The following is a 72,089-nucleotide window of genomic DNA, read 5'->3' as shown; positions in this document are numbered from 1 at the left end:
GGCAAAGGAGTCCAGGAAGGCTGGACATTCTTCCAGAAGGAAATCTTACAGGCGCAGGAGCAGGCCGTCCCCATGTGCCAAAAGATGAGCAGGCGGGGAAGAAGACCATCCTGGCTGAACAGAGCTTTGGCTGGAACTCAGGAATAAAAGGAGAGTTTATGACCTTTGGAAGAAGGGGCAGGCAACTCAGGAGGACTACAAGGATGTCATGAGGTTATGCAGGGAGAAGATTAGAAGGGCCAAAGCCCAACTAGAACTTAATCTGGCTACTGCCGTAAAAGACAATAAAAAATGTTTTTGCAAATACATTAGCAACAAAAGGAGGGCTAAGGAGAATCTCCATCCTTTATTGGATGCAGGAGGAAACATAGTGACAAAGGATGAGGAGAAGGCTGAGGTACTTAATACCTTCTTTGCCTCAGTCTTTAATAGTCAGACCAGTTGTACTCGGGGTACCCAGCCCCCTGAGCTGGAAGACAGGGACGGGGAGCAGGATGAAGCCCCCATAATCCAAGGGGAAATGGTTAGCGACCTGCTACACCACATAGACACACACACAAGTCTATGGGGCCGGATGGGATCCACCCAAGGGTACTGAGGGAGCTGGCAGAAGTGCTCACCAAGCCACTTTCCATCATCTATCAGCAGTCCTGGCTAACTGGGGAGGTCCCAGTTGACTGGAGGTTAGCAAATGTGACGCCCATCTACAAGAAGGGCCGGAAGGAGGATCTGGGGAACTACAGGCCTGTCAGCCTGACCTCGGTGCCAGGGAAGGTCATGGAGCAGATCATCCTGAGTGCCATCACACGGCATGTACCGGACAACCAGGTGATCAGGCCCAGTCAGCATGGGTTTATGAAAGGCAGGTCCTGCTTGACTAACCTGATCTACTTCTATGACAAGGTGATCCACTTAGTGGATGAGGGAGAGGCTGTGGATGTTGTCTACCTGGACTTTAGTAAAGCCTTTGACACCGTTTCCCACAGCATTCTCCTGGAGAAACTGGATGCTCATGGCTTGGATGGGCATATTCTTTGCTGGGTAAAAAAAACTGGCTGGATGGCCGGGCCCAAAGAGTAGTGGTGAATGGAGTCAAATCCAGTTGGCGGCCGGCCACGCGTGGTGTTCCCCAGGGCTTGGTATTGGGGCCAGTTCTGTTTAATATCGTTATCAATGATCTGGACGAGGGGATCGAGTGCACCCTCAGGAAGTTTGCAGACGACACCAAGTTGGACAGGAGTGTTGATCTTCTTGAGGGTAGGAAGGCCCTGCAGAGGGACCTGGACAGGCTGGATCAATGGGACGAGGCCAGCTGTATGAGATTCAACAAGGCTAAGTGCCGGGTCCTGCACTTGGGTCACAACAACCCCATGCAACACTACAGGCTAGGGGAAGAGTGGCTGGAGAGCTGCCTGGCGGAAAAGGACCTGGGGGTGTTGGTTGACAGCTGCCTGAACATGAGCCAGCAGTGTGCTCAGGTGGCCAAGAGGGCCAATGGCATCCTGGCCTGTATCAAGAATAGTGTGGCTAGCAGGACCAGGGAGGTGATAGTGTCCCTGTACTCGGCACTGGTGAGGCCGCACCTCGAGTACTGTGTTCAGTTTTGGGTCCCTCATTACAAGAAGGACATCGAGGTGCTGGAGCGTGTCCAGAGGAGGGCAACGAAGTTGGTGAGGGGTCTAGAGCACAAGTCTTATGAGGAGCGGCTGAGGGAACTGGGGTTGTTTAGTCTGGAGAAGAGGAGGCTGAGGGGAGACCTTATTGCTCTCTACAACTACCTGAAAGGCAGTTGTAGCGAGGTGGGGGTGGACCTCTTCTCCCAAGTAACAAGTCATAGGACTAGAGGAAATGGCCTCAAGTTGCGCCAGGGGAGGTTTAGGTCGGATATTAGGAAAAATTTCTTCACCAAAAGGGTTGTCAAGTATTGGAACAGGCTGCTTGTGGAAATGGTTGAGTCACCGTCCCTGGAGGTATTTGAAAGACATGTAGATGTGGTGCTTAGGGACATGGTTTAGTGGTGGACTTGGCAGTGCTAGGTTAATGGTTGGACTCAATGATCTTAAGGGTCTTTTCCAACCTAAACAATTCTATGATTCTATGATTCCACAATAGATATAGGATAGAATACCTTTGGTATCTGGTGAAAACATATAAGTCAATAGACAGTGAATATATTAAGACACCAGTAAGACTCATATTCTTGCAAGAATATTTGCAGGTATTTTTTGTCAGATGAAGCGGTCTACAACTGCAACTAATTATGTTATACCAAGTCCACATGTTTAGTCATGAATGGTTTCCTGCAACATTATGAGGTTTTCACATACTTTTCCCTCCAAATGCTTCCAAAATCCATTCATGGTTTAATCAGGAGCGGTCACAGATTGTTGTGACAATTTTTAAATACTCTCAAGTAAACACAACAAGTAACAAGCAGCCTCTGTTATCTATAAGTGGATTACCCAGTTTAGAGGCTAACCAGGCAACACTACAAATAAAACAAGGGAAAATCACTGTTGTTTCTTTGTATTTACAAATCACTGAACATCTTATATTCTTTTTTCCAGTGTATGTATAGTAGATACAATGTATAATACTAAATACAAAACCCATGGACATTAGGCTGCAAAATACTTTATCATTGGTTTTGTATTATCCTGGTTACTGCAGCGCTTTTTTCCCACCTTCCACTATCTTGACTAAAAGCTGACCAAAGGATCAGTTCAGTTCCCATTTTTATTGCTGTGCAGGATCCAGCAGCAGAACCAATGTGTCCTTAACAGTTAAAAGGAAGGGCAGGATTTTAGGGCAGCAGTGCAGTGGACCATGGAATCAGCGTGAAATAACTCAGGATGAATGTGAACAGGGTTAACAGACCTCTCAGCTTGCAGCTGGCCCAAGTGCAAGACTCAGTCACGTGAGCATGGGTGGAGAGGATTTTACAGCAGAACGTGTAAGAAGGGTGGGTCCCTGGTGCAAAGCTGCAACTGAAGAACAGGCCTCTTAATAAAGGGCCTTTCAGCAAAGGGTGCTTCAAGCTGATACTACCACTTGCTTCAGCCATGCCTCATCAGTGGACAACGGCCAATCTGCTGTTTCATGCTTGGATCAAGAAGCAAGAGAGAAATATCTGTGCTGCTCTGTGAATATATGAAGTGCAGGCACAGTGCAAGGGAGTATGCATGTCAAATGAACAAGGCTCACACAGCATGGAAAACTAGATAGGGCCAAGCCATCTCTTGTGTGAATCTTCTGGTCGTCTCCCACCTTTCCAAAGAAAGGACAGATCAGAGCTGTGGAGCTACTGCAGCCCTACAGAACAGAGCTGCATATTACATCTTATTTATTACTTTTATGATCCGCAGCCAAAGGTCAGTCAGTGGTTTCAGAAAATCACTTCTGCTTAAAGTAATCTTTCTGGCATTTTTATTGACAAAATTTTCCTCTATTTTCCCTTTTAAATCTCTTGGTTCTGAGCATTCATGGTGTACTACTTTTGGCTGGGGTAGAGTTAATTTTCTTCATAGTAGCTAGTATGGGGCTATGTTTTGGATTTGTGCTGGAAACAGTGCTGATAATACAGGGATGTTTTCGTTATTGCTGAGCAGTGCTTACACAGAGTCAAGGCCTTTTCTGCTCCTCAGACTGCCCCACCAGCGAGTAGGCTGGGGGTGCACAAGAAGTTGGGAGGGGATACAGCCAGGACAGCTGACCCCAACTGACCAAAGGGATATCCCATGCCATACGACATCATGCTCAGTATATAAGCTGGGGGAAGAAGAAGGAAGGGGGGGAAGTTTAGAGTTATAGCGTTTGTCTTCCCAAGTAACCATTATGTGTGATGGAGCCCTGCTTTCCTGGAGACGGATGAACACCTGCCTGCCGATGGGAAGTAGTCAATGAATTCCTTGCTTTGCTTTGCTTGCGTGTACGGCTGTCTTTATCTCAACCCATGAGTTTTCTCACTTTTACTCTTCTGATTCTCTCCCCCATCCCACTGGGGGGGGAGTGATTGAGCGGCTGTGTGGCGCTTAGTTGCCGGCTGGGGTTAAACCACGACAGTCCTTTTTGGCACCCAGCGTGGGGCTCGAAGGGTTCGAGATAATAACAGATTTGATTGGAATATGCTAGGTCGAATTTATAGCTATTATTGCTGTTTAGCTATTAATTGTCAGGATTCTATGCTTGCGATGGGGCTTGCTTGCCTTACTGTTTATTAGAGTCTAGTGGCTGCTTTTTGCTTTTGCTGCTTGCTGTACTGCTGAACTGCTTCTCATCTTACTCTGCTGTGCCTGGGAACATTTTGATAACAGCAATGGCCATGCGCCTGGGCTGGCAGATGGCCAGGGCATCGCTGCTGTTTCTGTACTGCTGTACTGGACAGGCTGGAACTCAAGTATCAACTCAAGTAGACGGGACTGTGACCTGTGGACGAGTCCATGCGGGAGCAGGACACCCTGAAGCGTCTGTGGACATGGATAAGCCCATGCCAGAGCAAGTACATCTCAAAGCATCTGTGGCCATGGTTATGTCCGTGCCGCAGCAGGTACACCTTGAAGCATCAGTGGCTGTGCATGAGGTCATGCTGGAGCATCTCAAAGCATGTGGCCATAGATAAGCCCATGACAGAGCAGGTACGCCCCTGGAGGGACTGCAGCCATGGTTAAGGCCATGTTGGAGCAGGTTTACTTCTGAAGAGACTGTGACTGTGGGCAAGGCCACGCCGGAGCAGGTATATCTCTGAAGGCATTGCGGCCCATAGAGGAGGCCACACTGGAACAGGTGCACCTCAAAGCAACTGTGGCTGTGGCTGTCTATGCCACAGCAGGTATACCCCTGGAGAGACTGTGGCTCATAGATAAGGCTCCACTTGGAGCAGGTACGCTTCTAAGGGACTGCAGTCTGTGGATCAGTCCAAGCCAGACCAGGGGCAAGGGGAGGAGTCCATTGCAATATTAAACCCTATAACCTGGCCCAAAGAGACCAGGGGTGGAGACTGTAATGGAAATACCTTTAAATTGTTGTAACCCGGGATTTGAGTTGCATGTTATAGGAATTACTACAGCAGGAATCCCTTGTTGCTAGCCAGGCTAGGAGCAAGGGGAGGAGTCCATTGCAATGTTAAACCCTATAACCTGGCCCAAAGAGACCAGGGGTGGAGACTGTAATGGAAATACCTTTCAATTGTTGTAACCCATGATTTGAGTTGCATGTTATGGGAATTACTATAGCAGGAACCACCTGAACCAATGGAGGAGAAGCCTTACAAGAAGCAGTGCAAGTGCAGCAGTGACCTGACCTGAGCTGGCTTTGGTGCCCAATAACTCCACACAACACACCACCTCTCCTGTCCTGAGTGACCACCATCACAGATGGAGCCCAAAGTCATGGACTAAATGAACTCAATGCACATTTTGTGGACATTTATGGATGTTTATGGACATTTCACAGACATTTCACAGGGGTGGTCCATAGACTAAGGGAATGATACCTGTGTATTGTATCAAAGGATGGGAAGGGGGGTGGTGGTTAATGAGGATGTGTTGGATAGTGTGAGACCTGAGCATAATGTAAAACACTGTTTTCCGCACAAATCCAAGACATAGCCCCATACTAGCTACTATGAAGAAAAATAACTCTATTGCCCACTTGTGCTTCTTCCTCATGGTAGAGCACTGCTCTATCACGTTCTATTTAGGGTTATCACTGTCTGGATTTCCACTGCACTCCAACAGAAGATCCCTCAGTGCCTCAAAATTGATCTTTTCTCTATTTGTTGCATTTAGAGTGATGCCTTTAACCTTTAAACAACACTTTCTTCCAGACTGCAAGTAGCTGTAGGATTGGGGGCTTGATGACTCACATTCTGTAATGTGCTCATCTGGCAGCAACTTGCTCATCATTTCACCTAAATAGTTGCTGAACAGGGTTTCCAGTCCCCTGGGTGACTCATAGATATCTCAGAGTCTGTGTAATGATAAAAGCAACATCCTTGCAGAGTGTCTAAGAGATTGTAAAGCTCTAGGCATGTGTATGCTGTGGTGAACCACGCTATAAAAATGTTAGTTTGTCTCCAGGGTCACGCATCCTTTGGTGTGCTTCCATGAGACAGTGGACACGTCCTAATCAATAAAATCACAAGACACATCCTAAGATGGAGAAAAGAGGTAATCATACAACTCATCCGGTTCTTTCATAATGATAGTATTGGGTAGGTTGGATCTCTGTCCACATTTTCCCCACAGAGAATTTAAAAACAGTTTCACAATTTGGTGCTTCACGGGGGGTTTCTTAATATGTTCAGGATGCAAAACAATGTCTTCTTTCTTCCTGTAATCTTCAACATATTCAGGTTTTTTGTCATCATCCATGCACCAGGCTGGGTAGCCTGAAGCTTCCTGCTTCTGGTGGAGGTGGAATTGTATAAAATCTGAGAAAAAAATGCTAGCCCTCAGTTCAAAATGCCAAACCTCGTAGATTTTACAAATCCTGTAGCCATTCTCCAGATCCTCATTCAGTTCTGGGGAACACCAGGTACCCACAAGGGCTCTTTCTTCATCACTGTCTAGGTAGAGGGCCTGGCAGGTTTCAGAACAAGTGTGGCACAAGGGAAACAATAGCTTGCCATTCACCCTCACAGGAAGCACAGGGAAAAAGAACCTATGATGAGGCAGGTCCACCTTTACTTTGACCATCCCAAAATAGGCCGTCAGGGTGTCAAAATTCTCAAAGATATCTTTGGGGTGCCCAAGAGGGTATTGTTTTGTTTTCTTGATGAAGGGATAGAGGCTAGTAAAATCATAATAATGTATCTTTTAATCAGAGGCTGCTTTGTAATATAGACAAATGGCATTTTTTCTGCTGCTGAAAAGCACATCTCTGGGGCTCAGCGTTGTGGGCAGTTTGGTCCTGGCTAAGAACTCTGCAAGCTCCCCATCTGATTTTGTCACAGTGACCCACTCATGCTCCCATAGAGAGCTGATAGAGAGAGGGAGGGATCCCTGTGGAGAGGGAGGGAGCCCTGTGGAGACAGGATGGCCTTGCCTTGGCCCCATCCCCCACGGTCTGTGAAGCGTCTTATTCCCCCACACACACCTACTGCCTGGGGGACAGTCCTGGTATCACTCCTCTTGGTTTGACTGGTCGCTGATGTAATTTTCCAATTAGCAAAACTACTAACCACTTGTGCCTTGGGAAAGGAATTTGGGAGGGAGCTAAAAGATAGCAAACGGTGGAAAACTAACGGCTCTAACCTTGAAGAAGAGCTAACAAGCCAATAAATGTGAACATCTTGGCACCAAAGACTGGACAGTGGCCAGAGAAGATAAAACTGCAGAAAGTAGGTGAAAGGTAAATGCGACGAGGGGAGATCACAACCACCGACTCAGTTCAGGATGAAATGTTAATCACTAACCAATAAATGTAAATTTAGGCAGGTTTATACTAATCATGTAGCCTGATAAATGTGCTGTAGTTTGTATGACGGTGTGCTTATACGTGCTTGATTTGTGGAATTATCACTGAGCACCCTGCGCAGAATCAACATCTCTATAAGAACCTTCACTTCTCCTTGCTCATCTCCTTTTTCACACTGAATACTCCTGTTGGCAGGACCAACGCTGGATCCAGGACTGGTGATTCTCTTTTCCTTCTCTCTCTCTCTCTCTCTTTCACTTTTCCTAAGGTGATTAAGTTCTTAAAGTTGTTAAATTGTAGTCAAGCACTGAAGTGAGAGAGCATCTGGGTGGGAGTTTGGCCCTTAGCCAAGGTTAAGCTACCATGCACTGTCATGGTAGGAGCCATTCACATCTGGGCCTTGCATAACCACAACAAAGTGCTGACTCTTGGACGAGTCCCACTATTTTGCAGAAGCAGCTATAGCTGCCCTCCTGTCATGCCCTGCATGACATTAGGTCAGTAAGCTGAGTGCTGGGCTCCCCGTGCCTCTGGCCAGCTCTATTGCCACATTAGAAATACAACCAGTAAAAACAACCCAGCTTTGCAAAGGAAGAGTCATACCACAGCAAATAATGTGCACCATTGGCCCACAGAGCAGTGCAAGCATTATTTTTCATGGATACTAACTTGTCTGTCTAGCAGCATTGCTACCAGCTAGTGGCTGCATTAATATGAGCATCTGTTCTTTCTTTTTCCTCCTCTGTTAAAGTAAAATACTGCTGGTTTGATCAACAGCAAGAGTGCCAAGACTGTTACTGCTTGCCTGAGAGGCAGAGCAAGTAGCAGAGGCCTTTTACAGCTCTCCAGCGGTTTGAAGGATTTGCTTTAAAAAATTACACATACACACCTGTATTTCCCCCACCATTTGTTCTTACCTGTTCTCGTGGTTTAACCCCAGTCAGCAACTAAGCACCACACAGCCGCTCGCTCACTCCCCCTCACCAGTGGGATGAGGGAGAGAATCAGAAGAGTAAAAGGGAGAAAACTAATGAGTTGAGATAAAGACAGTTTAATAGGTGAAGAAAAAGCTGCACGCACAAGCAAAGCAAAGCAAAGCAAAGCAATGAATTCATTCACTACTTCCCATTGGCAGGCAGGTGTTCAGCCATCTCCAGGAAAGCAGGGCTCCATCATGCGTAATGGTTACTTGGGAAGACAAACGCCATCACTCTGAACGTCCCCCCTTCCTTCTTCTTCCCCCAGCTTATATACTGAGCATGACGTCATACGGTATGGAATAGCCCTTTGGCCAGTCTGGGTCAGCTGTCCTGGCTGTGCCCCCTCCCAGCTTCTTGTGCACCTGGCAGAGCATGGGAAGCTGAAAAGTCCTTGACTAGTGTAAGCACTACTTAGCAACAACTAAAACATCAGTGTGTTATCCACATTATTCTCATCCTAAATCCAAAACACAGCACTATACCAGCTACTAAGAAGAAAATTAACTCTATCCCAGATGAAACCAGGACAGTACCCACCCCTTATTCCATACCATTTACATCATGCTCAGGTCCCACATTATCCAATACATCCTCTTTAACTACCACCCCCTTCCCATCCTTTGATACAATACACAGGTATCATTCCCTTAGTCTATGGACCACCCCTGTGAAATGTCTGTGAAATGTCCATAAACATCCATAAATGTCCACATAATGTCCATTGAGTTCTTTTAGTCCATGACTTCGGGCTCCATCTGTGATGGTGGTCACTCAGGACAGGAGAGGTGGTGTGTTGTGTGGAGTTATTGGGCACCAAAGCCAGCTCAGGTCAGGTCACTGCTGCACTTGCACTGCTTCTTGTAAGGCTTCTCCTCCATTGGTTCAGGTGGTTCCTGCTATAGTAATTCCCATAACATGCAACTCAAATCATGGGTTACAACAATTGAAAGGTATTTCCATTACAATCTCCACCCCTGGTCTCTTTGGGCCGGGTTATAGGGTTTAACATTGCAATGAACTCCTCCCCTTGCTCCTAGCCTGGCTAGCAACAAGGGATTCCTGCTGTAGTAATTCCTATAACATGCAACTCAAATCCCGGGTTACAACAATTTAAAGGTATTTCCATTACGATCTCCACCCCTGGCCCCTTTGGACCACACCATTGGGTTTAACACTGCAATGGACTCCTCCCCTTGCCCCTGCTCCGGCTTGGGGTCCCTCCCACAGGAGACAGTCCTCCATGAACTTCTCCAAAGCGAGTCCTTCCCACGGGCTGCAGTTCTTCACGAACTGCTCCAGCATGGGTACCTTCCACGGGGTGCAGTCCTTCAGGAACAGACTGCTCCAGCGTGGGTCCCCCACAGGGTGACAAGTACTGCCAGCAAACCTGCTCCAGCGTGGGCTCCTCTCTCCACAGGGCCACAGGTCCTGCCAGGAGCCTGCTCCAGCGCAGGCTTCCCACGGGGTTATAGCCTTCTTCAGGCATCCACCTGCTCCAGCATGGGGTCCTCCACGGGCTGCAGGTGGATAGCTGCTCCACCCTTATCTTCCATGGGCTGCTCTGGCATGGGATTATCCACGTCCGCAGATGCTTCAGGGTGTCCTGCTTCCGCATGGACTCATCCACAGGTCACAGTCCCTTCAACTCGAGTTCACACTGGAGTGCCAGCCTGTCCAGTACAGCAGCACAGAAAACAGCAGAGATGCCCTGGCCATCTGCCAGCCCAGGCACATGGCCATTGCTGTTATCAAAATGTTCCCAGGCACAGCAGAGTAAGATGAGAAGCAGTTCAGCAGTACAGCAAGCAGCAAAAGCAAAAAGCAGCCAATAACGAGCACTAGACTCTAAAATACAGTAAGGCTGTTCAATATCTTCATCAATGACATCATTGACAGTGGAATCGAGGGCACCCTCAGCAAGTTTGCAGATGACACCAAGCTGAGTGGTGCAGTTGACACGCCTGAGGGACGGGATGCCATCCAGAGGGACCTGGACAGGCTGGAGAGGTGGGCCTGTGTGAACCTCATGAGGTTCAACAAGGACAAGTGCAAGGTCCTGCATTTGGGTCAGGGCAATCGCCAATATCAATACAGGCTGGGGGATGAAGGGATTGAGAGCAGCCCTTAGGAGAGGGACTTGGGAGTAATGATAGATGTAAAGCTGGACATGAGCCAGCAATGTGCTCTCACGGCCCGGAGAGCCAACCATGTCCTGGGCTGCATCAAAAGAAGCATGGCCAGCAGGTCGAGGGAGGTGATTCTGCCCCGCTGCTCTGCTCTGGTGGGACCTCACTGTGTCCAGCTCTGGAGTCCTCAGCACAGGAAGGACATGGACTTGTTGGAGAGGGTCCAGAGGAGGGCCACAAAAATGATCAGAGGGATGGAACACCTCTCCTATGAGGAAAGGCTGAAAGAGCTGGGGTTGTTCAGCCTGGAGAAGAGAAGGCTGCGGGGAGACCTTATTGCGGCCTTTCAGTACTTAAAGGGGGCTTATAAGAAAGATGGGGACAGACTTTTTAGCAGGGCCAATAGCGATAGGACAAGGGGTAATGGTTTTAAACTAAAAGAGGGTAGATTCAGAATCTAGATATAAGGAAGAAATTTTTTATGATACCAATAGATGGTGCTTAGTTGCCGGCTGAAGTTAAACCACGACAATGAGACTGAAATGGAAGGTACTGGGAAAAAGATATGTAGATTTCCCTGAAAATAAATTCCTACAGTAGAGAGTGTGGTGGAATTTTTCTGTTTGACTTTTATTCAGTACAATGTTACTGAGGTGTTTTGAACAGCTAGCACACAGTGGTGTGCCATTCTTGGCATGAGAATTATATGGGATTATTTTGGGAGAGGGAGCACAGCTGGGGGGTGGCTGACCCAGACTGGCCAAAGGGTTGTTCCATACCATATGACATCATGCTCAGTATATAAGCTGGGGGAAGAAGAAGGAAGGGGGGGACATTGGGCGTGATGGCGTTTGTTTTCCCAAGTAACCGTTACGCTTGATGGAACCCTGCTTTCCTGGGGATGGCTGAACACCTGCCTGCCGATGGGAAGTAGCGAATGAATTCCTTGCTTTGCTTTGCTTGCATGCACATCTTTTGCTTTACCTATTTAACTGTTGTATTTTATTTTACTTCAATTATTAAACTATTCTTACCTCAACCCAGGAGTTTTCTCCCTTTTACCCTTCCGATTCTCTCCCCCATTCCACCGGTGGGGAGTGAGCGAGCGGCTGTGTGGTGCTTAGTTGCTAGCTGGGATTAAACCACAACAGCGTCATATCCCAGGAATGCCCAGAATATTTGTCCAAGGAGTCTTCATTCTTTGGTAAACATCAGTCGCTAGAAAGCATTAAAACACATCTCTTTAAGGTGCTGGATGCTCTGAGCCAAGGACATCACAAAGACTTATAATACTGAGATCAAGACTGTGGGTGATAATGCTTCTTTGGCACAGCAGACCCTTCTATAAGGAGATTAAAGCTTGCCTGAGTAGAAGGTTTGTCCAATAGATTGAATAAAAGAACAGTAAAAACCTCTGTTCCAGGTGCAAGATTTGTTTCTTTGACTTTTGTCCTGGTTTTGGCTGGGATAGAGTTAATTTTCTTCCTAGTAGCTGGTATAGTGCTGCGTTTTGGATTTAGGATGAGAATAATGTTGATAACACACTGATGTTTTAGTTGTTGCTAAGTAGTGCTTACACTAGTCAAGGACTTTTCAGCTTCCCATGCTCTGCCAGGTGCACAAGAAGCTGGGAGGGGGCACAGCCAGGACTGCTGATCCAGACTGGCCAAAGGGCTATTCCATACCATATGACATCATGCTCAGTATATAAACTGGAGGGAGTTGGCCAGGGGGCAGCGATTGCTGCTCAAGGACTGGCTGGGCATTGGTCAGTGGGTGGTGAGCAATTGCATTGTGCATCACTTGTTTTGTATATTCTTTTATCATTGTTATTGTTATTATTATTATTTCCTCTTCCTCTGCGGTCCTATTAAACTGTCTTTATCCCAACCCATGGGTTTTACTTTTTTTTCTGATTCTCTCCCCCATCCCACCAGGGAAGTGGGGAGGATGAGCAAGCGGCTGTGTGGCGCTTAGTTGCCGACTGGGGTTAAACCACAACAACTTTGCTTTGGTTATCATACCTACAAACCAACCTCCCCCCCAAAAGACAACAAAAAACAAATTTCAGGACAGTCACCCCAGCTCCTAGAAGCCTATCAACACGTTCCATATGCTTCTCACGTAGGCCAAAATGTGAGAGAAAAAGTAACACTTGGCATGTTTAGTTGTGTTGCCTATGCCCTAAAGAAGGTTATTCACATCCCACTGTAATGAGCACAGTGTAAGAGCCATCTCTGGATTCCTCCGTTCACCTGGCCATTCTAGCCATCCTTCTGATGGTATCAAAGAGAACAGAAATTCCCTTATGCAGGCTGCATGCCTGTTTCCAGGATCTAGAATACAGGCAAATGTCCTATTGTCTTAAAATTATCCCGTAAGAGTTTTTTATTTTATGATGCACTCAAGATATAGTGCCCACTACAAAACTGCTCTGTTTCACTGGCATTTACTGAAGATTTATTTGGAGTTTGAGTTCATACAGACCATAGAATCATAGAATCATAGAATCATAGAATCGTCAAGGTTGGAAAAGACCCTTAAGATCATCGAGTCCAACCATTAACCTAGCACTGCCAAGTCCACCACTAAACCATGTCCCTAAGCACTACATCTACCCATCTTTTAAATACCTCCAGGGATGGAGACTCAACCACTTCCTGGGGCAGCCTGTTCCAGTGCCTGACTACCCTTTCAGAGAAGAAGTTTTTCCTAATATCCAACCTAAACTTCCCCTGGCGCAGCTTGAGGCCGTTTCCTCTCGTCCTATGACTTGTTACTAGGGAGAAGAGACCGACCCCCACCTCGCTACAACCTCCTTTCAGGTAGTTGTAGAGAGCAATAAGGTCTCCCCTCAGCCTCCTCTTCTCCAGACTAAAGAACCCCAGCTCCCTCAGCTGCTCCTCATAAGACTTGGTCTCTAGACCCTTCACCAACTTTGTTGCCCTTCTTTGGACATGCTCCAGCACCTCAAAGTCCTTCTTGTAGTGAGGGGCCCAAAACCGAACACAGTACTCGAGGTGCGGCCTCACCAGTGCCGAGTACAGGGGCACTATCACCTCCCTGGTCCTGCTGGCCACACTGTTCCTGATACAAGCCAGGATGCCATTGGCCCTCTTGGCCACCTGAGCACACTGCTGGCTCATGTTCAGGCGGCTGTCAACCAACACCCCCAGGTCCTTTTCAGCCAGGCAGCTCTCCAGCCACTCCTCCCCAAGCCTGTAGCATTGCATGGGGTTGTTGTGACCCAAGTGCAGGACTCGGCACTTAGCCTTGTTGAACCTCATGCAGTTGGCCCCAGCCCAATGATGCAGCCTGTCCAGGTCCCTCTGCAGGGCCTTCCTACCCTCCAGCAGATCAACACTTCCACCCAACTTGGTTTCATCTGCAAGCAACAAACCAGAAAGTCCCTGAACATGAGAGAGTTCATAGTTAGGTAACTGAATCCTACCACTCCCTACAAAAGTTAAAGCAAACACGCACAATCTTCTACAGAAGACAAATGCATATGTATAACACTCAATGTGCATCAAATACAAATAAATCTTCAAGTTCTTTCCTGAATATTACTGCTTCTCACAAAGATGCTAGGCTATAGCCTATATGTCATTTGCTAGTTTATTCCATATTTAAAATTACCACATGCTACTCCTGAAAAATATCAATAAAAAGTTTATAATGAAACTATGAAAAATATCAAGACAATAGTTTGAGGGATATACTAGAACCTCGCACTGACAATACTTAATTTTGGCCTACTGTAGCTGGGTGAGCATTGCAGGGCTTCAGTTGTTGTCATGTCTGAATTTGCTATTCCAACTTAGAGTTTTACCTGCAATGTGTCAAATTCAGTAGTTTGAATTTATGAAAAATTGCTTCTACAGAAATCCTGCATTCCACAGATCAGTCAGAACAACTCTCACATCTAATTTTAATTTCTCATAATCCTATGATTTTGTAGTCAAGACACCATTCATCATTAGCTAAAGATCAAGAAAAACTAACAACTTTTCTTCACTTTTTGGGCAAAAGATGCTTCTACACCTAATGCCTTCTTGTGATGGGTACATTTTAAAATGTTGTTCTTTTTTACCAGTTTATAGTTCCTAGAACAGAGAAAAAAATCCATTGGTTGCAATTTAGATAAAGAGAAAAACAACAATCCATATAATCAAAAGAAAATTACTATACTGCGAATGGCAGTGGCAGACATGTAGAGTTCATCTCTGGAGATGAGGGACTATTTCTTAATTCTTCAGAACATAAAATGGAGAAGTTCAAAGTTCAAACAAACAAGAAGGTCTGCTATAAAACGTTCATAAAATATGGGGAAGATTTCTCAATTATTACTGAAAGAACAGCCACATGATTCCTTATGATCTCTTAAATTTCACAAGCCATTTATTTATAATTGTTTCAGACAACAAAGCCTTGATTTTTGCTTGCAAAACAGGGTAATGTTGATAGATTTTAGGCAAGGTGTCTTTAGCTTGCCTGATATATGAAAAGTGTTCATTGTAATGTTTGGAAATGTTTGAAATGATATAGTGCCACACAGACATGCAAGGATCCAAATATACACACAAAACATTAGATAATGGTTAAAAACTTACTTCTTATCTGTTTTGGAAGAATTTCTGCATTTGAGATGGCTGTTCTCTTGGACTGGACCTTCAAATCTTGCCTTCCTTTCTGGAGTTCAAATACCCTTCTAGGATCACTAATACAGTAGAAGAGAATGCATTTGGATTCACATTTTTCCCCTCCCTTATATTCCTACAGGGGCCAAATAATGCTGAGCCCATCAAGTTAGCACAGTTACAGATGTGAGGCTATAAGATGGAGATTCAGTCCCTAAAGGGCTGAATGTAAGGCTTTACTCCTGAGAGGGCTGAAGGAAGTGCAGTTGGTTACCTAAGAGATGCACTTGAGTATAACAGTAAAAGAGGGTCTGAAGTGCAGCTCTCCCCGTAGCCATGACATTTGACTTTTAAGGAAGCTACAAGTGCAAGCAAATATCATGGTTAACTTACATGAAAAAAAAAGTAATATGCAAATACATAGGAAAATTAGGTACCCACTTCTTCCCAGGTAGCTTTCACACCAGTGATGTGATCAGTGTTCTAGACAGCAAGTACTCCAGACACAAGGCAAGAGTTTAGTATCATCTCACACATTTCATGCATGTAGGGAAGCAGAACATTCATACAAAATAGAGGAGCAAAACTCAGGAAAACAGGACAACTCACCTGGAGAGCATTACAAAGAATCTATGCTGACCATACTGTTACCCTTAGCTTGCTTCTCTTTCACCTCTTATATTTAGACAAGGATAAGGGTAAACCCATCGATTTATTGAAAGGTTTGCACAACAGCAAGCAGTGTCACTGAGGCACTGGACTCTATGATAATTAAAAAATAATAAATAGGAATATGAACCTTGCTACAAAGACCAAACAAGAATGTGGAAGGAGACTTGGGGACAGCTGATTAGTTTACTCATCCACCTATAGTAGGATGAGTAAAGGGACTGAACTGGGACAAAAGATCAAGAGACATGTAGTGGTCAAAAAGAGTTCCTGAGTAAGCTCTTCATTTGAATAGGGTTTATTTTTTTTCTACCTTTGGTTTTTTAATGTAATACTCTGTGAGCAATGCATGAAAGTAGTTTGGAGCAAGTATCTTCTATGTGGGCAAGATGTAAGAAAGGCTCACTAGACAGTGTAGAATGATGAAAATATGATGACTGAAACAATCTGTTCTAGTATAAGGTGATCTTAGCACCTAACTTGTAACTTCTACAGTTTTATGATTATACACAGAAAAAAATATTTGAATATGAATATGCAATTTTTTCTAAATTTTTTCTTTAATAAGTATTCTTGAAAGCAAGATGTGTGCATTTGTGAACAGCATTACAAAGTTTCATTCTAAGATTCTTTCCTATGTTCTTTCCTTACATAACACACATTAAAACTGAAAGGAATTAAGCGTGCATAGAATGAGAAATATACATTTTATGGTGATTAAGTGCATTAAGTACTGTGGTACTTTTGGGGGTAAGTATAATGTTAATGCTACATTCCATACTGATGTAAATTCTGAGATAATTACCATAAAGGTATTATGATTAGGGAGGATCAAGCACCCTTTTAGCTAGTGCTAAGGACAGGCCTATAAAACAGCCAGGCCAAGAGCACAACTCCTAGAGTGCAGCTAACAGACACAGCATTATGTACAGTAGGGCACAAAGAAGAGCGCCTCATCTGAGTTAAAAACAGTATAAACAGTCTCAGGTATGGTGGTGATGTGCCACAGGGCACTTTCCCCAGTAGGTATTGGAGCAGCTGTCCCTGCAAGGGCAGAGGCTTCGACCCAGACAGAGCTTCAGATGGTGTATGCAGCCCTCCAAGTCCCAGGCTGCAGGGAATGCCTGGGGCCTTTCCTTGATGCTGGGAGAGATGGCCTTCTTTCCAACAGGAGGTGTGCTGTCTTTGAGGAGATGTGTTGCCAAGTGGAGGAGTTATGGAAGGAAGTGAGCAGGCTGCACAGCATCAGAGATGATAAAAGGGAAATAGAAAGGATCTTCTTGGAGATGCCAACAGCTTGAAAAGCCCCAGACCCCAATTGCAGTGGAGACACAGGCAGTGTCCATCCCCAGTAAAACGGTAAGTGCAACCTCTGGAGAAGGTGAAGAATGGAAGCTGGTGACTTCTGGCACCAAGGGGAAGGCTCCTGCCTCACCTGAAGGCTTGCAATTACGAAACAGGTTCACCGCCCTCAAAGTTGAAGAGGATCCAAATATGCCTTCAAGCAAAGCATCTGGGCCACCTGAGCCATGCAAGACCACCAGGAAGAAGTGGCAAGGGATAGTAGTGGGTCACTCCCTGCTGCAGGGGACAGAGGCACTCATCTGCTGACCTGACCTATCATCTAGAGAGGTTTGCTGCTTGCTGGGGCCCCAGATCGAGGATGTTGGGACTGCCAAAGCTTGTCTGACCCTCTGACTATGACCCCCTGGTGTTCCTTCATGCAGGCACCAATGATGCTGCCAGGGGCAACCTGGAGAGCATCAAAAGCCACTATAGAGCTCTGAGAGTGGTAGTCAAGGGCATGGGGGCCCTGGGTGGTGGTGTTCTCAATCCTGCTGGTGAGGGGAAATGGTCTGAGGAGGACACTGACAATGAGGGGACTTGGTTGCGGAACTGGTGCTGGTGACAGGGTTTTGGGTTCTATGACCATGGGACCCTGTTTGTGGATCAACATCTGCTTGGGAGAGATGGGATCCACCTCACTAAGCTGGTGTCGTGGTTTAACCCCAGTCGGCAACCAAGCACCACACAGCCGCTTGCTCACCCTAGCCCCCAGTGGGATGGGGGAGAGAATCAGAAGGGCAAAAGTAAGAAAACTTGTGGGTTGAGATAAGAACAGTTTAATGACTGAAATAAAATAAAGTAAAATAATAATAATAATGATGATGATGATAATAATGAAATTGTAATGAAAAGGAAAACAACAAAAAGAGAGAGAAACAAAACCCAGGAAAAACAAGTGATACAACTGCTCACCACCTGCCAAACAACGCCCAGCCAGCCCCCAAGCAGCGATCGCTGCTCCCGGGCCAACTCCCCCCAGTTTATATACTGAGCATGACATCATATGGTATGGAATAGGTATGAGGCTCTGGAACTCGAGGGCCAGGAGGATGAAGATACGGACAGTGATCCATCCAAGGGGTTGACTAGGGGGAACCAGTCAGCCCCATGCATTACAATGGCCACTGGTAAGAAAAAAAGAAGGGTAATTGTCATAGGCGACTCCCTTCTGAGGGGAACAGAGGGCCCGATATGCCGACCGGACCCATTCCATAGGGAAGTCTGCTGCCTCCCTGGGTCAGAGACATTACTAGGAAGCTCCCTAGGCTGGTACAATCGTCCGATTATTATCCACTATTGGTTGTTCAGGTTGGCAGTGATGAGGTAGCTGATAGAGGCACAAAGACGATCAAAAGGGACTTTAGAGAACTGGGGCAATTAATTGAAGGCTCAGGAGTGCCGGTAGTGTTTTCCTCCATCCCTTCAGTAGCCGGGAGGAATACGGAAAGGAACAGGAAGACCCATCTCATTAACACGTAGCTCAGAGACTGGTGCCAGCGGTGGAATTTTAGGTTTTTCAATCATGGGGCAGTTTATACGGCACCAGGTTCACCTGTCTCAAAGGGGGAAAAGGATTCTGGCTCAGGAGTTAGCAGGCCTCATTGAGAGAGCTTTAAACTAGATTCGAAGGGGGGAGGGGATAAAACCAGGCGTACTAGGGATGAGCCTAGGGGTGGCATGCCTGTGCTGGAGAAGAGATCAATAGCCCAACTGAAGTGCATTTACACCAATGCACGCAGCATGGGCAATAAACAGGAGGAGCTGGAAGCCATTGCACGGCAGGAAAACTATGATGTGGTCGCCATCACGGAAACATGGTGGGATGACTCACACAACTGGAGTGCTGCAATGGACGGCTACAAGCTCTTTAGAAGGGACAGGCAAGGAAGGAGAGGTGGTGCGGTAGCCTTGTACGTTAGAGAGTGTCTAGATAAGATAACTTCCTGATGCAGCTGGTAAGCGAGCCAACCAGGGGAGGTGCCCCGCTGGACCTGCTGTTTACGAACAGAGAAGGCCTGGTGGGCGATGTGGTGGTCGGAGGCTGTCTTGGTCTCAGTGACCATGAGATGACAGAGTTTTCAATTCTTGGAGAAGTAAGGAGAGGGGTCAGCAAAACCACTACCCTGAATTTTAGAAGGGCAGACTTTGGATTGTTCAGGAGTCTGGTTGAAGGAGTCCCTTGGGAGGCAGTCCTGAAGGGCAAAGGAGTCCAAGAAGCCTGGATGTTATTCAAGAACGAAGTCTTAAAGGCGCAGGAGCAAGCCGTCCCCATGTGCCGCAAGTCGAGCAGGCAGGGAAGAAGACTGTCCTGGCTGAACAGAGAGCTTTGGCTGGAACTCAGGAAAAAAAGGAGAGCTTACCACCTTTGGAAGAAGGGGCAGGCGACTCAGGAGGACTACAAGGATGTTGTGAGAGAGAAAATTAGAAAGGCGAAGGCCCAACTAGAAATTAAACTGGCCACCACCGTTAAAGATAACAAAAAATGGTTTTACAAATATATCAGTGACAAAAGGAGGGCCAAGGAGAATCTCCCTCCTTTGTTGGATGCAGAGGGAAACATTGCCACAAAGGATGAGGAGAAGGCAGAGGTACTTAATGCCTTCTTTGCCTCAGTCTTTAATAGTCAGACTGGTCATCCTCGGGGTATTCAGGCCCCTGAGATGGGAGATGGAGATAGGATGCAGAGTGAAGCCCCAGTTGTCGAAGAGGTGGTAGTCACCGACCTGCTCCTCCACCTGAATGCTCACAAGTCCATGGGGCCAGACGGGATCCATCCGAGGATACTGAGGGAGCTGGCAGAGGAGCTGGCCAAGCCACTCTCCATCATTTATCAGCAGTCCTGGTCAACTGGGGATGTCCCAGATGACTGGAAGTTAGCAAATGTGACACCCCTCTACAAGAAGGGTCGGAAGGAGGATCCGGGGAACTACAGGCCTGTCAGCCTGACCTCGGTGCCGGGGAAGGTCATGGAACAAATCATCTTGAGTGCCATTATGCAGCAAGTGCGGGACAACCGGGGGATCAGGCTCAGCCAGCATGGGTTTATGAAAGGGAGATCCTGCTTCACTAACCTGGTCTCCTTCTATGACAAGGTGATCCACTTAGTGGATGAGGGGAAGGCTGTGGATGTTGTCTACTTGGACTTTAGTAAGGCCTTTGACACTGTCTCCCACAGCATTCTCCTGGAGAAGCTGGATGCTCACAGCTTGGATAAGTGCACTCTGCGCTGGGTTAAAAACTGGCTGGACAGCCAAGCCCAAAGGAAGTGGTGGTGAATGGAGTCAAATCCAGTTGGCGGCCAGTCACGAGTGGTGTTCCCCAGGGCTCAGTACTGGGGCCGGTCCTGTTCAATATCTTCATTGATGATCTGGATGAGGGGATCGAGTGCACCCTCAGTAATTTTGCAGACGACACCAAGTTGGGTGGAAGTGTTGATCTGCTGGAGGGTAGGGAGGCCCTGCAGAGGGACCTGGACAGCCTGGGTCAATGGGACGAGGCCAACTGTATGAGATGCAACAAGGCTAAGTGCCGGGTCCTGCACTTGGGTCACAACACGAAGGGAATGAGACACGGACTCCGCATATGAGTTCAGGCGAAGACAGGCGAAGACAAGCGAAGACCCTTTATTTTTACAATCTATCCCTTTTATAAAATGATCTAGTGTTCACGAGCAAGCAAAACCCATTTCATTGGCTACTGTCTTACGTCCACGCGTCTCTTCAGCGTTACTTATTGGTTCTTCAAGCTGGTGCACGCGAATTCCTCTTTCAGGGATGTATCCAATCTCATCCTTATTTTTCTGCCTCTAAGTTTCACAAACTTGTTTGTAACAAGCCTCAAGGCCACAGCTGCATTCCTGCGAACCTGTAACAAGCCTCAAGGGCACAGCTGCATCTCGTCAAAGTAAAACACAATCTCACTTATTCCTACAAATCCCCCTTTTTGTTTTTTTTATCACAAAAGCTTGTTCAATCATATTCTATAGCATTTTCTGTACCCAAGACACTAGACAAGAAACTATCATTATTATAGTGCAAAATATTAGTAACAAGAAAAAACCCATTTTGATTAGAGACATTATCCACCCGCCAATTCCACAACTTGTTAGTAAGTGATTCAGCCAATCAAATCCATCACTGACTTGTAATTTGCTAACTTCAAATCTTTGATTGCTTTATGGATTAATTTGGAGTTATCTGATAAGTCATTCCCCATCAGTCTTCTCAGAGTTCAGCGTCTTCTGCTCTTCGTTCTTGTTATCCAATGCAAGAGCTGGTCTTACGCACCTTGCAGGTACCCACTTAGGTCCTACATCTGTTGAGACACAAGCATACCCTCTGCCCCAAGTTAGTAGCCGATATGGCCCTTCCCAACACCCAGTATTTAAATTTGTCATCATTACCATCACCTTCTCCTGTGATATATGTGCCATTCCCGACTCCATAGCTTTAAAATGTTTGACTATGGGTGTGACATCTTCATGTTGAAAAGGCAGCAATAAATGGTTTAGTACATATATAGCTTTTCCTAATCTGTTTTGGGGAGATTCCTGAGCTTCCCCCTCTTTTTGTTTTTGCAATAGAGTTTTTAAGGTTCTGTGTGCACGTTCTATAATAGCTTGCCCTGTGGGGGAATGCGGTATCCCTGTCTTATGAGTGATACCCCATGTGTGGAAAAATTTTTGTGTCGCATAGCTGACATATGCAGGGCCATTATCTGTTTTTATTTCTTTTGGAATACCAAGCGCTGCAAAGGCAGCTCGGAAATGGCTTTGTATGTGCCGGCTAGTTTCACCTGTCATTGCAGTAGCCCAGGTTGCATGGGAGTAGGTATCTATGGAACCGTGAACATATCTCTGCCCACCAAAGTCGGGTACATGAGTCACGTCAGTTTGCCAGAGCTGAAGGGAGGACAGTCCCCTAGTGTTTGTCGCAAACAATGGGTGGGATGGTTGTTGTTGACAGTCTGGACATGTTTGCACAACAAGTTTTGCATCCCCCATAGAGATTGCAAATTGTTTCACAAGAGCTTTGGCAGATTGGTGGAAAAATTGATGCGATAATTGAGCTTGAGAAAGTGTGTTTGGTACTGGGGTATGTAATGCAATGTTCGTTAGGTAATCGCCTCGTGCATTTCCTTCTGTAAAGAACCCGGGTAAGTTTGTATGGCTTCTAATGTGGATTACACAATAGGGATGTTTTCGTTGTTCTATTAAGAATAATAGCTCCTTAAACTTCAAAAACAAGGCTTCTTTCAGTATATGTTTTAGTTGTGCCCTTTCAATGCGTTGCACAATTCCTACAGCATATAGTGAGTCTGATACAATATTTAGTGGAGTTAGAGGCCATTCTCTAAAAGCCATGGTAATGGCGTGCAACTCGACTAATTGAGGTGAACCCTCAATCTGTTCTATTTTGTGTTGCCATTTACCACCTTTTTGCCATGTGATGACTGCTTTTCCTGTTTTCCCTGAGCCATCGGTGAACACCGTTTGACCCTTAACCGGTTGCCACTGGTATAGTGGCGCCTCTTCAATTTTCACATTATTGTAAAAGGTGAACATTTTATGAGGGGGGTGATGAGTATCAATTTTTCCACCAAACCCTGCTAAGGCCATTTGAAGTTCTAGACTATTTTGTAAGCACCAATCTAAGTAGTCCTTTACGACAGGAAGGACAATGAGATGAGGCTCTTCTCCAGCCATTTCTACAATTCGTTCTCTGCCCTTTTTCATCAAGGCGGCGAACATTTCGATAGGAGTAGCCAGGGTTTTTGCAGGTTGATGTGGCAAAAACACCCATTCCGACATTATGAGAGGGTCTATTCCTTTGTTCTCCCATTGTCCGATGATTGCTAGAGGCTGTTGTTTTTGGTTGCAGATATATAATTGTATGGGTAAATTCTCAAGTCGTCGGTGACATTGTTGCAGTGAGAGTTTTTCATTTATGATTCTCAGTGTGTTTTTTGCTTCGGCCGTCCATTGGCGTGGTGCGTTAATATCGGTATCTCCTTTAAGTAGCTCAAATAAGGGTGTTAATGTGTAGTTATCAATACCACACTGCGCTCTAATCCAATTTATGTTTCCCAATAGTTTTTGTACATCATTCAAGGTTTTTATGTCTGCTGAAATGATCACATTTTGAGGTTGGATACTTTGTTATAAGATTTTCCACCCAAGATATTTCCATGGTGCTTCCATTTGAATTTTTTCTGGTGCGATTTGCAGTCCTTTGCTTTGCAATGCATATTTTAAAACAGGTAGTGCTTCACGCACCATGGTGTTCGTGAGGCCTGCTAGTAAAATGTCGTCCATATAGTGATAGATATACATTTCCGGGAATTTTAGTCGTACAGGACGTATGGCTTTAGCCACATATGTTTGACAGATCGTTGGAGAATTCTTCATTCCTTGAGGCAGGACAGTCCAGTGGTATCTATCCATTGGCTCGCCTCGGTTAATTTTTGGTACCGAAAACGCAAAACGCGGTGCATCCGTAGGATGTAGTGGGATAGTAAAGAAGCAGTCTTTTAAGTCTACTATGATTATGTCCCAATTTCGGGGTATCATTGTTGGCGAGGGAAAGCCGGGTTGGAGCGCTCCCATTTCTTCCATAGCTTCGTTTATTTGTCTCAAGTCATGTAGCAGTCGCCATTTTCCACTCTTCTTTTTTATAACAAATACAGGAGCATTCCAGGGGCTGGTTGTAGGAGTGATATGTCCTTGATGAAGTTGTTCTTTGACCAGTTCTTGAAGGGCAGCGACCTTTTCTTTGGGGAGCGGCCATTGGTCTATCCAAATGGGTGTTTCTTTTTTCCAAATAAGTTTCATTGTCGGTCGCTCATCAATGGCCGCTACTGAAAATTTTCAGGGCAATTTAAGGTGAAGCCGCATTGGGACATTACGTCTCGCCCCAACAGGCTCATGGGCAAATTTGTCACATATGGCCGTACAGTAAATGTAGACCCTTCTTGGGTATTGGTATTGAGCAGGTGGGTACCTTGAAAGGTTTGCGAAAGGCCGCCGACTCCAATCAAGCCCTCTGTGGGGGTGGCTATTAAATCTTTTGATTGAAGAGACAGAAAATGAGAGATAATAACTGGAATATTATTTTCAGACATATTCAGGTAGTTTAACACATACACGGCTTTACTTAGTCTGTCTGCTGGAGTGGCTCCTGGCGTTCCCCCTTTTTGTTTTTGCAGGTTCAATTGTTTGTTGCAAGATTTTCCAGCCCAGATATTTCCAAGGCTCAGTTTTTTGCACCTTTTCAGGGGCTATTTCAAGTCCATATCTGTTTAGAGCTCGTCGTATCTCTTTTTCTTAGTTGTGGGCAATCTCTTTTAAAATGTCCAGTTTTTCCACAGAAGAAACGTGATTTCTGTACTTTCGTTGCGGCGGCAAAAGCTGTAGCTAATGTTTCCATATTATGGGACATTGACCCCACCTTTTGGGTAGCTTCTATCATGTCCGTTAAGGAGGGATTTTTTAGAGGCAAAAGCACTTTTTTACAGTCCGTATTCACATTTTCAAAGGCTAATTTTAAGAGTAGGACCTCTCTTGCTTCTGCATTTTTGACTTGTTTTTCCAAAGCTTCTTTAAGACGATCTAAGAATGAGATATATCCCTCTCCTGCCCCTTGCTTTATTAATGTAAATGATTTTGTCGCTCTTCTGGCATCCGTCACTTTTAGTAATGCCTGTAAAGCAAGGTCTCTGCCTTGTGCTAATATCTCTGGTCGTAATCGTGCCTGTAATGTTGGATGATTTAACGGCGGATCCCCCATAAGCTGTGGGAGTCCTGCCCCTTGTAAAGGGTCGCCTTGTTGTCGCTGCATATTGATAATTGTGGCGTTTTGGCAGGCGGTATGCCAGGTGCTTTCAAAGATCACCTTTTGCGTTGGGGTCAATATAAGATTAGTAAGCGTGTAAATATCAAATGGTACTATTTCATTTGTAAATATTCCCTGTAGCAGGGATTGTGTAAAAGGAGAACCCAGTCCATGCGCGGCAACTGTTTGTCGTAGATCTTTTAAAACATTATAGCCAAAAGGTTCGTGCTCATCGAGGACATTTGCGTTGCTGCGTATGACGGGACATGCTATCGCTGAACAAAAAGCTGTATCTCCCGTTTGCAATGCTTGGTGTCTAATCTTTTGCCACCTTGTAGCAGCGGCTGATGCCCCCCATTCCTCGGGCGGCAATTGATTATGGGTTTGTGGAGTGTCGGCATTAGAAGCAGTAGAGAAAGGCGGTACGAGTTCCGACACAGCAGGGGCCTGGAGCGGGCGGGCAGGGAAGTGGAGGGGTACTGATTGCAGGGATCGGAAGGGCCAGCAGAGGTGTTGAAGGCATAGGAGCAGGTGAAGGAGAAAACGGCGCGGAGGGTAGCGGCGGTGCGGGGCGGGGGTGGCTGCTATTATCTTGTACCCGCACCGGAAACGCAAACCCCGCGGTTTCTCCATCTTTCAACGCTTCCCTACGGAGCTGCTCCCACCGATCCCGGGGGTCGAAGGCTCGCTCAGGCTGTGGTACAGCCTGCGGCACGGGCGGCTGCATCGGACACGGGGGACAGGACGGAGTGGATTTCATTGGAATGGAACTTGGGGAAGGCAGGCCGAGTCCTGTTCCCTTGTTTGTTTCACCCAAGTTCTCATTCTTTTAATTTTCCCCAAGTCTATAAGAGCTTCCTTGTCTTGGGGCTTGCTTTCACTCAGTTCATCATTCCTTATCTGCGCCGCTTGAGCGACTGCGTTTTGTATCTTTTTTTTTCTTTTCGTTTTTTTTTCCTTTTTTCCTTTTTTTTTTTTTTTTTTTTGTTTTTTTTTTTTTCTCTCTTTTTTTTTTCAGCTTGCCATTAGCGCAAGGTGTCAGTCACTAATCGCCAAGTGGTCATGACTTTGGTGGCAGTGGTGTCCCCTCTGGACGCCGCCTCCCAAATCGTCTCCCCTGCCTGTTCCCAAGTTTTCACATCAAATACTGCATAGACTGTAGAGGGAGCCCCTTGTGTTTGTACGAACTTCAGTAATAATTTTATTTTATATGCGTCATACTTCACTCCTCGTTTTGCTAATAGCTGCATTAAAAGTTTAACTATAGCTTCTTCTTCAGCTGATATGTTCGCTCCCATGATTACTGCCCAGCTGCTCACCCGTTTCTTAAGGTGATGTCCCGGGATTAAAGCTGCGGTCCTGCCGTCAGCTTGAGTCGTTCATCTGGGGTTCCCTCTGGACGCTACTTGCAGCGCTGCCTCCTCCGGATCACGTCGGGGTCACCATTTGAAGGGAATGAGACACGGACTCCGCATATGAGTTCAGGCGAAGACAAGCGAAGACCCTTTATTTTTACAATCTATCCCTTTTATAAAATGATCTAGTGTTCACGAGCAAGCAAAACCCATTTCATTGGCTACTGTCTTACGTCCACGCGTCTCTTCAGCGTTACTTATTGGTTCTTCAAGCTGGTGCACGCAAATTCCTCTTTCAGGGATGTATCCAATCTCATCCTTATTTTACTGCCTCTAAGTTTCACAAACTTGTTTGTAACAAGCCTCAAGGCCACAGCTGCATCTCGTCAAAGTAAAACACAATCTCACTTATTCCTACAGCAGAGTATATGAGAAGATATAAATTTTTAAGTGAAATTGTAGGAAAAAAGATAAATAGTTCTTTGTTTTACAGCATCAAGACTACCAAACTTATAAGAGTACTGAGACAAGATAGACACCACAATCAAATTACAGTGAATGAAACAGATAATAAAAAAAAAGAAAAATCAAACATTACCAGACAATATTGGCAGGGCAAAAGCCTATGCAGCTGGCAAAATAATAACAAAATTTATCAGTGGACTTTGTTAATGTAGTTCTTGTATATTTTGTTTTCTTTTTATAATATGTCAGATGTGCATTTTCTTCTGTCTTGTAGATATTACATGAGATTTTGTTGCTCAGAAAAATGAGATACTAGAAATACTGATTTCAGCCAAAGACTGTAAACTGATGCACAAAACATCCCAACCTACCTCTGCAATAACTACTTAAAGCCACGTACAGCACCTCCCCTATTCCCAGCTTGCGATTCCTGAGCTGAAAATCCATCATGGCCCATTGTAAGAGGAATATGCCATGTGGACAAAGCTCATTAAAAGACAAAGCAAAATTAGAACCCCAAACTGAAACAAAAATACCTTAGGAAGAAACAAATACCTTCTATTTTATGACCTATAAAGAGTTAGGAACTCAAGTTTTTATAGGCACTGAGTAAATGTATTCTTCTCATCACTACATTTTTATAACTCTGTCGTGGAGAGAGTGAGAGTGCACTTGACTCGTAAGAGTGAAGCAAAAAAAATATACTTTATTGATATAAACCAGTGAGTTAACACAGTTCAATGGTAAACGCGACAGTGGTTTAACAAGATTCGATGGCAAGGTACACTTGATTATTTACTGCACAGAGGACAGGGTCAGACAAGTCTGTCAGGGAGGCCCTCCTGTTGAGTCATGAGGTTCAGAAAGGACCCCCTTGCTTTCTAAACTTCTTCTCAGAGAGGAGTCTAGGTGCAGCTGGATCCAGTCCTAGTTCCAGACTTGGTCAACGGTTTATGTCTAAAGGATTATATATGCGCAATCAATCCTTTATATAACTTAGCTAAGATTTCCAAGTTTAGCATGCTCTTAGTCACTTACTGAGGTTCTGTTGAGGCAAGGAATCTCTCAACCTCAAGGAGTAATTTTGAGAGGCAAGGGGAGATCCTGGCATGCAGCCCACTGCCATGCAGGAGAGCTCAACGGGCCCTGGGCTGTCCGCTATTTAAGGAGTAAGATGATTGACTTATAGACATTTTTGCATACCAGCAAGACATCTGGGTCCCTGCTTCAGACAGCCCTTGGCTACTTTGTTGCCATCCATCCCCAAAGTCCAGCATAAGCTGGATGCAGCCATCACGACCCACACTGGTGTTTACTGCTTGCACGGGGGGTGGGGAGCACACCACCACATTCCACCCCGTGACTATAGTCAATTCATCTTACCTCCACAGAGTGGTGGTACGGTCACCTCTTGCCTGTGTGCCATAAATAGTATATTGATAGTTTGTGCGCTGATAGATCCACAGTAAGTAGACAAGGAAGCACTGCTATTTGTTATGCATTAATTTGTATGTTTTGGGTGGTTGAAGTTGGGTTATTTGTTTTATCATGTACCAAACCTTTATATACAACATAATTATAAGCAATAGGCATATTAGAGTTAGTAAAATCACAACTGGTTGAAGCATAAGATTAAACACTCCCGTTGCTGTTGGTGACCATCCAAGAAGAGTTTCCCACCAATCGTGTTCTCCATCCTTCTTCACTCTTTCTAAGACATGGTGTATCTCTTCTGCATCATGATGAACAGTGCTTAGAGTTTTGTGTCCATTGTTTCGGATGCGTTCTAGCAGTTGACACAGGTCATCGTATTGTAGTAGTTTCTTTACCAATGTAAGATTCATTCTGATGGGGGTAGGCAATAAATCTTGACTCAATGTATAATTAGATTGTAACAATTGATAAGATGTAACAGGAGCTGAATAATTAAAGTCGCATCCCACAACTTTAGTAAAGTGTGATTTGAGTGATTGCTTGTATCTACAGTAATGTTATCTACGAATATAAAATCACAAAGGGTTCTCATACAAACACATCCTTTTCCAATATATACAAGTAGCTTCAGGGGTTTCATTGGGATGTATTTCAGAATGACAAACAGTGTCATTTTGTTCAGCATCAAGACAAATGTCTTGGGCTTTGATGGTGTTACTCCCACAAATAAATCCTCGTTGTTCCGGTACAACACATGCGTTAACATCAACAGTTTGCCATTTGTTTCTGTTTTGTTGGGCCCACACTCTATGTTCTAATGGATAGAGTATAGCTCCACTATGATTTAATCCTAGCGCAATGATTGGGTATATGGTGTATACCAAAGCATTGTGTATTGTTAAGAGAAAAGCTGTGGCCTTATTGCTGATGGGGTCATAAGTGAAATTGACTAAATACCACCAGGATCGTAATTCTTTTTCAAATTTAGTTGCATTATCCCAAATTACCTTTCGAATTTCAGTGGGTAAGGTGCCCTCTTTACCTTCTCTTATAATTGCTGCTACCATAGATTGCATCCACAATTGAGCTTGGATACAACTAAGAGCAAGAGAAACATTATTTTAGGCTGCACCAAGTGCATCCACAATCAATTGGTGGTCCCTGGTGTAGAAGTCACTTTTTAGCTCAAATAAGGATCCAAAGACCTGCTGAAGCCTTAGACTGCAAGCTGTGAACTTTCACCTAGATACGCTGACCGTATGCTGAACTCTTACTTAGCTACATGAAGGAAGGCCCTGAAACCGGTGCAAACCAGGAAGATAAGGTAGCCGAAACCATCGGCAGAAGCTGCAACTATTCAAGATAAGAAAAGGAATGTCCTGCCCAGAGACTGGGAAAGGATCCAATATGGAACAAGAAGACAACAAGCCTCAAGGCCACAGCTGCATTCCTGCGAACCTGTAACAAGCCTCAAGGGCACAGCTGCATCTCGTCAAAGTAAAACACAATCTCACTTATTCCTACAACAACAACCCCATACAATGCTACAGGCTTGGGGAGGAGTGGCTGGAGAGCTGCCTGGCAGAAAAGGACCTGGGGGTGTTGGTCAACAGCCGGCTGAATATGAGTCAGCAGTGTGGTCAGGTGGTCAAGAAGGCCAATGGCATCCTGGCTTGTATCAGGAATAGTGTGGCTAGCAGGACCAGGGAGGTGATAGTGCCCCTGTACTCGGCACTGGTGAGGCCGCACCTCGAGTGCTGTGTTTTGGGCCCCTCACTACAAGAAGGACATCGAGGTGCTGGAGCATGTCCAAAGAAGGGCAACAAAGTTGGTGAAGGGTCTAGAGTCAGTTACTGTTCAGTGTCGGTAAGGGAATCTCAGTTTTCCACAACAATCACAGTAATTCAATAAACACACATGCTCTGCTCTCCCTCAGTATTTTTTAGAAATTACGTAAATATTTAAAGGATTCTTGTTACAACAGCATATTTTATAAAATGTCTTTAATCTCAGTTTAAAAATCCAATGTAGTTATTTCACAATATTTCATATTCTCTGAATTGTAAACTTTTATTACAGTATAGTTAAGTTAAAAATAATCAAGTAACATCAAATCGGGACATTCACTCAGAAGAGAGGGGAAGAAACATCGAGGTACTACAGTGTGTCCAAAGAAGGGCAACGAAGTTGGTGAAGGGTCAAGAGAACAAGTCTTATGAGGAGCGGCTGAGGGAGCTGGGGTTGTTTAGCCTGGAGAAGAGGAGGCTGAGGGGAGACCTTATTGCTCTCTACAACTGCCTGGAAGGAGGTTGTAGCGAGGTGGGGGTCGGTCTCTTCTCCCTAGTAACAAGTCATAGGACGAGAGGAAACGGCCTCAAGCTGCGCCAGGGGAGGTTTAGCTTGGATATTAGGAAGAATTTCTTCACCAAAAGGGTAGTCAGGCATTGGAACAGGCTGCCCAGGGAAGTGGTTGAGTCTCCATCCCTGGAGGTATTTAAAAGAAGGGTAGATGTGGCGCTCGAGGACATGGTTTAGTGATGGACTTGGCAGTGCTAGGTTAACGGTTGGACTCGATGATCTTAAGGGTCTTTTCCAACCTTAACGATTCTATGAATAGCCCTTTGGCCAGTTTGGGTCAGCTGTCCTGGCTGTGCCCCCTCCCAGCTTCTTGTGCACCTGGCAGAGCATGGGAAGCTGAAAAGTCCTTGACTATTGTAAGCACTACTTAGCAACATCTAAAACATCAGTGTGTCATCAGATTGTTCTCATGCTAAATCTGAGAGGAAGCACTATACCATCTACTAGGAGGAAAATTAACTCTGTCCCAGCCAAAACCAGGACAGCCGTGCAAAGATAACTTTGCCTGTGGGATTGTTCACCTGGTAAGGACTTTAAACAAAGAATGATGGGGGAGGGGGTAGAGTAACCAGCAGCCCTTAGGGGGAATGATGGACAAGCCTAATGAGCAATGCGCCTGGAGTGATGTGACAGAAGAGGATCACAGAATCAACAAAACAGGACTCAAGTGGGGTCACCTCCAGCATTTGCATGAAAGCAAGGAAGTGTCTATAAGGCACCATTATGGAGAAATTCCCCAAACCCTTTCTGGGAAATCAGCATAGAAACATAGAATCATTTAGGTTGGAAAAGACCCTTAAGATCATTGAGTCCAACCATTAACCTAATGCTACCAAGTCCACCACTAAACCATGTCCCTAAGCGCCACATCTACATGTCTTTTAAATACCTCCAGGGATGGTGACTCAACCACTTCCCTGGGCAGCCTGTTCCAATGCTTGACAACCCTTTTGGTGAATAAATTTTTCCTAATATCTAGTCTAAACCTCCCCTGGTGCAACTTGAGGCCATTTCCTCTCGTCCTATCACTTGCTTCTTGGGAAAAGAGACTGACACCCATGCTGGGGTGCCTCTGTGAAGTGCCTGTACACTAATGCATGCAGCATGGAGAATAAACATGAGTTAGAGATGTGTGCACAGTTACAGGGCTACGATCTTCTTGGGATCATGAAGACGTGGTTGGATGGCTCCCATGACTGGAGTGTTGCAATGGAGGGATTACAGGCTCTTTTGGAAGGGCAGATCAGGAAGATGAGGAGGTGGTGTTGCCCTTTATGTGAGAGAACAGCTGGAATGCATGAAGCCCTGCCTGGGGATAGCTGATGAGCTGAGTGAGAGCTTATGGGTAAGGATTAAAGAGAAGACAAGTAAGGGTGGCACTATAGTGGGTGTCTGCTATAGGCCATCTGACCAGGAAGAACAAGTGGATGAGGACTTCTACAGACAGCTAGAAGCAGCCTCATGTTCACAGGCCCTGGTCCTCATGGGGGACTTCAACTACCCTGATATCTGCTGGAGGGACAACACAGCAGGGCATAAGAAGTCAGGGAGGTTCCTGGAGTGCATCGATGATAACTTCCTCACCCAGGTGACAGAAGAACCAATGAGGAGAGGTGCTCTCCTGGACCTCCTACTGACCAACAAGGAGGGACTCTTTGGGAATGTGAAGGTCAAAGGCAGCCTTGGCTGCAGTGAGAATGAGATGGTGGAGTTCAGGTTCCTGAGGGCAGGGAGGAGGGTGAAAAGCAAGATCGCAGCCCTGGACTTGAGGAGAGCAGACTCTGGCCTCTTCAGGGATCTGCTTGGAAAAGTCCCATGGGATAAGGCCCTGGAGGGAAGAGGAGCCCAAGAAAGCTCATTAATATTCAAGGATGACCTCCTCCAAGCTCAAGAGCCGGTCCATCCCAACGAGCAGGAAGTCAGGCAAAAATGCCAGGAGGCCTGTGTGGATGAGCAAGGAGCTCCTGGCCAAACCTCTACATAAAAAGGGAGTATACAGAAGATGTAAGCAGGGACAGGTAAACTTGGGAGGAATACAGAGGCACTGTTTGAGCATGCAGGGATGGGGCCAGAAAGCCAAAGCCCTACTGGAACTGAATCTGGCGAGGGATGTCAAAGGCAACAAGAAGGGCTTCTGTAACTACATAGGTGACAAAAGGAAGACTGGGGAAAATGTGGGCCTGCTGCTGAATGTGGGCAGGGGACCTGGTGACACACAACATGAAAAAGGATGAGGTACTGAATGCCTTCTTTGCATCAGTCTTTACTAGCAAGACCAGCCTTCAGAAATCCCAGGCCCTAGGGGGAATGTCTGGAGCAAGGAAGACGTACCCTTGGTGGAAGAGGATCAGATCAGGGACTACTTAAGCAAACCAGATGTACATAAGTCCACAGGCCCTGATGGGATGCACCCACAAGTGCTGAGGGAGCTGGCAGATGTCATTGCAAGGCCACTCTCGACAATCTTTGAATGGTCATGATGACTGGGAGAGGTGCCCAAGGACAGCAAATGTCACCCCCATCTTCAAGGAGGGCAAGAAGGAGGACCCAGGGAACTACAAGCCGGTCAGCCTCACCTCAGTCCCTGGGAAGGTGATGGAGCAACTAATCCTGGAAACCTTTTTGAAGCACACAAAGGACAAGAAGGTCATCAGGAGTAGTCAGCATGGATTCACCAAGGGGAAGTCATGCTTGACCAACCTGATAACCTTCTATGATGAAATGACTGGCTTGGTAGATGAGGAGAGAGCAGCGGATATTGTCTACCTAGACTTCAGGAAGGCTTTTGACACTGTCTCCCATACTATCCTCAAGTATCCTTCAGACAAGCTGCTGAAGTATGGGCTGGATGAGCAGACAGTGAGGTGGACTGAAAACTGTCTGAATCGCTGGGCCCAGAGGGTGGTGATCAGTGGCATGAAGTCTAGTTGAAGGCCAGTAACTAGTGGTGTATTGCAGTTATCAATACTGGGTCCAGGCCTGTTCAACATCTTCATTAATGATCTGGATGATGGGGCAGAGTGTTCCCATCTTCTTCCTGAGGACCTATGCATTATGATGCACTATTTTTTTTCCTTCTGCACTTCAAACTCTAAAACATGCCATTTTTAGATCCAAAGGCTTTCCTGTTGTTTCACACACACTCCTGGGCAACAATGACAGATGCACAAAGTATATCTGTTAGCTTTTAAACATATTTTACAACTACAGTTTCTTCAAATTTCCTCTATCCTTAGCACTTTTATTAGACAATTTTTTTGGGTATCAAGTTCCATATTTTAGTTTATAGTATTTCAGTTCTAGAAGCATTTCCTTTCTTTTAAGTACTTTGATTTCTTGTGATGTTTTTAGTATAATTACAGTGTTCCTGCTGGATTTTTAAACACTGCGATGTATTCTTTAACATAACTCTAGTTTAACTGAAGTCTGCCTGGGAACAAGATAGGGGATGTTGTGGCTTTGGACCCAGAGGCCTTTTCTGCAGGGGTGTTCTCAGCTTGGACCTAGTAACACCCTTAGTAATATGTGGGATTGTGAATCCCTAGCACGTTTTGTGTGTTCTCATGCTTCTGAAAGCTGGTGGCTTTCCTAGCGGTTTCTGAGCTTAAGAGAAAACAGTTTGTCCCAGTTCATGTAAATCCTTTGCATTTTAACCACTTAAGAGCAGAAAACTGCCGACTGAACAGGTGATATTGGTGCTTCATGTGTCATTTATTTGCCCTCTTGTATCACAGGCTCATTCATCCAAAGCACTAAAAAATCACAAACATGCCTCTGTTGTGGTTTAACCCTAGCCAGCAACTATGCACCACACAGCCGCTCACTCACTCCCCCCCTCACCAGTGGGATGGGGGAGAGAATCAGAAGAGTAAAAGCGAGAAAACTCATGGGTTGAGATAAAGACAGTTTAATAGGTAAAGCAAAAGCCACGCGCGCAAGCAAAGCAAAGCAAGGAATTCATTCACTACTTCCCATCAGCAGGCAGGTGTTCAGCCATCCTCATGAAAGCAGGGCTCCATCATGTGCAACGGTTATTTGGGAAGACAAACGCCATCACTCTGAACGTCCCCCCCTTCCTTCTTCCCCCAGCTTATATACTGAGCATGACATCATATGGTATGGAATAGCCCTTTGGCCAGTCTGGGTCAGCTGTCCTGGCTGTGCTCCCTTCCAGCTTCTTGTGCACCTGGCAGAGCATGGGAAGCTGAAAAGTCCTTGACTAGTGTAAACTCTACTCAGCAAGAACCAAAACATCAGTGTATTATCAACCTTATTCTCATCCTAAATCCAAAACACAGCACCATACCAGCTACTAAGAAGAAAATTAACTCTATCCCAGCTGAAACCAGGACAGCCTCTAAGTATCATTAGCTCCAAAAAATTGTGATTTAAAAAATATTTTTCTTTGTATTTGCTTTTCAGAGTCAAATTTATTTATACTGAAGAAGGCTAGATGTTCTTATCTATATTGAAGCATATCAAAGGCTCTTATTTATTCAAAATTTCATCTGACATTCTGATATCATCAGATGACTCCAGGCACTGCAGCTACTGAAGCATTTCCTCAGGAAATACTACTTGACTTGGCATCACTATTACTGCCCCACTGTAATGCAAAAAAAAAAAAGCACCACAGCATTCATATATTATTTAGGGGCTTCTTACGCTCACAGTATGAATTCTAAAAAAACGGAATTTTTTCTAGTGTTTATAAAGCTTCTTTGGTTCCTTCCATTGTTATCAGGGACCTCAGACAAGAATGCACCCAATGACTGTGACTTTCCAACTGTGACTGGCATATCCTGGGGGAGTGCAGATAAACCCATTGAAACCAAGACAAGGAACCTGAGAAGACAAGACCACATCTGGAAGAAAAGACTCAGAGTTCATGAAAAGAACACTAAGAGACACCTCTTCAGTAACCACTAGGAACCACCAGGGACCATCGAAGACCCCCCATGGAAGCCCTCGGAGACTCAGGCCACGTGTGTAAAGACTATGCAAATATTATAATTAGTTCCAGGAAATAGAATGAATATGTATAGTAATTCTAGGAAATCCAATGCATATGTATGTAACAGGGGGATATAAGCTTTGACTGATGCAACATACGGCATGCATGTTAGGTGGAACTATCCCCCGTGTATCCAGCGCTGCAATAAAGAGAATGCCTGCTTCTTAATGCTACATTGGTGTTAAGAGGTTTATTCCCGATTTCGGTGACACCATGACTTTCTGTAGTAGGGAGCTCACTAGAAACCTTTCTTCTCTGATGCTATAACTCCATTCTCTCTCTTCCGTAACAGCTTCCTCTTGGGACTCTCCTGTCTGGCAACCTTTTCATGTCACAGTTTTCCTCTAAAAATTTATTTGTGTTTTGATCTTTTAAAAAGCTCAGAATGTTACTGAAAAAATACTGTCAGGCATTTATGACTTAGAGCTAGATTTTCCTTGGGAGTAGAAAAGAAACTGTCGTGGTTTAACCCCGGCCGGCAACTAAACACCATGCAGCCACTCGCTCACTTCCCCCAAGCAGGATGGGGGAGAGAATTAGAAGGGTAAATGCGAAAACTTGTGGGTTGAGATAAAGACAGTTTAATAGGTAAAGCAAAAGCCGCGCATGCAAGCAAAGCAAAGCAAGGAATTCATTCACTGCTTCCCATCGGCAGGCAGATGTTCAGCCATCTCCAGGGAAGCAGGGCTCCATCACGGTAATGGTTACTTGGGAAGACAAAACGCAACAAAAAAAAGACCTTTCCCCCTTTTTCTCTTTGTTTTTCTTTTGAAAAAGGGGCGGGGGACGGACAGACCAGAAACACTTCCTTCCCCACCCTAGCCATTCTCTCCTTCCTAAGGAACTCTTATGCTGCCACAAAGGCAACCATTGCCTCTGGCTAAAGATGTATCCTGTCAAAGCAAACATTTCTGCCCTAAACCAGACTGCATTTAGATGGAAGCATGCTCCCTTTTGGGCAGTTTACTGTGATTGGTACCTATTAAGCCACCATACAAAAAGTAGACCCAGTGGGGATGTGCTAACATCCAAAGGAAAGCATTCAAGATGCTCCAGGCAGACCCTTCTCCAGTCTCCTCCAGAAACAGAGTTTTCCTGCTGTGACAAGGTATGAACAAACCCCTCTGGGTACAGACAGACGTTCATCAACAACAGCTGTGGGCTCTGCAGTGACTACAGAATAGTACAGGGATAACTGCCTCTTCCTAATGCTGATAAAAAAGCCTGGGTTGGGGTGCACATTTAAAATTCTATTCAGGAAGCCAAAAGCTCTCTCTGAATACTCCAGGAACTATTGAGCTGAGTTAGACAATATATAAAGTACCTCTCTATTTTTGTTTCAAGTTTAGTGCCTTTCCAGGAAGCAAATAATTTGATACACTAAAGCAGTGAGTCTCAACTTCTTTTCACTTGCAGATTCCTCCAAATTTTCTAGTAAATGTATAAAACCCAGTATAATTTATGTAGACCTATGGATGAAGAGCTTGATTGTTCCAAGTTTTTTTTCATGACCTCTTTAACAGAAATTAATGAATATTCAGGATCACAGACTGAATACTGCTGTCCAAAACAACAACAAAAAAATTACCTGTATAGAAATATAATCATTCTAATTACCTCTCATAAAATTTGAAAATACACACAGGTTTTAACACACCTGAACTAAAAATTCTGACTTCCATAGGAATCAAGGGCAAAATGTCTGAACCTGATGCAACTATTGGTAGGCCAATGCTTTCATTTAGATTTACTGGGAATATTTAAAGCAAATCCTCCATTGTTCCACTTATTCTTACATTTTAATTAAAAATTTTTGTTTATCCAAAGCTGAGTGTGGTCCTTCAAGAGAAGAATATTCAAGTAGAGCTTAATAATTTATTTCTGTGTTCCAGCAAACACTTTCAGGCAGCTCACTGCTGTATGAAAACATAACTGAGAGCTGCTCAAAAAATAGCTGGAGTCTGATGTCAGATATATGAGATAGGAGGGGGCACTACAAGGTACCTTTGATCTTTGCTAAAAGATTACTCAGGAACTCAATAGGGAGCACAGCCCCTTCTCCACCTAGTGTCCTTGTTGGCCAGCTTTGGAGCTAGGAAACAGATGGACTTAGACCTTTATCACTACTGGGCAGCACAATTGCCCAAGCATGCTTGGGTGCACCTCTGAAATGCCTCTATACTAATGCACGCAGCATGGGGAAAAACAGAAGTTAGAAGTCTGTGCACAGTTACAGGGCTACAATCTCATTGAGATCACAGAGATGTGCTGGGATGGCTCAAACAACTGAAATGCTGCGATAGAGGGACACAGGCTTTTCAGGAAGACAGGCCAGGAAGGTGAGGAGGGGGGTTGTCCTTTATGTGAGAGAGCAGCTGGAATGCCTCAGGGTGGATGAGCCAGTCGAGAGCTTATGGGTGAAGATTAGTGGGCTGATCAACATGAGTGTTGTTGTAGTGGGTATATCTGCTATAGACCTCATGATCAGGAAGAAGATGAGGCCTTCTTCAGACAACTGGAAGAAGCTTCACGTTCACAGGCCCTTGTCCTCATGGGGGACTTGAACCACGCCAATATCTGCAGGAAGGACAACACAGCAAGTCTCAAGCAATCTGGGAGATTTCTAGAGTACATCAATGAAAACTTTCTAGCACAAGTGATTGAGGAGCCAATATGGAAAGCTGCTCTGCTGGACCTGACCCTTACAAACAAGGAAGAAGTGGTTGGGGATGTGAAAGTTAGAAGAAGGGCAAAACCCAGGACCACAGTCCTGGATTTCAGGAGAGCAGACTTTAACCTGTTCAGAGATGTTTGGAAGATTCCCATGTGATATGGCCCTGGAGAAGAGGGGTACAGGAAAGCTGGTTGATATTCAAGGATCACCTCCTCCAAGCTCAAGAACAGTATGAAGTTTAACAAAGACAAGTGCAAAGCCCTGCACCAGGGATGACATAACCCAGAAGAGCCCAGTACAGGCTAGGATCTATGCGGCTGGGAAGCAGCCTTGTTGAAAGAGACCCGGGGGTCCTGGTGGATAACAAGCTGAACATGAGTCAGCAGTGCAGCAACAAAGGCAAATTGGATCCTGGGCTGCATCCGCAGGGGCGTTACTACCAGAGATAGAGACGTGATCATCCCACTCAGCGCTTGTCAGGCCAGTGTCCAGTTCTGGTCCCCACAATTCAAGAAAGACATGGACAGACTGGAGAGGGTCCCAAGGAGGGCCCCGAAGATGATCAGCGGTCTGGAGAACCTGCCTTATGAGGAAAGACTGAAGGAGTTAGGTCTCCTCTCCCTGGAGAAGAGAAGGCTCAGGGGGGACCTCATCACAGTATCCCAGTACTTAAAGGGCAGATACAAAGAGGACGGAGGCTCTCTCTTCACAAGGAGACACATGGAGAAGACAAGGGGCAATGGGTACAAGTTGCACTGGGAGAGGTTTCATTTCAACATAAGAAAGAAATTTTTTACAGTGAGAACAATCATTCACTGGAACAACCTCCCCAGGGATGTAGTGGAGTCCCCATCGCTGGAGGTTTTCAAGATGTGATTGGACGGGGCGCTAGATAATCTCATTTAGGCTCCCTTTCCCACGAAAGGTTGGACCAGATGATCTTTCGAGGTCCCTTCCAACCTGGGCTGTTTTATGATTCTAAGAAAGGTCCATCCCAACAAGTAGAAAATCAAACAAAGGCAGCAGGAGGCCTACATGGATGAGCAAGGAGCTCCTGACTGAACTCAGACATAAAAAGGAAATGTACAAGAGGTGGAAACAGGGGCAGGTGACTCAGGAGGAGTATAGAGTTGCAGGGATGGGGTTAGGAAAGCCAAGGCTGACCTGGAGTTGAATCTGGCAAGCGATGAGAAGTGCAACAAGAAGAGATTCTACAAGTACATTAACAGCAAAAGGAAGACTAGGAAAAACATGGTCCCGCTGCTGAATGGGTCAGGGGAACTGGTGACAAATGATGGGGGAAGGCTGAGGTACTCAATGCCTTCATTGCCTCAAGCTTTACCAGTTGGACTGGCCTTCAAGAATCTCAGACCCCTGAGACCAGAGGGAAAGTCTGGAGCAAGGAAGACTTACCCTCAGTGGAGGAGGACCAGGTTAGGGAGCATTTAAACAAACTGGACATAGATAAGTCCATGGGGCCTGATGGGTTGCACCCACAAGTGCTGAGGGAGCTGGCTGATGTCATTGCGAGGCCACTCTCAGTTATCTTTCAAAGGTCATGGCGACTGGGAGAGGTTCCTGAAAACTGGAAGAGAGAAAATGTCACTCCTATCTTCAAAAAGGGAAAGAAGAAAGATCTGGGGAACTACAGGCTGGTCAGACTCACCTCAGTCCCTGGGAAGGTGATGGAGCAACTAATCCTCCTGGAAACCATTTCCAAACACCTGAAGGACAAGAAGGTGATCAGGAGTAGTCAGCATGAATTTACGAAGGGGAAATCATGCTTAACCAACCTTAAAACCTTCTAGAGTGAGGTGCTTGGTGTATGAGGGGAGAGCATCTGGGGAGGAATAACCCCAGGCACCAGTACATGCAGGGGCCAACCAGCTGGAAAGCAGCTTGGCAGAAAAGGACCTTGGGGTCTTGGTGAACAAGCTGACCATGAGCCAGTAACACACCCTCACAGCAAAGGCAGCCAACAGCATCCTGGCCTTATCACAATGATGATTAAGGGACTGGAGCATCTTTTATATGAGGAGAGGGTGAGAGAGCTGGGACTGTTTAGCGTGGAGAAGAGAAGGCTCGGGGGATTCGTATAAATCTGTATAAATATCTGATGGGAGGGAATGGAGAAAAGGGAGCCAGACTCTTCGCAGTAGTCCATGAGCACAAATTAAAAATGAGGAAATTCCATCTGGACACAAGAAAAGACTCTTTTCCTGTGAGGATGGTTAAACACTAACACAGGCTGCCTAGAGAGGTTGTGGAGTCTTCATCTGTGGAGATATTCAAAACCTGACTGGACACAGTCCTGGGCACCCTGCTTTAGCTGACCCTGCTTGAGCAACAGGGTTGAACTAGATGACCTCCAGAGAACCCTTCCAACCTCAACCATTCTGTGATTCCGGCAGGCCTAAAAAATGTCTTGATCTTGTCTGTTTACACCTATTTGATTGCTAGTCAGACTTTGTTTCTCTGAATTGTTCTCAAACTTCATGTTTTAGCATCACAGAGTGTTTTAGCATTACAGAAGGCAGAGCTGCCTTCTTAAAAGTATAACATGAAAGAGAAGGAATGAACTGAAAAAGATGTGAATGAAGAGAAATACTGGCACTCTGCATTGGGTCTGGCTGGGATGGATTTAATTTTCTTCATAGCAACCTGTATGGTGCTGTGCTTTGGATTTGTGACTAAAACAGTGTTGATACACCAGTGTTTTGGCTGTTGCTGAACAGTACTTGCACAGCATTGAAGTTTTCTCTTTTTCCCACTCTGCATCCCCCAGTGAATAGGCTGGGGTTGGGCAAGAGGTTGGGAGGGGAGACAGCCAAGACAGCTACCCCAAATTGACCAAAGAGATATTCCATGCCATATGATGTCATGCTCAGCAATAAAAGCTCAGGAAAAGGAAGAAGGGGGTCAGATATTTGTGGTTATGGAATTTATCTTCCCAAGCAACTGTTACACATGCTGAGGCCCTGCTTTCAAGGACGTGGCTGGACACCTGCCTGCTGATGGGAAGTAGTGAATAAATTCCTTTTTTATCTTTGCTTGTGTGCACAGCTTTTGCTTCACCTATTAAACTGTCATTATCTCAATCCACAAGTCTTCTTGCCTTCTTTATATTTTCTCCCTGTCCCACGGGAGAGAGGAGGGAGCAAGCAGCTACGTTGGTGCTTAGCTGCAGGCTAGGTTCAACCATCCACACACTCAAAGGGTAAAAAGTAAACCACACATGGCTGAGATGGTACATAGAAGCTATTACTGCTGCTCAGAGAGATGTGAAATGAACTTATAAAGTCAGTGAGAACATATGAGGAATAAAACAAAAATATCAGTATACTTGCGAGGACAATCACTAAAAATAACCATAACTGACTACGCAATGACTTGGATATTTCCAAGTTCAGTGATGCAGTGATATTAAGCATGTCAGCACAGCATGTGTCTAGATGGAATATATTCTTCTTCTTATGGAATACTAGGGTTGTAATCCAGAGGCTGTTATGACAAAACAGTCACGGACAAGACAGCACAGTAAAACTAAGACCCATCAAATTACCATGAGTACAGAGATAGCTTGGCTTCATTCAGAAGGATCAGGCCCTAAATGTGACTACATGTACAATCCGTAACTTTGTTTTTCATTCCTTGTGATTTTTCTTTTTGCATAAGCTCCAGTAAATGAGATATCTGTGAACTAAGTCATCATCAGTTCTAAAATAGAATAGTTCAGTTGGAAGGGACCTACAACGATCATCTAGTCCAACTGCCTGACCATTTCAGGGCTGACTAAAAGCTAAAGCATGCTATTAAGGGCATTGTCCAAATGCCTCTTAAACACTGACAGGCATGGGGCATCAACCACCTCTCTAGGAAGCCTGTTCCAGTGTTTGACCACCCTCTCAGTAAAGAAATGTTTCCTAATGTCAAGTCTGAACCTCCACTGATGCAGCTTTGAACCACTCCCATGCATTCTGTCACTGGATACCAGGGAGAAGAGATCAGCACATCCCTCTCCACTTCCCCTCCTCAGGAAGCTGTAGAGAGCAATGAGACCACCCCTCAGCCTCCTTCTCTCCAAACTACACAAACCCAAAGTCCTTAGCCGCTCCTCATAGGACATGCCTTCCAGCCCTGTCACCAGCTTTCATGCCCTCCTCTGGACCCATTCAAGTACCTTAACATCCTTCTTAAATTGTGGGGCCCAGAACTGCACACAATACTCCAGGTGAGGCCACACCAATGCTAAACACAGTGGGATAATCACCTCTTTTGACTGGCTGGTTATGCAGTGTTTAATGCATGTCCTGGTTTCACGTGGGATAGAGTTAATTTTCTTCCTAGTAGCTGGTATAGGGCTGTGTTTTGGATTTAGGATGAGAATAATGCTGATAACACACTGATGTTTTAGTTGTTGCTAAGTAGGGCTTACACTAGTCAAGGACTTTTCAGCTTCCCATGCTCTGCCAGGTGCACAAGAAGCTGGGAGGTGGCACAGCCAGGACAGCTGACCCAGACTGGCCAAAGGGCTATTCAATACCATATGATGTCATGCTCAGTATATAAACTGAGGGAGTTGGCCAGGGGACAGCGATCGCTGCTCAGGGATGAGCTGGGCATCGGTCGGTGGGTGCTGAGCAATTGTATAGTGTATCACTTCCTTTGTATATTATTACTGTATTATTATTATATTATTACTATTATTACTACTACTATTACTACTATTCTATTTTATTTTACTTCAGTTATTGAACTGTTCTTATCTCAACCCACGAGTTTTCTCACTTTTACCCTTCCAATTCTCTCCTCCATCCACCGGGGTAGGGGGGAGCGAGCGAGCAGCTGTGTGGTGCTTAGTTGTTGGCTGGGGTTAAACCACGACAACCCTTTTTGTAATCACCCCTTATTCTATACCGTCTACGTCATGCCCAGGTCTTACACTTTCCAATACATGCCAATTAATCATCACCACTTTTCCAGTCTTTTGAGACAGATAGATATATACACAGATATAATTTCCTTAGTCTATAGGCTATCCCTCTAAAATGTTTGTTGAGTTCATTTAGTTTATGACTTTGGGCTTCAGCTGTCATAACAGTCTTTCAGGGCAGGAGAGATGGTGTGTGGTGTGGGATTGTTGCATGCTGAAGCCAGTTCTGGTTCCATCACTGCTGCACTTTGCTTGGTTTCCTCAAAGTTCATTCATTAATTTGGGTGATTCTTACTGTATACTGTTGATATGGCACACAGTAATCACAGAAGTGATGACATCCAGTATTATATAGCAACTAACATCATACAATTCAGTTCACTGGCTATTTTCACCCAAAATCAAATCCCCTTGAGGTACACATCGGACTTCCCCATCCTCCCGCATCACCCACCAAGTGCACCCAGGTCCTTGAGCAAAAGCAATCCCACGAATGGGTTTACCTCTGCCTGAGGCAGGGGTAACCCAGACTTTCACCATCGTATTTTTTATGTGCATTACAGGGACTTTATCCCCCTCTACATTACGTAAAAGTCTTGACTGGGCAGGGCCAGCTCCATTGGCGAATCCCCTAGTGTTGACTAACCAGGTGGCCTTTGCAAAATGTTTATCTCAATGTCTAAATGTCCCAGCACACATTGCTCTCAGCGTAGTTTTTAACAGTCCATTGTATCGTTCGATTATCCCGGAGGCTGGTGCATGATAGGGGATGTGATATACCCACTCAATCCCATGCTCTTTGGCCCAGGTATCTATGAGGCTGTTTCAGAAATGAGTCCCGTTGTCTGACTCAATTCTTTCTGGGGTGCCATGTCGCCATAGGACTTGCTTTTCAAGGCCCAGGATAGTGTTCCGGGCGGTGGCATGGGTCACGGGATATGTTTCCAGCCATCCGGTGGTTGCTTCCACCACTGTAAGCACATGGCACTTGCCTTGGCGGGTTTGTGGGAGTGTGATATAATCAATCTGCCAGGCCTCCCCATATTTATATTTCAGCCATCGTCCTCCATACCAGAGAGGCTTGAACCGCTTGGCTTGCTTGATTGCAGCGCATGTTTCGCATTCATGGATAACCTGTGCAATAGTGTCCATGGTCAAGTCCACCCCACGATCACAAGCCCATCTAGATGTTGCATCTCTTCCTTGATGGCCTGAGGTGTCATGGGCCCACTGAGCTAGAAATAAGTCACCCTTCTGTTGCCAGTCCAGATCCACCTGAGCCACTTCAATCTTAGCAGCCTGATCCACCTGCTGGTGGTTTTGATGTTCTTCAGTGGCCCGACTTTTGGGTACATGAGCATCTACATGACGTAGTTTTACAACCAGGTTCTCTATCCGGGCAGCAATATCTTGCCACAATGCGGCAGCCCAGATGGGTTTGCCTCTGTGCTGCCAGTTGCTCTGCTTCCATTGCTGTAACCACCCCCACAGGGCATTTGCCACCCTCCATGAGTCAGTATAGAGATAGAGCATTGGCCACTTTTCTCAGTCAGCAATATCTAAAGCCAGCTGGATGGCTTTCACCTCTGCAAACTGACTCGATTCACCTTCTCCTTCAGAAGTTTCTGCCACTTTTCATATAGGACTCCATACAGCAGCCTTCCACCTCCGATGCTTCCCCACAAGACAACAGGACCCATCAGTGAACAGGGCATATTGCTTCTCATTTTCTGGCAGTTTATTATACAGTGGGGCCTCCTCAGCAGGCATCTCCTCCTCCTCTGGCGATATTCCAAAATCTTTGCTTTCTGGCCAGTCCATGATCACTCCCAAGATTCCTGGGCGACTGGGGTTTCCTATTCGAGCCCGGTGTGTGATTACTGCGACCCACTTATTCCATGGAGCATCAGTTGCATGATGTGTACAGGGGATCCTCCCTTTGAACATCCAGCCCAGCACGGGCAGTCGGGGTGCCAGGAGGAGCTGTGCTTCAGTACCAACCACTTCTGAAGCGGCTCAAACCCCTTCATATGCTGCCAATATCTCTTTTTCAGTTGGAGTATAGCCAGCCTCGGATCCTCTGTATCCCCAACTCCAGAACCCTAGGGGTCAACCTCGAATCTCCCCTGGTGCTTTCTGCCAGAGGCTCCAGGTAGGGCCGTTCTCCCTGGCTGCGGTGCAGAGCACATTTTTTATATCTTGTACTGCCCGGACTGGCCCAAGGGCTACTGCATGGACTATCTCCTGTTTAATTTGTTCAAAAGCTTGTCATTGCTCAGGGCCCCATTTGAAATCATTCTTCTTCCGGGCCACTTGATAGAGAGGGCTTACGATCAGACTGTAATTTGGAATATGCATTCTTCAAAACCCACAATGCCTAAGAAAGCTCATGTTCCCTTTTTGCTGGTTGGTGGAGACATGGCTGTTATTTTGTTGATTATATCCATTGGGATCTGACGACGTCCATTTTGCCCTTTCATTGTCCCAAAAGTGGGGTCGTTCACCTGGTGTGCATCATCCTGTAGATCTGGTCTACTGGAATATACTTGTTCCATAGTGGTTAGACAATCATGTTGTAGTTCATCAGACTCAGAGATTGGGGAGTAGAGTGGCAGAATTCAAGGTGGAGGTCAGAGAAAGCGTGACATCATCTTGTTCTAGTAACGCAGCTTGATATTTTGCTAACCTGTTTGGGGAAATCCAGTGATATCCCTTATTTTCAAGGAGAGACGATACAGCATGGGGTACAAACACAGTAATCGGTTGACCCAGTGTCAGTTTTCGAGATTCTTCAATTAAGATTACAGTCACCGCCACTGCCCTCAAGCAGGTGGGCCAACCTTTACTGACTTCATCCAGTTGTTTGGAAAAGTATCCCACTGGTCTCTTCCAGCTCCCCAGTTTTTGTGTCAGCACTCCCAATACTACTTGTTGCCTTTCGTGTACATATAATTGAAAGGGTTTCCTCAAATTCGGGAGCCCCAAGGCAGGGGCTTCCATCAGTTTTCTCTAAATTTCATCAAAGCTTCTATGGCATTCTGATGTCCATTCTAAAATCCCCTCAGTTCCTTTGGTGGCAGCATATAATGGTTTGGCAATCAGTCTAAAATTAGGGATCCATAGCCAACACCACCCGGCCATCCCTAAAAATCCCCTTAATTGTTTCTTTGAAGTAGGTACAGCAATTCTACAAATGGTCTCTTTTCTTTCAGCACTTAATTCTCTTTGTCCTTTTGTAACTTCAAATCCCATATATTGGACCCTCTCTTTTCCTATCTGGGCCTTCTTTTTAGAAACTTGGTAGCCTGCTAGACCCAGGAAATTAAGTAAGCTAATTGTGGCTTCCAAACACTCTTTGTAGGTATCAGAACCAATCAATAAGTCATCTACATACTGTAACAGAGTTATGGTATCATATTCACTGTGCCATTGTTCTAGTTCTTTTGCCAATGCATTACCAAACAACGTGGGGCTGTTTTTAAATCCTTGGGGAAGGATGGTCCAACAGAGCTGCATCTTCCGCCCTGTAGTCGGGTTTTCCCATTCGAAGGCAAAAATAGTCTGACTCTGTTTGTCCACAGGTATACAAAAGAAAGCATCCTTCAAATCCAACACTCTAAAATAAGTATTGCTGTCAGGAATTGAGGCAAGGAGGGTATATGGATTTGGAACCATGGGGTGCACGTTTACAGTCCTCACATTTACTTCTCGTAAATCCTGTACCAATCTATATTCCTGAGAATGAGGCTTCTTTACAGGCAAAACTGGAGTATTAAATTCCGACTGACATTCCCTTAATTGTCCATGCTCTAAAGAAGAATTTATCACTGGTTCTAATCCCTTCTGGGCCTCCAATTTAATAGGGTACTGTTTCTTTTTTACCAGCTGGGCTCCTGGTTTTAGCTTGATCTTTACCGGAGTCACATACTTGGCTTGTCCCAGTGTTCCCAATGACCATACTATGGGTACTACCGCTTCTAATACCTTGTTTGGAATGTCTCCTCCTTCCTCAGGATTCTTCTCAGTTAGCAAACATATCTGAGCTTTCCATGCATTCTCTGGGGGAATATGTAGCTGGACAGAATCTTCAGAAAAAGTTAATTGTGCATTCAATTTACAGAGTAAATCCCATCCAAGTAATGGTAACGGACATTCTGGCATATAAAGGAATTCATGTGTTAATTTAGTATCCCCAATCGAGAGCTCCATAGGCTGTAAAAATGGCCTCAAAATTCTTTTCCCTGTAGCACCAACAACACTTACCTTAGTCTTGCTTAAAGGTCCCTTACAACTAGTTACTACAGAATAAGTGGCCCCACTATCAATCAGAAAATCAATTGTTTCATTCCCCAGCTTAACTGGAACCAGAGGATCAGCCGGGGAAGCTTTAATAGATTCCTCCAGTCCCCTTCAGTCCAATCCAATCTCTGCCATTGCCCCAGCAGTTTCCCCTGCTTCTTTCTCTCGGTTCAAAAGACGTGGACATTCTCTCTTACAGTGACCTTCCTGTTTACAGTAGGCATACTGATTCGCTTTTAGGGGGGTTTCACAGTGGCCTCCACTGCTACCTCCATGACCCTTACCTCTACCTCTAAATCCTCCTTGTACACCACTTCTTCCCTCTGTCAGGGCGGCCAGCAAAGAAGCCTGCAATTTTGCTCGTCCTCGCTTCTCTTTTTCCTCTACCTCTTCTCTATTATTATATACTTTGGATGCAATTGTTACTAATTGTGAAATAGTCATTCCATCCGCACCCTCAGTTTTCTGCAACTTCCTTCTAATATTCGATGCCGATTGACCAATGAACAACATATTAAACAATTTCATATTGCTAGCATCATCCGGATCCAAGTCTGTCCATCTTTGAGCTACTTCACACAACCTTTCATAAAAAGCAGACGGAGTTTCTTTGTCTCCTTGTCTTATTTCATACAACTTAGACAAATTTTTGGGCTTTTCTACCCCATTTTGGATTCCATATAGAATCAATTTTTGATACTCTTTCACACTCTCTAATCCTTTGCTTGTATTAAGGTCCCACCTTAATCTTCCCCTGGGAGGTATGTGTCAGCATTAGGTACTCCTCCTTGCTGTTGGGCAAGTCCTTCTCGAGCCTTTTCTAGGACTGCTTTCCTTTCTTCACGGGTAAACAAATATTCCAAAAGGGCTTTTATATCTCCCCAATTAGGATTGTGAGTCACCATTACAGTCTTAATAGTACTATACATCCCCTCAGGATTATTCCGGCAAGACCTGACTGCCTGTTTCCAATTTAATAAATCGGAAGTAGTAAATGGTACATGTACATACACCAGCAGTCCTTCAGGTCCTACAGCCTGCCTAAGAGTAGCTTGGATTATAGGTCTCTGTCCCCTAGTTCTCCCTGCTACAGGGCTAGCAGATTCAGTTTCCTCCTCATTCAATTCTGATTGTTTCGGAGGAGCTACCAATAGCTGAGTATATTCATCTATGTCTTCTGACCCATTTTTTTTCCATCTTACAATTAGTAAAGCACAGACCCTCTTTTTCTTTTTTTCCCTTCTTTTCAGTTAAAGAGCACACTCCATTCTGATATTTCGATTCCACCAGACCACATGGCTTCCTAACATCTCAATAATTTCTTAAAGCAAAGAACAAATCAACATATGGTATTTCATCCCATTTCTCATTTCTCTGACAAAATAACATTAATTGTAATATAGCATTATATTTTAAAGACCCATCTTCGGGCCATATTTCACCATCATCCAACTGATATTGTGGCCACCATTGATTACAATACCGTTTTAATTTATTCATGGCCATGGGATCCCCTCCAAATTTACTCCAATTATTTAGGATTCATCCTAAGGGAGTGCAAAGAGGAGGAGCCTCCTTGGAAGCAGCGGAACCCATTTCGGTAGTGAAAAGCTTAAATCAATGTTTCATACACACAAAATTCCAATTACAAAATGAGAAATTTTCTTTCAATGTTACAATTAGAATGTGTAGAAACCAATGCTGCTGCTGCTGCATGTCTTTACCGATGTGTCTTATGCAGAGCACAGAAAAACCAACTCCAGCTGCCTCTTTAAGAGGTTTGCCCCTTTCCCCCTTTTCCCCTTTAAAATATCTCTTTCAAATAGTGTTGCACAGTTGGGTCGCTTACTGCCCAACTGCAGGAGAGGAGCCGACGGAGTCCCCAACCAACAGGTCGGTGTGCGCTGGAGTCCAGTTGGACTGCTTCTCCCCGTCGGGTATGGCAAGACAATCCAGGCAAGGCTGTCAGCGCAGTCCCATCTGGGGTGCCAAAAACTGTTGTCCCAAAAGCAGGGTCGCTCGCCCAGTATGTAGACGCCAATTAACACACAGAGCAGAGGTATTTTATTTCATTTCTGCACAGAGATGAGTGCTAGGTGGTAAATCCACAAAACTAGCACACCTTTGTACATAACTACAGCATATTTATCTTACTACATGATTAGTATAATCCTGCCTAATTTTACACTTATTGGTTAGTGATTAACATTTCATACACTATTGGTTTACTATATTAAAATTAGCCTTGCTTGCTATGCAAATTAGTATGCATGCTCCTTTCAGGTGGGGGTGGCAAGTCTTTTCAGTCCTGAATTGAGTCGGTGGTTGCAATCTCCCCTCGCCACATTTACTTTTCACACAGTTACTGCAGTTTTATCAGACTTCATGTTTTTCTGGCCACCATCCAGTCTTTGGTGCCAAGATGTTCCCTTTTATCAGTCCAGCAGCTCTTCTTCAAGGGTATAGCCGTTAGTTTTCCACGGTTTGTTAATTAAACACATACTCTCTTATCTTTTAGCTCCCTCATAGAATCATAGAACGTCCTGAGTTGGAAGGGACCCACAAGGATCATCGTGTCCAACTCCTGTCCCTGCATAGGACAACCCCAGAAATCACAACATATGCCTGAGGGCGTTGTCCAATTGCTTCTTGAATGTTGCCAGGCTTGGCGCCATGACTACCTCCCTGGGGAGCTTGTTCCAATGCTGCACCACCCTCTGGGTGAAGAACCTTTTCCTAATGTCCAACCTAAACCTCCCCTGGCATATCTTCCTGTTATTCCCTCGGGTCCTATCATTGGTCGCCAGGGAGAAGAGATCAGCACCTGCCCCTCCTTCTTCCCTCGTGAGGAAGCTGTAGACTGCGATGAGGTCTCCCCTCAGTCTCCTCTTCTCCAGGCTGAACAGACCAAGTGACTTCAGCCGCTCCTCGTACAGCTTCCCCTCTAAACCCTTCACCATCTTCGTGGCTCTTCTCTGGACACTCTCTAGTAGCTTCGTATCCTTTTTGTACTGTGGCGCCCAAAACTGCACACAGTACTCAAGAAGAGGCCGCACCAATGCAGAGTAGAGCGGGACAATCACCTCCCTCGATCAGCTAGCAACACAGTGCTTGATGCACCCCAGGACACGGTTGGCCCTCCTGGCTGCCAGGGCACACTGTTGGCTCATGTTCAGCTTGCTGTCGACCAGAACCCCCAGATCCCTCTCCGCGGGGCTGCTCTCCAGCCTCTCATTCCCCAGTCTGTATGTACATCCGGGATTGCCATGTCCCAGGTGCAAAATCTGGCACTCGCCCTTGTTAAACTTCATACGGTTGGTGATCGCCCAGCTCTCTAATTTGTCCAGATCTCTCTGCAGGGCCTCTCTGCCCTCGAGAGTGTCAACGGCTCCTCCCAGTTTTGTGTCATCAGCAAACTTAGATAGCAAACCTTCAAGTCCTGCATCCAAGTCATTTATGAAGATATTGAAGAGCACTGGCCCCAAGATGGATCCCTGCGGAACCCTGCTAGTGACTAGTTGCCAGCCCGATGTACCCCTATTTAATATAACCCTTTGAGCCCGACTCGTCAGCCAATTGCTCACCCATTGCATTCTGTGTTCATCCAGCTGTATGCTGGACATTTTGTCCAGGAGGATACTGTGAGAGACAGTATCGAAGGCTTTACTGAAGTCCAAAAAGATTACATCGACTGGCTTCCCTTGGTCAACTAGGTGGGTAACCTTGTCGTAGAAATCAAGTTGGTCAAGCAGGACTTTCCCCTCGTGAATCCATGCTGGCTGGGACCAATGACTGCGTTGTCTTTCAGGTGTTTTTCAATAACTCCCAGAATAATCTTCTCCATGATTTTGCCAGGCGCAGAGGTGAGACTGACAGGCCTGTAGTTACCAGGGTCATCCCTGTTGCCCTTCTTGAAGATTGGGACAACGTTTGCCAGCTTCCAGTCAGCTGGGACCTCCCCAGATTCCCAAGAGCATTGAAAATCATTGAGAGAGGTCTCGCTATGACATCAGCCAGCTCTTTCAGTACCCTGGGATGAATCCCATTGGGCTCCATTGACTTATAGGGATCCAGCTGGAGCAGCAAATCCCGCACAAGTTCGGGGTTGGTTGGGAGTTTGTTGTTCTCGCAGTCATGGTTCTCTAGCCCAGGGCTCTGGGGGTCCCGGAGCCCATCCTCAGTGTTGAAGACCGAGGCGAAGAAAGCATTAAATGTCTCTGCTTTGTCTATATCCCTGTTTGTGAGGTGACCATGCTCGTCAAGTAATGGGCCATTGTTATTTCTTGCCTGCCTGTTGCTATTTACATATTTATAAAAGCCCTTTTTGTTGTCCTTCACAGTACTGGCCAGCTTCAGCTCCAGTTGAGTTTTGGCCGCGCGTATTTCCTCTGTACAGTGGCAAACAGCCGCTCTGTAGTCCTCCCATGTCGCCTGACCTTGCTTCCACTGGCCATACATTTTCTTTTTTCGCCTTCGTTCTAGAAGAAGATCCCTACTCAGCCAAGCCGGCCTTCTACCTCGCCTGCTTGACTTCCGACATTTTGGAATTGCCTGCTCCTGTGCTCTCAGGAGGTGGTACTTAAAAAGTGACCAGCACTGATGGACCCCAGCACCTTCAAAAGCTTTTTCCCAGGGGACCTTACTAAGTAGTTCCCTGAGCAGCCTGAAGTCAGCTCTCCTCGTATCCAGAGCTGAGGTCTTGCTGGCAGTTCTCCTCCTGTTACCATAGATTTTAAACTTCACTGCTTCATGGTCGCTGTGGCCAAGGCAGCCACCAATCGCCACTTCACCCACAAGACCCTCTCTCTTAGTAAGCAGCAAGTCGAGGAAGGCAGCTTTCCTGGTCGGTTCTCTTAGCACTTGTACCAAGAAGGTATCATCCAGATGCTTTAAGAGTCTTCTGGACCTGCTTGTACCAGCTGTGTGGTATTCCCAGTTGACATCTGGCAAGTCAAAGTCCCCCATAAGGACAAGGGCAGATGACTTGGAAGCATCCCTTAGTTCCTTAAAGAATAACTCATCCGTGTCATCATCCTGGCTGGGTGGCCTATAGTAGACTCCCACAACGACATCCGCTTTCTTTGTCTGTCCCTTAATCCTTACCCAGAGGCTCTCAACTGTGCCATCACCAACTGCTACCTCCATGCATTCCAGCCCCTCCACTACATACAATGCCACCCCGCTGCCTCGCCTGCCCTGCCTATCCCTCCTGAAGAGCCTGTAACCATCCATCATGGCACACCAGTCACAGGACTCATCCCACCAGGTTTCACTTAGGCCTATGACATCGTATCTCTGGGACTGGGCCAAGGCATCTAGCTCCTCTTGCTTGTTCCTCAGGCTGCGTGCATTTGTGTAAAAAAACACTTCAAGTGCGGTTCATTGTGCTTGTTGCCTCGTGGAGCAGTCTGAGGAATCTCACTAGCACACAGCTCCTCGAACTTTGGCATGCCATCCCATTGCTCGTCACTGACTAGCCAGGTATTGTCCCCTTTCCCCCTTCCAATCTAGTTTAAAGCTCTATCAATCAGCCCTGCTAGCTCCTGGGCAAAAACCCTTTTCCCCTTCTGAGAAAGGTGCATCCCATGGGATGTCATTAGGCCTGGGGATGAATAGACCATCCCATGATCGAAAAACCCAAATTTCCACCAATGACAGCAGCCTCGGAGCCACGTGTTGATCATCTGGGTCTGCCCGTTCCATTCAATGTTCTTCCCTGCTACCGGAAGGATCGAAGAAAACACCACCTGAACACCTGATCCTTCTACTAACCGCCCCAAGGCTCTGAAATCCCTTTTAATTGACTTAGGATTTTTCTTTGTTATCTCTTCACTGCCAATATGGAGAACTAATAGCGGGTAGTAGTCTGAGGACCTTACCAGACTGGGGAGTTTTCTAGTGATGTCTCTTATCCTTGCCCCTGGGAGGCAGCAGACTTCCCTGTGGGTTGGGTCCGGTCGGCATATGGGACCCTCCGTTCCCCTCAGAAGGGAGTCACCTATGACAACTACCCTTCTTTTTTTCTTGACGTGGGTGGTTGTGATGCAGGGGGGAGGCTGCCTAGACGACCCCTCCATCCCAGAAGGACCTGCATCCACATCATCACTTGTCTGCCCATCCAATTCCAGGGCCTCATACCTGTTGTGTACAGGCACCTGGGAAGGTGAGGCAGGCTGAGAGCGGATTCGCCTGCCGCCCCAAGCAGTAACCTGCTTCCCTTCCTGCCCGTCTCCTGGGTCTCCTCCTTCTGCCTGGTGGTGAGAGGTTAGGGGGTCCTTTGCCTCTTGTGCTGCAGCTGGCTGGTGCATCTATCTCAGGGATGGTAGACTATGATTCCACCAGTTAATCTCCTTCTCTGACTCCCTGATACTCCTCAGCCTGGACACCTCCTCTCGAAACTCCATCACCAGGCTGAGCAGCTCCTTTACTTGGGCACATCTCCCACAGGTGAGCTCACTGCTGCTGTCACATACTGACCTGAAACTCAGGCACTCCCTGCAACCCAGGACCTGGACGGCTGCATGTTTCCTCGAAGGCTCTGTTTGGGTGGCTGCATCAGTTCTTGCAGCTGGAGGGGCTGTGAGGGACCCTGAGAGCACAGCTTTTTGCAGGGTGGATACCATGGCTCCTGCTGTTCTTAGCTCCTTATAAGTGGGTTGCAGCCTCTGTTTGAAGTGGCAGGGCCCTCCCTGCTCGAACTGACGCACAAACTGCCGTGCCGCGCCACGCCCTGCCTAACGCGCCACGCCCTGTTTGCCTGTCTGTCCTGGTCGCTGGGGCTCCCTAGGGGCCCTTTAACTATCCCGTGGTTGCTCCTGGCAACGCCTCTGCCACATCACCTCTGCTCGCAAGAGTGTCCGCAGGTTTCCCTGGCTCCGGGAATCCCCCTTTCCTCCTCAACACGCGCTCAGCCGCGGAACTTACCGTTGCCGCCACTGTGCTCCTCGCCTCCTAAATTCCTTTCCCAGAGCACAGGTGGTTCCAAGTTTTGCTCAGTGGAAAACTTTCACTTTCTGCAGGATATCAACTTTATTCCTAAAAACTGGATCTCCTGTGCAGGTCCCTTGACCTTACTTGGTTTTATGGCAAAGCTGGCCTCCAGAAGGATTTGGACTGATTTCTTCCCTTTCTCAAAAACTGCTGCTTCTGTGTTGCCCCATATGATGATGTCATCAATGCCTTGCAGGTGTTCCGGAGCCCCACCCTGTTCCAGTGCAGTCTGGATCAGTCCATGGCAAATGGTGGGGCTGTGTTTCCACCCCTGGGGCAGTCGATTCCAGGTGTACTGGATGCCCCTCCAAGTGAAAGCAAACTGTGGCCTGCACTCTGCCACCAAAGGGATTCAGAAAAATGCATTAGCGATGTCAATTGTGGCATACCACTTGGCTGCCTTTGACTCCAATTCGTATTGAAGTTTTAGCATGTCCGGCACGGCAGCACTCAGTGGCGGTGTGACTTCATTCAGTCCCCGATAGTCTACTGTTAGTCTCCACTCTCCATTAGACTTTTGCATATGGGCCATATGGGACTGTTAAAAGGTGAGCGAGTCTTGCTGATCACTCCTTGGCTCTCCAGTCGACGAATCAGCTTATGGATGGGAATCAGGGAGTCTCTGTTGGTGCGATATTGCCGCCGGTGCACCGCTGTGGTAGTGCTTGGCACCTGTTGTTCTTTGACCCTCAGCAACCCCACCACAGAAGGGTCCTTCGAGAGACCAGGCAGGGTAGACAGCTGTTTAATTTCCTCCGTCTCCAAGGCAGCTATACCAAAAGCCCACCGGTACCCTTTTGGGTCCTTGAAATACCCTCTCCTGAGGTAGTCTATGCCAAGGATGCACGGGGCCTCTGGGCCAGTCACAATGGGGTGCTTCTGCCACTCCTTCCCAGTTAAGCTCACTTCGGCCTCCAATACAGTCAGCTGTTGGGATCCCCCTGTCACTCCAGAGATACATATGGGTTCTGCCCCTTCATAGCTTGATGGCATTAGGGTACACTGTGCACCGGTGTCTACTAAAGCCTTGTACTCCTGTGGGTCTGATGTGCCAGGCCATCGAATCCACACAGTCCAGTACACCCAGTTGTCCCTTTCCTCCACCTGGCTGGAGGCAGGGGCCCTCTAGTCCCGGTCATAGCATTCGTTACTCCCTTCTTGTAAATGCGAATCAAAAATCCCTTTATTGAGATCGGAAGCAAAATCAGCCCTTCTACTCTGTCTGGGAAACTGCTCACTGGAAACCGGAGCAGCAGTTTTCCTGGAAGAACCCCCTTTTGTAGCTGTTTTTCTTTGCAACTCACGTACCCGTGCCTCTAGAGTCAAGGTAGATTTTCCATCCCACTTCCCCATGTCCTCTCCATGGTCACGCAGATAAAAGCACAAGGTGGCCCGTGGTGTGTATCCACTATATTTTCTCTCTTGAGCAGAGGGACGCTTACTCCTAATGGCTGAGATACTGGTCCATACAGGTGAGGAGTAGAACATGTCCTCTTTGAATCGCTGGAACTCCCGGGATAATTTCTCAGCTATCACGTCAGGCAGTTTCTCCACAGCCAAGATGCAGGCCCATAGGGAGGAAGAGAGACTTTCTTCGTATTGTCAGAGTTGGCCAGCCAATTCATCCACCGTTGGTCCCTCTTCATCTTTCCAGGTCGTTACTGCCAATGAGTTTGCGTGTGATGATGGTGCGCTCCGTACAAACTTCCGCCACATGGGTCGTGTGCACTGGACTTCATCTGGATCTTTGGATACCTGCTCGTTGTCCAGGTCATTATAAATCACCTCCAGCATGGCTAATTCCCCCAGGTACTGGATACCTCTCTCCATGGTGGTCCACTTGCCTGGGTGACATATAACATCTTCCTTGAAGGGATACCTTTCCTTCACACCTGACAGGAGTCGCCTCCAGAGGCTGAGGGCTTGTGCCCCTTTTCCAATTGCTTTGTCAATGCCTCCTTCCCTAGAAAGGGATCCCAGTTGCTTGGCTTCCCTACCCTCTAATTCCAGGCTACTGGCCCCATCATCCCAGCATCGGAGCAGCCAGGTGATGATGTGCTCACCTGGACAATGACTAAAATCTTTTCACATATCTCGCAGCTCACTCAGGGACAGAGATCGGGTTCTTTACTATCTATCTCATCTGTGGGTTCTGCCTCTTCCTCCTCCTCTTCTCTTGATGGCCCTGGTTCATCAGCAGCCCTTACTAAATGAGTTGATTTTCTTGTGTATTTTTTCTTCTGTATAGGGGTGACTGATACAGGCACGGGTTGGTTCTCTGGCGTAGCCACAGCACCTGTCGCAGGGGCTGGTGTAGCCACAGCGCCTGTTGCCGGGACTGGTGTAGCCACAGCGCCTGTCACCGGGGCTGGCATAGCCACAATGCCTGTTGCCGGAACTGGCATAGCTACAGAGCCTGTCGCCGGGACTCGCATAGCCACAGCACCTCTGTCGCCGGGGCTGGCGTAGCCGCAGCGCCTGTCGTTTTGTCGTCAGATCCAGAGACCTTCTCTTCCCCTTGAGGGTTCTGAATAGTGTTGAACAGGGCTCGGTAGGCATGGGCCAGGCCCCAGCACATTGCAGCGATTTGTGTCTCCCTAGAATTGCCAGGGTGACAGCATACTTTTTCCAAATGTTCTACTAATTTTTCAGGATTCTGCACTTGTTCAGGGGTGAAGTTCCAAAACATTGGAGGGGCCCACCGTCCTAGGCATTTGCCCATGCTCTCCCACACACCCTGCCACTCATAACTATCCAGCCTTGGGGCAGATCTCTGGATGATATTCTTGAAATGCTTATTAACTCTAGACAAAACCGAAACAATATTCCCAAGAACTACCAATAGATATATCTTAACTACCTAAGGATGTTCAAGATATACTGAAAAGTTGTTGCAATGAAGGAGGAAACATCATAGAAGAAGGCAGCGAAGGTGCCATTCTGTATTTCCTCCATAAAAAACCTCTCAGAGGAAGAGACATAATTGCTAATTGTCTCCATGAGGTGGTACCTGAAGTACAGTAATGGCTTCGCTACAGAACCCAAATACCAGATAGCACTCAAGGTCAGTGTTTTAATAACAAATCTCCCAGGCAAAACATCACTAATCACCGCAGAGCACAGCAAACTGCAAAAACAAGAGCATGGTGCAGATCAGGTAGACTAATACCGAGAACAGATGAATCAATATTATGACTGGCAACTGTTAACAGATACAAATTCCTTAATACGCTCTGGTTAATCTATTATTATGTCAAACCCTTCGAGCCCCACAAATGGGCACCAAAAAGGACTGTCATGTTTTAACCCCAGCCAGCAACTAAGCACCACACAGCTGCTCGCTCACTCCCCCCTGCCCCGGTGGGATGGGGGAGAGAATTGGAAGGGTGAAAGTGAGAAAACTCGTGGATTGAGAGAACAACAGTTTAATAACTGAAGTAAAATAAAGGAGAATAGTAGTAATAGTAGTAGTAGTAGTAATAATAATAATAATAATATAATAATATACAAAGCAAGTGATACACTATAAAATTGCTCACCACCCGCCGACCAACACCCAGGTCATCCCCAAGCAGTGATCACTGCCCCCCAGCCAACTCCCCCCAGCTTATATACTGAGCATGATGTCATATGGTATGGAATAGCCCTTTGGCCAGTCTGGGTCAGCCGTCCTGGCTGTGCCCCCTCCCAGCTTCTTGTGCACCTGGCAGAGCATGGGAAGCAGAAAAGTCCTTGACTAGTGTAAGCCCTACTTAGCAACAACTAAAGCATCAGTGTGTTATCAACATTATTCTCATCCTAAATCCAAAACACAGCACTATACCAGATACTAAGAAGAAAATTAACTCTATCCCAGCTGAAACCAGGACAATGCACCCCAGAATGAGGTTTGCCCTCTTGGCTGCCAGGGCACGAGGAAGACACTACTATCAAACTGGAGATGGAAGAAAAGTAAAACCTCCCTCTCAAAAATAAAAGATATCCCAGCAGAAATTGAATATTATTACACTGGACGCAAAGTTTCAAAACCATCACAAGCCTAGAACAAAATGCCACATTTCATTCTAAATTCGGGATAAACACCATTCTGGTTTTACTTGTGTGGAGACCCAAAAGATTTGTTTAATTTCTGGTTCCATAAAGCATTTGCATTTGACAACATTTTTTTTAACAAACTGTTACAAGCTGACATTTCCAAAGTTACTAAGAGGGTACTGACTCAGCATTATTTCCCAGTCTAAAAACTACAAATGTAAACAATGATTTCAGTTTTTCAGCTACAAATATCAGCATTCATGTACTGTTAAATGATCAAGAAACCAAGAACATTTGGATCCCATTATACTTCATTAATTTCTCTGAAATGTATTGTTTATCTCCAGGATTACTAAAACCTGTTGCTGAATGGAAGTTTCAGTGGACCTCATTGTGAGTTAGAGTGGCAAAATTAGACAGGTTCCTCTTTAAGATCAAGATTATCTGTCATTTGAAACACAGTCTGTAGTATCCTGCTTGTCGTGGTTTAACCCCAGCTAGCAACTAAGCACTACGCAGCCGCTCGCTCACTCCCCCACCGGTGGGATGGGGGAGAGAATCGGAAGGGCAAAAGGGGAAAACTCGTGGGTTGAGATAAGAACAGTTTAATAACTAAAGTAAAATAAAAATAGAACAGTAGTAATAGTAATAATAACAATAATAATAAAAACAAGTAATAATAGTACAATAGTAATACAAATCAAGCGATATACTCTGCAATTGCTCACCACCCGCCGACCGATGCCCAGCACGTCCCCCAAGCAGCAATCATTACCCCCATCCCCCGGCCAACTCCCCCCGCTTATATACTGAGCATGACGTCATACGGTATGGAATAGCCCCTTGGCCAGTCTGGGTCAGCCCCCCTGGCTGTGCCCCCTCCCAGCTTCTTGTGCACCCGGCAGAGCATGGGAAACTGAGAAGTCCTTGACCAGTGTGAGCGCCACTTAGCAACTACTTAGCACTACTTAGCAAGAACAAAACATCAGTGTATCATCGACATTGTTCTCATCCTAAACCCAAAACACAGCCCCATACTGGCTACCAAGAAGAAAATTAACTCTATCCCAGCTGAAACCAGGACACTGCTTTATATAAAGTAGAAAAATTCTTACAGGAAGAACAGTGGTCTGCTTTCCCTGCTCCTAGAATAGGCAAGTTTCTGCAAAACTGATAAAGATTCTTTAGTGTGACTTCCTAGTCTATAAAAACTGTGCCAAGTTACTTTATTCTTTGAAATACTCCTGGTATGAGGCAATAACAAGCTTAATACTCTGCTGTAAAGGCAATGTAACTGACACTGGCTCATCTCCTGTTGGCAATTACATTTAAAAAGAGTTTACACCCACAGAGGTATAGAAGAAAAGACAAGCATTTTATTTTTAAAGGAAGATGTGAATCTAGCTCACACAGTTAGATTGCCAACATTAAGGATCAGTTTCTTAAGTAAAGTGTATATAATGGCTTTCTTATTAGAAGCCGGCCCAAATGAAGGCTTCTCCAAAAATAGTTTCCTCCAGCAATGAAGCCAAACTCTTCCTGACTAGCTTTTGTGAGGGGACATATATCAGAAAGGCAGATTACATAACAAAAAGCTCCTAATATCATTTAGCACAGCAGTGAATCAACAATCCAGAAAGACCAGCATCTCTCTCCATACCATCTTCTGTCCTCAGAATAAGTAGCACTCTTCAGTCAGTTTACTTTTATTTGCTATACACAATGGATCAAACAGTCTCTTAACGGGCAGGAATCCCTTTTAGCCAGCAAATGACCACTTGGATTAACCATAGGCTTCACCACCCACAGAAAACATGAGAATGTTTCAGAAATGCTATGCAGAGAGAGACAAGAGCCCTCTCCTCCAGAGGAAGCCTATTTGCAGCATCTTGACCACTGAAATACTCTTGACAAGGCTCATTTATCACTCTGGGCAGAGAGGGGATGCACCTGGCCCCAGAGCATCCTGAAAAAATATATTTTGTAGTCAGGCTTCTTTACTTATGCTGTGCAGTTACATTGCTAAATGGTCCAGCGGTAATTGTTGCTGCCAGACCCAGTAATCAGTTGGCACTGGCACAAGCATGTGTATTGAGACTGAGGGCAGAGGAGGACAAAAAAGCATAGCCTTCCTCCACCGGACCCCAGCCCTGTCATGAAGATGACAATGTATGCAATCCCTGCGCTGTGCCAGGGCTCCCCTTCTGCTCTTCAACCCTGGATGCCAGGCGGTGCCTGCATTAAGTGAGACATATGCAGCAGGGCAGCTGTGAAGCCCTTCTCTTCGTATGCCCATTTTCTCTGGGCTCTCTGTCTCAGCACAGATACCATGGTTCAGTTGCTCCTAATGGCTAGATATGGACCAGAAGAGTATAGTTGCCCTATACCTGTCAGATGGGCTCAGCAGTAAAGTGGCTATGTGGGTTTGCTACAGACCCTGACACAAAGGTACCAAAAATCTGCCTCCATTTGACCAAACTTGGGTCTTGGGAGCCAAAGACAACTGGATTTCATGCTGTCACTGAAATCGGGAATAAACCTCTTAACACCAATGTAGCATTAAGAAGCAGGCATTCTCTTTATTGCAGCGCTGGATACACAGGGGATAGTTCCACCTAACATGCATGCCGTATGTTGCATCAGTCAAAGCTTATATCCCCCTGTTACATACATATGCATTGGATTTCCTAGAATTACTATACATATTCATTCTATTTCCTGGAACTAATTATAATATTTGCATAGTCTTTACACACGTGGCCTGAGTCTCCGAGGGCTTCCATGGGGGGTCTTCGATGGTCCCTGGTGGTTCCTAGTGGTTACTGAAGAGGTGTCTCTTAGTGTTCTTTTCATGAACTCTGAGTCTTTTCTTCCAGATGTGGTCTTGTCTTCTCAGGTTCCTTGTCTTGGTTTCAATGGGTTTATCTGCACTCCCCCAGGATATGCCAGTCACAGTTGGAAAGTCACAGTCATTGGGTGCATTCTTGTCTGAGGCCCCTGATAATAATGCTAGCAACATCACTTCCTCAACACACCACTGCTTTCAATTGAACACAGTTTTACATCCTTTGCAGAAAGAAGGCTCCAGTGGATTTTACTTCACTTTTCCCTTTTCAGGTTTTTTCCTGCATTTCTGTGCATAAAAGTACATACTGGGCTGACCAGATCTTTGTTATTTTCACTGGAAGAAAGAAGGCAGTGTATGATTTCTTACCAATCGTACATTAGAACTGAAGACAGAATATTCACTTAATACCTCCCTTGCCATCTACTTTGTTCATATACGGACTCCTGCATCATGACAGTCTCAGAGTCAGAATTACTCAGAATAGCATTCTTTCTCTTGACACTCATCATCTTAATTAAGACATAATTCTTGTAAATCTACAAGATGTTCCACTGATTCAAAAGACAGTTTATCCCATTAGCTAATTTACATAAATAATCCTTACTTAAACATCCTTCTATTTGCTTTACTAACTTTTGAGCAAAATACTATGGAATTTATATGTATTCTTTGAAATGTAGTAAAATTTAACACTTTAGCTTAGAGATACTGTACTAATATAATTTCCTTTACTTACATTCTTCATATTTCAGATACTGGAGATTTTCACCTTGCCAAAATCTTTGTTTTGTTTTTACATAGCTTTCTCAATTCAAGTTATCAAATTTGGGCTGAGTTTATCCATAGACAGCTGCTTAGGATACTAACTAGCTTGCTTTTCTATGTTATTTAAAAAAGTTTTTTTTCAGTTCAAATTTTGCTGTACTGTATTTTTAAAAAGCATTGAAAAAAATATTTGTGTTTATAGCCAGTTTTCCAGTTTTCCTTAGTTTTCCAGTCTAAATTAAGAAATCAACTCTTCAGGCAACTCTACCAAAATTAAGGAGAATCAGTTTCTAAAAAACATTAAGACATTGTTTTAAACTGAGATTAATTCTTCTGAAATTTGTAGAGTCACTTTTCAAATCTGAACTAGTATTATTAAAAGCAGAACTTTACATTCAGTGGTCAGCAGTAGCATACATTTTAGCTCTAGCATTCTACAGTCTAATTCTGCTCTCAGTTACACTCAGTTTAGCTAAGTGAAAGGGTTAAAACCCACAAGAGCAAGAAAGATGATGTAAATACCTTAGTTACTCAATTAGATAAGAAGACATCCTCTTGTGATTTAAGGATGTTGTGAATACCTTATTAGACAAGAGGACGGTCTGATGTGATTTAGGGAGTAGCTAGAAGAACAGCTATAAGATAAGGGGGGCTCCGGGATAATCTCGTTACAGACAACTCAGCCTTGGGAGAACAGATGCAGGGAACCATGAAGATAGGAAGTCACAGAAGAATGACAGCAACAGCCTTGAAGGACACCATTTACGTGATCCTAGGACTGAGTTTGCGCAGAAGCAAAGGTCAATCAGCAAACACAGTGAAGAAGACTAGGAGCCTTCATCTGAAGACCCCAAAGACCACCTGAAGACCACCACGGGAGACAACTGCGCATGCGGATCGGACATTTGCATATGTTAATAAGTCCCTGGAAATCTCATGTTTATGTAAACGAATTCCCGGAGACCCTATGAATATGTATGATTGTATAGTATATATTCTCTAAAAGTTCATTAACTCGTTGGAGCACTTATGGTGGAGAATCTCCACTGCTGCCCAGCGCTGCAATAAAGGATACCTGCTTAATAGTAACTTCGTTGCTATTGAGTTTCATTTCAGGGACTCTCTGAATATTCTGTTTCTCCCTCGGGGAGATTCAGACTGTGAGGAGAAGCATTCATGAAATTTTGTATCATAAGAAAAACTGCACTGACATGTTCTATGGCTGAGGTCTCAAGAGATGTTCTTTTTCTTTTCTCACTTACTCCATTATCTTAACCCAGCAGGGAAAAAAATAGAGAAAAAATAATAATAAAAAAATTAAAAAAGAAAGAAAATAAAAAAAGAAAAAGTATTAAGAAGGAAAGAAACAAACATGTTTAAAAACGTGGCCACTTAGTCATTGCATGTAGAGATTGGAAGTTATGACCTAATTTTATCTTTGAAATGTGAAGACAAGATACAAAATTTTATTTTATTTCTCTAAGACAGGTGATATTTTGTGTCAATCGTTATGAATATTTATCCATTATCCTTTCCCACAGCAAATCCTGGATTTATCTCTTTTGATGCAGGAGCATACAAGCTCCTTCACACTTCTTACACCTGCAGTGCTGATGTTTCCCCATTGCCCCAATAAGCAATGCAGAAGTCAGTGGCCAAGAATTTTCAGTCATAATGCAAAAAAAGTATTTTCTTTTCTGTTCCCGGTTCTTCTGCTTAATATTACTCTGTGTTGTGAAAACTCTGTGTTGTGAAATTAAAAGCTAGAAGACACCAACTATGTAACCTTACTGCTGAAACCTGAAGTTACAGAAGGAAAATGCAAATGTTAACCATCAACTTTGTGATCAAAATATTTTTACTATGCCCAAAATAAATACTAATAATTGTGTATTGTACTATCCTCTACTGCATACAAGAATAGGGTCTGATCCTGCAAAGCCCATGGTTTCTTTTTACTCATGAGAGTAAACAAAGGGATTTATCAAATTAAACCACAAATATTGGGAAAGAATATTTCTCTGTAAAAGTGTTTCTATAAATGCCAGCTGAGACATCAGAAAGTGAGCTACTGTCACCTCCTCTGCAAGCAAAACTACTGTTAAATTTTGATTGTGAAACTGGTTTTCCTGTAATAAAATGCTATTTTTTTTCTCAGTTAAAAATTAAGATCCTGATCCTGAAAGGTGAGAAGTTTTCATTCTTATGACTGAACCTTACTACTCATAAACACTTGCAAGACCGTCTTCAGCTTTTAGAAAGGACCAGTTGAGCAAGAACTGAAGACACAGGTACCTTGAACGGTCAAGAACTCTTGCAGTAACTCACTTAAGCACATGATTACCTTTACGTACAAAAGCAGTCATTTTATATGGCTCACTGGAACTGTCTTTTTGTAACTATTACTCACATTCAAAGACATGTATTGTATTCTTTTTAATTATGATATAAATGTAGACAAGTTCCCTTTTTCAGATGTGTTATACTGGAACTAAACACACACAACTGAAAGCAGATTTTGGCACAGTCAGTCTGTTGCACACAACAGATCTCTAGGTACTGATTCAAAAGCTGAAAAAAGCACGACACTACCTAATAGCCTCAGTGGACTCAAATGCTACAGCAAACACAATTTCTTACAATCACGATATTCAAACCAGCAATACCCTCAGACTCATTGCTCACTGCAAAATACTGCATATTAGAAAAGAATTAGGAAGAAAAAAAAGAAGTGTAATTTGCCCCAAAAAATTATGATTGTGATCCCATGACCTCTGACCACAACCTACATTCCAGAAGTGACTTCTCCTGCTTCCAGAGTCCCTGGCATAGCAGATCCAAAAGAAAGGATGGGAAACTAAGGAAGTGACCCTATATAACTTTTCTGTCATCAGTATCTTTAAAGGTGCTATAAACTTATAATTTTACCATCAGTCTTCTAAAATGTTATTTTGTGCTCAACGCAACTTTTAAAAAGACACCTGCTAGTTGTTTTTAAAAAGAAATTTCAGCTTTTGCCTTCTTGAGACTTCAGATTGAATTCTCCTATTATAACCACAACGTGAAAATGAGCAGCACAGTTCACCTTTTGATTTCACAGGATGTTAATATTTAACAGAAACAAAACCAGAAAGAACACTTTAACTGTATTTCTTCTTGAGATTTTGCAGCTATTTCAACTGAATGTGAAAATTGAAGCAATTATTTACTTTTATCTATTTCAGCCATTTTTATCATCTAACTCATTCCAGCCAAACCCTTTAGTCCAAATTATTTTATCCTCACCAAACTATAATCTTTCTCCCCCACAGGAAAGCTGACAGAATATTAAGAACATTCAAACTTCCTTATTTGTGTGTTTATCACTCAATGCTCAACAGAGGGATAAAAAAAACCAAAAGTCACAATTCCTTTAAGTGGGCTGCCTCAAAGTACTCTACGATTTACATCCACCAAGCCTGTAAAAATACGTAGCTTTAGACTGATACTTGATCTGTACAGGACAGCTGTGCCTATGGATTAGGCTGCAGATTCAACCCAAAGGCTCAAGAGATCTAAGCTTCTGTGGATAAAAGGGGTATGAAAGAAGCCCAACAGAAAAGAACATTAACAAAAGTTATGAGCAGATTTTGTTTTAAAACAGAGATACTTTCCAATATATCTAGTAATTTGGCCAAACAAGGAACTCGTTTGCCACTTTTCTCCTGGAGTCAGTGTCAGCTGCAACTAAAAAAAGGATTGCTCATCTTTGTCCAAAATATCACTTTTAAACTAATCTGGCCAACTATAACACAAAGTTTATGCAGTACAGTGTTAAAGAAGGAAATTGAATGTTGGCAGAACAAATGAAATGAACAGTAATGGGTCAAGCATCAGGCCCATAATATCCAACTAATTTCAGCACTTCTAATAATTCTCTACAGTTGTTTTCTTGGAAGAAAAATAAGGAAGTTTGTCAAGAAAGAAGCACATTTTAAAAGATATTTTGTCAGGCATCAAATCTCTGAATTAGTATGCACCATTCAGAAGCCCTACATTAGTTTCATTTTGCATAAACTTTGCTTTGTTTAAAAACCTATTGACATATTAAGACATAATTAAATCTAATTTTTGTATTTGTGTTACATTTAAGTTCCTCAAATATTGGGCTAATGACAGTTATTTTCAAAAACACTGTGTATTGGGTTTGTGTGCTAAGGATTTTGGTAGTGGGGGGGTTACAGGGGTGGCTTCTGTAAGAAGCCAGGTGCCCACCAAGCCGCTCTATCACTCCCCCTCCTCAACTGGACAGGGGAGAGAAAAATATAACAAAAAGCTCGTGGGGTCGAGATAAAGACAGGGAGATCACTCAGCAATTACCGTCATGGGCAAAACAGACTTGACTTGGGGAAATTAATTTAATTTATTACCAATCAAATCAAAGTAGGATAATGAGAAATAAAATCAAATCTTAAAAACACCTTCCCCCCACCCCTCCCTTTCTCCCGGGCTCAACTTCATTCCTGATTTCTCTGCCTCCTCCCCCCCAAGTGGCACAGGGGGATGGGGAATAGGGGTTGCGGTCAGTTCATCACACGTTGTGTCTGCCGCTCCTTCCTCCTCACACTCTTCCCCTGCTCCACCGTGGGGTCCCTCCCATGGGAGACAGTCTTCCATGAACTTCTCCAATGTGGGTCCTTCCCACAGGCTGCAGTTCTTCACAAAATGCTCCAGCATGGGGCCTTTACACATCATTTCCACGCGGTGCAGTCCTTCAGGAACAGACTGCTCCAGCATGGATCTCCCATGGGGTCACAAGCCCTGCCAGCAAACCTGGTCTAGCATGGGCTCCTCTCCCCGTGGGGCCACAGGTCCTGCCAGGAGCCTGCTCCAGCACGGGCTTCCCACGGGGTCACAGCCTCCTTCAGGGCACTTCCACCTGCTCTGGCTTGGGGTCCTCCACAGGGTGCAGGTGGCTATCTGCTCCACCATGGACCTTCATGGGCTGCAGGGGGAAAGCCTGCCTCACAATGGTCTTCACCATGGGCTGCAGGGGAATCTCTGCTCTGGTGCCTGGAACACCTCCCCCCCTCCTTCTTCACTGACCTTGGTGTCTGCAGAGTTGTTCCTCTCATATTCTCACTCCTCTCTCTTCAGGCTGCTGTTTTCGCAGCAGTTTTTACCCTTTCTTAAATATGTTACCACAGAGGCACTACCACCGTCGCTGATTGGCTCAGCTTTGGCCAGCAGCGGGTCCGTCTTGGAGCCAGCTGGCATTGGCTCTATTGGACATGGGGGAAGCTTCTAGCAGCTTCTCACAGAAGCAACCCCTGTAGCCCCCCCGCTACCAAAACCTTGCCACACAAACCACAAAACCTTGCCACACACTGTAATATAGAAGTGCTTCATGCTTGCTCTCAAGATGACTTATTTGCTCACTGTTCATTTACTTTTAGCTTGCTGCTCGCTCCCTGACATGAGTTTCATCAGTTGGACATTTCTCCTTATTACGCTCCCATTTTGCAGCATCACTCACCCTTTCCTTCAACACATTACTAAACATTTCTGATTTCCAGTGACCGAACGGGTGTTGATTATTTTTTTTTTCCCGGTTACCTCACACTCATCACCCCCCAGATAACACCACAAACCCTCACTGCAGCAGGGCCCTCCCGCAGAAGCCAGTAATAACGGCGTTTTCCCGCCTCCCGCTCCCCAGAGCAGGGCCTCTATCAGGGGCAGGGCCGCCTGACCCGACCCAGGTCGGCTCGGCTCGGCCCGGTCCGGCCCATCCCCTCTCCCCACCCCCCCGTGAAGACGGTCGCGCCCGGTGCCATCACCTGCCCCCTCAGCCATGTTTGCGAAGAAGGAGCCGTTGCGGGACAAACAGGCAGTGGGAGTGAAGCCGGCAGCCCCGAGGCTGACGGCTGAGCGCCTCTACTCATCGCTTCCCGCGGACCACTGGGAGAGACGCTCCTTCAACCACCCAGCGGCTCCTGCCTGCGCGGGGGGGGCGCTGTCGCTGGAAGCCGAGCTGGAGCGGAGCGGAGCGGGGAGGGGCGGGGCGGCGGCTGCCCTCAGGCGGCAAGGCTCTGCCGGCCCAGGGTACTGCCGGGAGCGAAGATGGACCTGCGCTCGGGGCTCCGGGAGCAGATGCTTCCTCGTTTTCTCTTGCAGCCGCGACCACTTCCTCAAAGGGGTGTCAGCACACATTCCCTCCTCCTCAGCCGGTGCAGACGCCTTTGCCCCAGCCCTATCCTTTGGTCATCAACCCCGGTGGGAGGGTACCCAGCCGAGGTAGTGTATGGTCTGGTATGGCACGGCCCGGGCTGCCGCAGCCTCCCCAGCTGCTCCAGCCTCACCTCTCCCAGGGCTGAGGAAGTGTCGCCTCCTTGGGATCCCATGACGTGGCTCTCCCTGGGACCCCATGACAGCAGCAGCACTCTGCAGGTGATTAGCTTGCTAAAATGGCCCTGCTGCTGCTCAGCCTCGCTCTTGGAATGGAAGATTGAAGCACATCAAATGTGATTCTATATTATGGAGAAAAAGCACCCTCTTTGTACATATTGAAATGTTGTATCTTTCAGCACTTGTGTGTGTTTTGGTGAGAAAATTATTCTTGGGGAAAACAGTAGACTTTTGGAGTAAAACGGGGGCCTGCTTTAACACAGTATCTCCCCTTCCTGTTATATTTCAATCAGAATATATATTTCAATCAAAAATACTTGTATTTTCTAGTTTTGTAGGAACTCCAACTGTGAACAACTCCAGTGTGCCCAGACACCGAGATGAAAGTCCCTCTTCCAAGGTCTCCCCAGCACCCTATGTGACAGGGAATCAATTCCCACTGTGGATGACCCCACACATCCCAAAGGTGGCAGGCATCCTTGGCCAGGAACTGTCCAGGGAACAAACTGTTCACCATGTCCTACAGCAGGGAAACACGGAGCTGGTGAGTCACAGCAAGGGTCTTGGCAGGGACTGGGACTGAGCCCTGAGTTGCCAGGTCTCCTTCAGCTGTGACTGTGCTGTATGACACAGCATCATGTCCCATGGTGGTCCCATGGGAGGTGAAGTCCACTTCTCCTTCCCCATAATAAATCAGTGTAACACTAATGTGGGGTACAGGCATTGTCTTCTGTGGAGAAACACTGGCCCTCTTTCCTCATTGCAAAATGGACCAAAACCCCTTATAAATAATAGAACTACCAAAGTACAAAATCCTCATACTTCATACCAGTAAAAAAGGTCTTTGGTAAAAAGGTTTTTGGTCCATTTCAATGCGACTTTTGGTAATTGCTGTAGTGTAGATCCATTTCTCATTGGCACTGCCTACATTTTACCAAAAATCTAAGACTTTTGAAAAACTAAGCTAAGACTTATGAAAAACTGATTCTTGGAATGTGTTTTGATGGCACAGCTCTTTTCCTAACAAAATCCAAGTGTGAACAGAGCATCGAGGTGCTGGAGCATGTCCAAAGAAGGGCAACGAAGTTGGTGAAGGGTCTAGAGCACAAGTCTTATGAGGAGCGTCTGAGGGAACTGGGGTTGTTTAGTCTGGAGAAGAGGAGGCTGAGGGGAGACCTTATTGCTCTCTACAACTACCTGAAAGGAGGTTGTAGCGAGGTGGGGGTCAGTCTCTTCTCCCAAGCAACAAGCGATAGGACGAGAGGAAACGGCCTCAAGCTGCGCCAGGGGAGGTTTAGGTTAGATATTAGGAAAAACTTCTTCACCGAAAGGGTAGTCAGGCATTGGAACAGGCTGCCCAGGGAAGTGGTTGAGTCTCCATCCCTGGAGGTATTTAAAGAACGGATAGATATGGTGCTTGAAGACATGGTATAGATGGACTTGGCAGTGATAGGTTGATGGTTGGACTCGATGATCTTAAGGGTCTTTTTCCAACCTTGACGATTCTATGATTCTATGATTCTAATCTGCAGGAAAGGGCTTCTGAAAAATCATTATTGGTCTATAAACTAGTTTTTACATAGAAGTCTCATCTTAAACTGGTCAAAAAATCATTGATACTGCATGGCCTTAAATTATACATGAGCAATAGAGGGGAAATCCAGTAAGGGAAATAAATATTTATGGATGCTGTCTGCAGTTTACTTTTTCTTTCATTTCATGTGAGATTTAATACAAATAATTCTGTTATGGGGTTCTGCTATAGTTAGTTTTGGTAAGGGCCTCAGAACAATGAAACATTTTGATACCTGTTAACATACTGAAGCTTTTCTATTATGTATGGCTGTACTCTATAGGAGGCCAGTAATCAATAAATTAAAATAATTCCTCTTTTTGCAGGGAGTTTATGTCTGGCAAAATTGAACAGAGTATGTCTAGTGCTTCTGGAAAGATTCAATAAGTTTGTGGAATCTCCCAGCCAATATGAATACAAACAGTAGAAACCAAGAGATTGTCCATAGCCTGCCACTGGTTATTTCATATAACAACAAAGATAATTAACTTTGCATTCCTCTGTACTTTTAATTAGCATCTGAGGGAATTTCAATACTTTGTCATTGCAATATGATTTGAAAAGACCTCCACTTTTAGTAGACATAACTGTTTGCTTAAGGCCAGGGTACATCTATTGTGGTGGGAAGTTTTGCAACTACGTGACCATGTGCCATGTCAATGAATGCTAGTAGGACAGTGGAAAGCTGGGGACTGGGTGAAATGCCCTGTCTCTTTCAGGTAAGACTTCAGCCCTCAAGTTGTACTTAACTTTTAATGTAGACAAAGTCCAGATTTTCCTGGTATAAACAAGCTGAATAATACCTATTTCTCACATACTATGACACTGTCACAATCATCAGCTGCTCTGGTTCCACATGTGTTCTGCTAGTTTTTCCTGTGTAGTGAAAACAACTTGGATGACTCTTTGAACTGACAAGGAAGTAAAAGTGGAAACAGAGGGGTATTACTGTTGGTAATGATAAAATGTACTCTACTAGTTTGTTTCAAATATATTTTTTATCCTATCATGAATCACACTAGAGTTGATTAAATGATATCAAAGAATATTCACAAATCTAATTTATTTACTATACTGATTCTATGATTAATATAATTTTTAAAAAGTAATTATATAAGCAAGCCTCTCCAAACTTCAGAGATTTGAATTTACAACCTACATATTCTGTTGCCTGCCCACTGCCCATCTTCCAAAATCCACCCTTTGCTGCAGGGAAGTTAACAGAAAATACAGATAGATATGTTGAAATAGGCTTTTCTTCAGTTAAGCTGCCATACTAAACCCAAAATATTATTTATTTAATATTACAAAGGGAATTTGTAGATTGGTTTGTGCCTTACAGATATAATGGAATTTGTAGAAGTACTTCTGCAGAAATAGTTGGCATCGGTGGAATTCTGCTCCAGCTGAAAGGGTCCCACTGCTGCTTACTGTAGAGGTAAGTATAGGCTGATGCTGAGCATTTTTAAAATACCATCTGTTTCCATAGTAGGTGATGCTGTAAACTAGGCTGATGCTTTGTTGTCCAACTGAATGTTAAATTCTCAAGAAATATGTAGCAACAAAATATATAACACCATAGACAGACAATCTCATTTGAGGTTCAAATTACAAATTCTTGATACTTTATCATACCTACAGCTAAAAGTCAAGGGTCTCCATGACAGAAACAATTAGTGTCAGTAAGATGGAGCTCTATGTCCATACAAAGAAAAGAATGCAGAAATGACTCATTTTGCCCAAGGAATATAAAATTTCTGCACATTTCATTGAATACAGTAATGGTTTTAGCAAAAATACATGTTATTTGGAAGTTATTTATTATCTACTTCAGTTTTGAAGGAAGTAGTAATTCAATGTTAGCACAATAGCAGTAAACAACATCAGAGAAAATCAAAAGCCAATAGCCTGAAAGCAATGTTGTGACACAAAAACACATCCTGTATTGAAGT

General features: G+C 45.2%; 1 long non-coding RNA gene across 2 annotated transcripts; it reads right to left on the bottom strand.

The window, feature by feature from the left end:
• Positions 1–27,609: 27,609 nt before the first annotated feature.
• Positions 27,610–67,345, bottom strand: LOC148055444 (uncharacterized). Of its 2 annotated transcripts, XR_015705353.1 has the most exons (4): positions 67,263–67,311; positions 39,974–40,031; positions 39,721–39,892; positions 27,610–28,672 (listed from the first exon to the last, which is right to left on the bottom strand). It is a non-coding gene; the product is annotated as an uncharacterized LOC148055444 (long non-coding RNA). The 2 variants fall into 2 exon arrangements; XR_015705354.1 differs by lacking the exons at positions 27,610–28,672; positions 39,721–39,892; positions 39,974–40,031 and adding an exon at positions 61,119–61,745 and having other exon boundaries at positions 67,263–67,345.
• Positions 67,346–72,089: the final 4,744 nt, after the last annotated feature.

Source organism: Nipponia nippon, unplaced genomic scaffold, assembly GCF_047370975.1.
Source record: "Nipponia nippon isolate SJK-2023a ecotype South Korea unplaced genomic scaffold, ASM4737097v1 scaffold_22, whole genome shotgun sequence".
In the NCBI taxonomy this organism is placed as follows: domain Eukaryota; kingdom Metazoa; phylum Chordata; class Aves; order Pelecaniformes; family Threskiornithidae; genus Nipponia; species Nipponia nippon.
Note: the sequence above shows the minus strand (reverse complement) of the source record. Positions and strands in the feature narration are given on the sequence as shown.